This window comes from Ammodytes marinus, assembly GCF_949987685.1.
Source record: "Ammodytes marinus genome assembly, chromosome: 16".
Taxonomy (NCBI): Eukaryota; Metazoa; Chordata; class Actinopteri; order Uranoscopiformes; family Ammodytidae; genus Ammodytes; species Ammodytes marinus.
In genome coordinates this window covers 7,114,148-7,170,106 of record NC_137220.1, presented here as the reverse complement: position 1 = coordinate 7,170,106, position 55,959 = coordinate 7,114,148, and the positions used below count along the sequence as shown (strand labels likewise).

Sequence of the window (55,959 nt, the reverse complement as noted above, 5' to 3'; positions counted from 1 at the left end):
AAAATTTAAATGTTTTGTATTACAAGTTTCTTTGAAAATGTATTTTAATATGCAAATGAGCTATACACTAATCGTACACGCCCAAAATAAACCCAAATAGGCTTAATTTTTTCCTTTACTCCTACCACAATAAAACTTTACATAGTAAAAGTATACTTGAAAAGTAAAACATTTTGTATTACAAGTTTCTTTTTAAATGAATTTGAATATGCACATGAGCTCCACACTTATTGAATATCCAATCATCCTACTGCCAATGGGTGATGGCGATGCTGCTTTTAGACTGGCCTCTAACCTGAAAAACTGCCTGGCTTATAACAGGTGCCTCTCATGAATTAGATCCCTCCCCCCCCCCCCCCCCCCCCCCCCCTAGCTAGTGTAATTTTTTACTTTTTTCAGTGCCATTCCCTTTCTAATGCCAAATAGACGAGACGTAGAATCACAGCCTGAAATGGCATGGAGAAAGAGGAGATTGTCACACACTTTGGGACCAATTAACTCGCCTTTTGGAATTTTATTTATTTTGACTATCATTAATTAATTTTTATCAATACCAGTATTTTTTATATGAAATAACAGATGTTTGTTTATCAATTCCAAATTTTTCTTTACCGGAAATCAATTGTTAAAACTGATAAAAAATTAATTATTTGACAACTTTTGTATGTGCAAAAGTTTGTGAACCCTGAGCTGCATTGCTTAAATGGAGCAGGTAAACACAATCAGGTGGGCCAAATTGAGTGATGAAATGGACCAATGTAATGAGAGATCTTTAGGGAAGTAATTGGGCGGCACCAGATAAAACAGAGATAAAACCAGGTCAGTGTAGGCCCACCAAAGTGAACCCATACAGGTCAGACATGCCAAAAGGGAAAGACAATCTCAGAGGATCTCAGGAAGAGAGATGTGATGTTGCACATTTGTCTGGGGACAGCTATACATTAATTTATTTGGTTCTTGTGCCATAAACAGCTTGTGTGCATTCAGATCAGTATGATGCAACAAGAGTACTAGCAAGTCTGTGTCATCACCTACTGAGACTGTGTCTTTTGTTCTGGCAGAGGCAATGGCAGTTTGGACAATGAGCACATCTGCATCGTGCTTTGCATGGTTTGTTAAACACCATTTTTTGTCTTACAAGTTTCTTTGAAAATGAATTTTAATATGCAAATGAGCTATACACTTATCAAATATAGGCTACCCAAAATATATCCGCATAGGCTTCATTTTTACCTTTACTCCTACCACATTAAAACTTTACACAATGAAAGTCTACATGAAAAGTAAAACATTTGTATTAGAAGTTAACTTATGATGGTCAAGGCTTTCCAGAAGGGGTTGGTTGAACGTCAGAACAGGGGTCACATCATACTGCAGAGCTTGAGTTGCCACAAACCTCAATGTTGAGTATATGCAGGATTCATCACTGGGATCAAGATCAATCATTGGAAGTAATGTTACTGAAGCTCTCCCAGGGTGTTCATCTAGAAGATGCAGGATCTGCATCATACCAGACCATGATGGCCTTTGAGAGTGAAGGAGTAGGGATGTCTTCCACAAAACATCCAGCTGTGATGTTTTGTTATCTGCTGGCAACAGAGCCAGTGGCTGATACACAATAGGTTCACGTATAGGAGGAATCATAAAGTACTGAATGTGTATGCAACCAACCGCAGCAATATCTGCAGCAGTCACTTGGATCTTTAAAGGAAAAAATGAAGCCTATGCGGATATATTTTGGGTAGCCTATATTTGATTAGAGTATAGCTCATTTGCGTATTAAAATTCATTTTCAAAGAAACTTGTAAGATAAAAATGGTGTATAACAAACCATGCAAAGCACGATACAGATGTGCTCATTGTCCAAACTGCCATTGCCCCTGCCAGAACAAAAGACACAGTCTCAGTAGGTGATGACACAGACTTGTTAGAACTCTTGTTGCATCATGCTGATCTGAATGCACACGAGCTGTTTCTGGCACCAGAACCAAAGAAAGCAACAAAAACAAGACGGATATGGTGCATAAAGTAGACAAAGGAGTTACTTGGTCCCAAGGTGTGTCAATCTCCTCTTTCTCCATGCCATTTCAGGCTGTGATTCTACGTCTCGTCTATTTGGCATAGGAAAGGGAATGGCACTAGCCTGGAAATCCAGACCTGCCACTAGGCGCTGGCAAATTAAATGTGCTGCGCCTGTTGGTCTGGGCACTCTCCATTGAAGCTCATTAAATATGTCAAGAAATCCTGAGCTGCGTTTTAATTGGTTCTATCTGATATGGGCGGGCCAAAATGGTAAATGGTATGGTAAATGGACTTGTATAGCGCTATATCTCCGTTTATCACAGACTCAAAGCGCTTTACATTGTTTTTTGTACACATTCACCCAGTCACACACACATTCATACACCGATAGCAGCAGCTACCACCACGCAGGGTAGGTTTAGCACTAGGGTGCTAAGCTAACTAAGCTAACTATCGGGAGCAATTTGGGGTTCAGTGTCTTGCCCAGGGACACTTCGACATGTGGCGGGGAGACAGGGGATCGAACCTCCGACCCTGCACACCAGAGGCGAACGCCCTACCCACTTCGCCACTGCCGCCCCCAAAACCCTATGTATGGTGCTCTGGGGCCTCGACCCTTTACAATTTGGAAGACGGCACTCAATTCTTTCATTAGCAAGTAAGAGGAATGTTCTGTTTTGCCGACCGACCACGGCAAAAGTTCAATTTAACAGTTAACCCCGCTGTTCGCTAAATGAACGGGGCTTAATACATCACATTGTTCATTGCTCTGATTGGTTGTAGTGCTATCAAATTGCGTGCAGTGGTATTTGAAGAGACAAATCTAATTCATGAGAGGCACCTGTTATACCCCTGGCAGGTAAGCCAGGCAGTTTTTCAGGTTAGAGGCCAGTCTAAAAGCAGCATTGCCATCACCCATTGGCAGTACGATGATTGGATATTCAATAAGTGTGGAGCTCATGTGCATATTCAAATTCATTTAAAAAGAAACTTGTAATACAAAATGTTTTACTTTTCAAGTATACTTTTACTATGTAAAGTTTTATTGTGGTAGGAGTAAAGGAAAAAATTAAGCCTATTTGGGTTTATTTTGGGCGTGTACGATTAGTGTATAGCTCATTTGCATATTAAAATAAATTTTCAAAGAAACTTGTAATACAAAACATTTAAATTTTCATGGATACTTTCATTGTGTAAAGTTTCATTTTGATAGGAGTAAAGGAAAAAAATAGCCCCATTGGGATTTATTGGTGTCTCGCCTTATTGACACACATCTCGGATTGATGAGAATTAAACATATTTCCCCAACTAGGATTTCTTAGGACTTTTAGTATGTTGTTCTGGACACCTCATAGAAATGATCTGAGCTGAAAAAATTTCTTTTACAATTTATTCTATTTTTGGCCCCAAAATGCCTTACTTTGCCTGGCCTATACCTCTTTTTTAAATATACGTATATGCCTTTTTAAATATCAGATTAGACTATTGTATAAATGTAAATATTATGGTGTAAATAAATGTTTATCGCTTACAAATATATGAAGTACAAGCAGTTGAATATGGGGAGGGAATTATAAAACATAAAAACTCAATACAATCAGAAAATTAACAAAGTATGAACACATCTTTATGTACTGAGCTTTAGAATAGTGTTACGGATGATTATGGAAAGTTTAAGTGACGTAAGTGCTTTAGAAGTTGAGATTTTTGGTTCAGAGTATTGAAAAAATATATACTGTTGGCTGTTGAAGATGGTTGTATAGGAAACATACAGACGAAACAAGACAAGTTACAGTCAAATAAACACCTTAATGTAAATTTCTGAAACTTTTATTTGTACAAGTATTAAAGAAGACATGTTATGGAAGCAAAATAGACTGAAATCTCAAAATTGACCAGTGCTTGAACCAAACAATTTTTTTTGCCTGAAGTGTGTCGCCTTACAGTAAATAAAACTGACAGGAAGACTTCCATTCAAACTTTACTTATATACTGTACTAAAATCAATGGCTCTTCAACATCATCAAAATTCACTTCAATAATAAAAGTCCACATTCCATACTAGCAGTGTCTTTCGGTGAAGCCGTGAGTGTAATCCCAGTTCTCTCTTACTGCAGCGTCTGCTTGTCTGTGTGTGTGTGTGTGTGTGTGTGTGTGTGTGTGTGTGTGTGTGTGTGTGTTTGTGTTTGTGTGTTTGTGTGCTTGCTTGCTTGCTGTGACAGGTGTTATTCAGTCCCCCTGCCCTCCCCTTGGGACATATTTTACTGTTGCAACAACACAGCCTTTAGGATCTCTGTCACCAGCTACTGGACTGGAGCCCAACCTTCAAAATCAAGCCTCTGTCTTTCACTGTTTTAGGCCAGAATCGTTTATTCCCCTCCTTGATATCCTTTTTATAGCATTTTAAGCCGGGTGTTCTTATCAGGAATCGGTGGAGACCAGAGCAGAGATAATTGGAGAATAAATATTGGACTCATTATTAGGTGGACACAAATATGGTTACAAGTCAATGCTCGTCTTACTCTCCATCTGCTGCATGTTTAAATATACAGTTACTGTATTTGTAAATCCATTTACCATGACAACTTTATTATTATTATTATTAGGTGACCATACAGTATGTAAGTGGTTTACAGCTCACTCCACCGCCTTCAAGTGGCCAGAAATAAATCGGTTGCGCTTTAAAGATGACCACATGCAAATAACCCTGTGTTCCAAGTCGAATGCTTTTTCTTTTTTTCTATTCTACAAACTACAGCTAACAATAAAAATAATCTAGCTAGCGTGTTTAAGCATACAATTGGGACATACTTTTACTTATTTATTTCATCATAACATTGCGGCTTAATCTTGTCTCTTCCATATAATCGCATCCCCGGTTGTTTTCATACAGAGGCTCCGTCAATGTGACGTCACTTCCGGTGCGCCTTGGATTGTGGGTCAGAATCGCCCGAATGCTGATTTCAACACTAAAGATCTTGAAAGGAAGTAGGAATCTGGGTGTTTTTAAGCATGCTAAATATGACCGAAGGTATTGGAGCACCCTAAATATTTTTTTCGACCATACAAAACAGCAGAAAATATGGATATTAGAACGCAGGGCAGATGTCAAATGAGGAGGTTGCAGTTGTATAGATGGAAACGGATATACAATGTGGACATATCATTTAAAATTTAACAATTTAGAGCCCTATTCCTTGAAAAGCACACACAGGTTTAATTCCATTACTGAGGCATTGTAAAGTGCACATACACATTCAACTTTCATCCCTTTTTTATCAAAACTAGAATTCTCTTTTTGTTATCAAACTCACACTACAACAGTTTTTTCTTTTGGGTTGAAAATAGCTCATAGAAGAAACACAATGCAGTCCTTACACACTGAAGCTAGCAGGCTTGGAGACATGCACTCATGCTGTACAAATACTGCGTGCAAGAGCGCAGTGGTAACAAGCATTCTTCATTTCAAGTTCCCTTGCAAGGGAGTAAAAACATTGTTATGCTGATATCATTTCAGAAAAATATTATAAATTCACTGTTGAATATTTACAACACAACAAATAAGAATATCCGATGTGGTAAATTTCATCTAATCTAAAGTTAAGCATGAAGGTTCATTCTCGGCCTTAGAGCCTGAGAAATATGCCTGCTTCACTACTTGAAAAAAGTAGTTTGAAGAAAATAATCCCAAGTGTACTTTGGGGACTGTTCAGAAAATACTGGCCTTGACTAAAAGAAGGAACTGAAATACACCCCCCCCCCCTTATATCTCAGAATAATATATTAATAGCAAACATAACCAAACAATGAATATTCCAGCAATCTTCTATTTGTGAGTCAGCAGCTGCGGGCTGACCAACCTTAAGTCAAGTTCTATGATATATAAATACAACTATTTCATCTTATAAAGGGAATGTAGACATTTCTCTTTCATTTATAGAGACCCACAATTCCGTCATGAGCAAGCAGTTGGCTAGGGCGGCAAGAAAATGAGGGTGTGGACTTCAAGTCATGATGCAAAAGTCCCCTTTGGTATGGAAGTACCTTAGAGTCATATAAATAAATGTAGGCTATCCAAAGACACAAGTGAGATCACCCTTTTTTCTGAAATGGGTCAAAGGATCCATTTAAATAGGTTTCAAGACAACAAAAAACATGTTTTGCTCATAACAGTTGGGGGAAAAATGCACACTTTTTTTTTAACAAAATGCATGCTTTCAAAAGTCCACTTATTTTGTGAGAAAATTAGGGTGCACCTCCAACAAATTGCAAAAGAAACTATTTCAACTGTTCCTTTTCTCATGATTTTGTAATTAATAACATACTCAAAGAACTAAGGAATCCTAGTGGAGGAATGCAATTCTCTAAGGGGTTTCTTTACCATACTTTTTTAACAATTTTCGGATTCCTAAAAATTATGTTTTATGGTTGAGGTAAGTTCAAAATTGCTTACTTTTTCAGAAAAACATGAAACTCGGTACACTTACAGTATACAGTTTGGGGCCTTGAACCAAACTCACATAAATGTGCACACTGATGAACATAAACTTAAATATGAAAATGTTTGTGCGCAGCTGTACTGTTAATTTCAGGTGCATCCAGAGCAGCAATACTGCAACATCAAAGGCGTAATTCAATGCAAACCATGAGTATTCAAAATTGGGTTTTGATATATTGTTGTACAGTTTTGGCTTATGGATTATTTTACCTGAGCCATTCTGCTTCTTGTGTCTGGGTGTTGATCTATGAATTGTAAAAAGTATTTGGACCCCTCAGGTAAAACAGAAAACAGGTGTAGCTTTTGTAGTTCTTCTACATTCTTAAAAATGGCCAGGATAATTACTCTGTCATTTCCCTGAGTCTACAAACAGGTTTAAATTTGTAACGTGCGTTTTTGTGCCTTAGAATTTCCCTTTGGGGACAATAACGTCTAAAGTCTTTGACATATGTCTTCAGGTTAACACGTTATGAGAAGATGAAAGCCACAGATCTTCTGTCGACACCGGGGTATATAGCCTTCCGGTGTCACGAGGGGTCACAGGTTACTTTGTTGGTATAGTTAGCTGAACCAAACTGGATACGTATATCCAGTGCTTATAGCAGTGCCTCTGGCAGTCAGTAAGGACGAAATAGAACTACAAGTTACCAGCAAGCTGCACAAGCTTGAAAGTGACTGAGGCAACAGTTAGTGCTGCATAGAGTGGAACCATCTATTAACCAGCTCTTTTCTCTTGGTCCTCCACCTGTGTTCTTCTTTGTCCAGAGGGCTGAGGATCTTCACCTCTCATGTGCTTCTCCTCACACGTATTCAGAAGTATTCTGTTCATCAAGCCTTCTCTGTCAGACTAGTGGTAGGGCACTCCGAGGACCTTCTTCATGTGCTCGTACACCACGTAGGAGATGCTGACGGCTGGGACCACTTTGAGGAAGTTGGGTGTGATGCCGCGGTACAGGCCCAGCAAGCCTTCATGAGACACGATGTGTTTGAACTGGCCCACCATGGTCAGCCTGGGTTTACCGTCAATGATGGCTGAAAGAACAGGATACAGTGGAGGTTAAGAGAGGCTCATATGAGAAGAGCTTTCACTGCAGGATTGTTGTTCCTGCTCAGTATCTTTAGAATATGTCTGAATCTACAATACATCCAGTGCTGGGGAAGCTTCTTCAAAAGCTTCACCAACTGCCAATGACTTCACACTGGAAGAAGATGAATTAGAGCCAAGCTAGCGTGGTATCTAGCTTGGTTAAATCAAGCTACTTTCGAAAAAGTAGTTCAAACTACTTTGTAAAAAAATAATCAAAATGACAATGTACATAATATGTCAAATGAAAAAAAAATCCTATCAACATAGGCCAACAAACCAAATAATAACAATTGAATAAAATGTGTTAATAAATAACTACTTGAAATGTATTTTCTTTTATCGCCCAAAAACTGTTGCGGTTTCATTAGTTGACTGCACAAAAATATTCAACTTTTAGTATGACGACATGCTCGCTGCTCCCCAAGACCCAACAATAAATACATCTCACCTTGAGCCTGCATCCGTGTCCGAATGAGAGCCAGAGGATAGGAGGCCAGCTGACCACAGGTGCTGGAGACGGTGCCACAGCCCAACAGCACCAACACTCCTGGATCGGCTGTGTTTAAACAGTACTTCTGGAGCCAGGCGTTCTTCAGAGTCTGGAAGAATGACCAGTTAGAAAGAGTTAAGGAAAATAACAGTAAACAGTAGGGTTATATATGAGGTGAAATAAAACAAGGATGGAGAGTCAACAAATACAGTTATTTCATGACAAAATGCATATCAAGTGTGTTCTTAGTTTACTGACATATGTGCTGTGAAGCTGTTATTTTTACTGCACTACACATGATCCCAGAGATATAGAAACAAATGGTATGTTAATAAAAGGGGCCCGCCGTAGCCAGCAACAAGCCCGTTTACAGAGCCTAAGCTGTGTTTTTACACTGGATTCTTTTTTTGACGCACACACAGTACGGACGGGTAGCAAATCGTGGTGAGATATTCACTGATTTTGAAAAAAAAGTGATTTCGACAATAAGCGTTCTCCAGAATCACTGACTTCCTCGTTCCTCATAGAAGGTTTAAATGCCATGCAGACACACCTCATACACAGCCAGGTCTATGCCAGCATAGGGGATGATGCCCAGTGTGTTTGGTAGGTAGCCCCTGTAGAAGGCCCGGACTCCCTCCGCCTTCAAGATCTGTCTGGCACAGTCAGCCATACCGGAGAACTGTCCCTTCCTCCTCAATGTCAGACGAGTCTTCAGCACCTGCCCAACCACAGGGGACAGACGGAAGAATGTAATGAAAAATACGGTTAAAGGTTGGGACAGAAAAGGAGACTCTTCTTCAATTGTAGAAAGGACACGTGACCCTATGAGGTTTGCTGCAGCGCCCTCACCAGGCAGAACAGCCCATTTACAATAAATGCATTTCCCTTAACACTGGTGATCTCAAAGGGTTTGGTCTGGCTTTGCGAGACTACCATTGGGCATGCGCAATTTAGTTGGAAATTACCCTTTGAATTTTTTTTTTGCATGGTCCCAAAATATGAGAGTTTGAAAATTATACCCAGTGGAATGGTGGCCAACTTGGATTTGACCTCTCATGCTCTGACTTCCCGCCACAGCTGAAAATTAACCTTATGGCCTATGTTAGAATTTTTTTGTGCAGAATTGTTTTGGTTATCCGCTAGACAAATAGAACTATTTTCGGCAATACATATTAAGATAAGCCCTGTCTAATTATGAAACTTGCAATTCTACAAATGTCAAACAGACCTCCATAGGGTAGATGATGGTCTGGGCAGTAGCTCCTGCCATAGAGCCAGCAATGAACCTCTCTTGTACCCTCAAAGTACCGCCCTCTCTGCTGCCTCGGATCAGCCCCTTGATCTAGAGAAAAAGAAGGAACAGGAGTAAAGCATATGAAGGAAGTGAAAGCTGTACACAGAATTTGGTCATCCTGGTGTTTTAAAATAAAGCAATATTCAGTCACTTTATCTGAAACCAGTAAAGGTACTGTCAGTGAATCTGGAGAATGTTCATACTGTGTTTTCGCTGTACAAAGAAACGTGTTAAAACACAGCCTAGGCTCTGTAAAGAGGCATGTTGCTAGTGTAGTGTATTATGTTACTAAACATTTTATATTAAGCTATACTGCTTCAGGAGGACACGACACTGAGTTAGTCTCATCTTGCAGGGACCAGAGTTAGGAATGTGGATTGCTTAAGTTGAGGAAGCCAGCAGGCTGATCTGTAGATCATTCAAATTGTACACAATAGAGGGCTCCGAGATGGTCCTTGGTGGGGGCAATTTAGGACAGCCTGGTAAAGAGTTAACAGCTAATTTATTGGCCCCTGGCTAAAGGGATTGTCCTAAAGTTACTGAATCAGACTTCTTAGCGCCCCACAGGATATCGCCTCTAGGAATTGATTAACACAGATGTCCTCTGAACAGTGTAGGTCGGAGTTAGTTAGGGTCCACCAATCAGGAGTTAGGAGAGGTGGAGCTTACTGACCTAAGGACCAATCAGCTCACTTAGATTTGCAGGTTAAAGGCCGCCACAATGCAGGAAGAGACAGGTCTTTTAGCTTACAGGAATTCTTCATAGCTTTTTCTTTTATGCATGTACCTCTATTAGTTTTTTGGCAACAAACACTTTAACTTTATATTGGCTTTCGTTTTGACTGCAGGATGAGTTTTGTTGTTTAAATAAAAGAATTGTTCCTGAGACCTCCTCATCTGCCTCAAACTGCGTCTTCTTCCATCAACCTGCTACCATCGCCGTTTTTCTGAGTAAAGACCGAAAGAATAACAGCACTAGCTATGGTGGGACACCTTTGTTTGACTCATACCCTTTGTTTACAGAGCCTACACTGTGTGTTAGCACCATACTATGATGACTCAGCACGCGCACACAGTACGGAGAGGTAGCGAAAGTGTGAGGTGATATTCACTGATTTTGACAAAAAGTGATTTGATAACAATCGTTATTCAGAATCACTGACTCTATCTTTAATTTGGCCCAACACTAACAATTATTCTTAGCTGAATTTAAGAGATGCAAACACTTGCAAAACCTAGGCAAAATCTATCCGCTAACAGAATGGCTGATTTATTCTCTCTCTGTGATTGGTTAATTGAAGCACACTGACCTGTTCATAGGCCATAAACTTGATGGCAGATTCAGGGGCAATCTTGAGGACATTGATGCCGTTTCCCCTCCAGAGTGAGGCGACACCCCCCTCTTGGACCATCCCCCTCAGACCCGACCACAGATTCCTCCCCCCGGATCCGGAGCCATGCACCTGGACACACACAAACACTGTTGGGTCAGTCCGATTGACCCATATAAAGGTTGAAAAAAACATGAAAAAAACATGAAAAAGTGCATTTTGCATTATAGCTGCCCTTTAAATGTTATTGTCGGCTAGTGTACACCTCCAACCACAGCTAACAAAGTCCCAAGTGACACAATAGTGTTCACCAATTCTGCAACCACCCACCTGAACTGCCCACTGTGTGCAGTTTGATTTCTCTATGTGAGTGTAGGTGAATATCAGAGCAGCATTTGAGGGATACAATGAGCTTAGGACCGAAAGATAGCCATAGTATAGCAATAGGCTTCTATGACATTGTGTATATGCAATTGGACACAACACATTTCTTGACACTACTATACAGAATGTCTAATTTGTAGTCAACATTACAATTCCTTAAAAAAAGTTCCTTGATGACTGAAGTCTGATTGTGTATCAGTGAGCCGTCCCACCTGTAGAAAGACCTTGAGGCGGTCCAGAGGAGCAGTTCCTGTGCGGGACACAGCGCCGGCCATCGCCCCAGCAACCAGCTGCCTCCACACCAGACCGGACCTCCGCTCCCTCTCTGAGAACTCCTCGGGCACTGTCGGATGTTCCCCCATGTCAAACATCTAGGAACACATTGGGAATAAAATGGTCAATATCTATTTTATGGGGGAATTTTGTTTGTGTTATCATTCAATATATCATTAAATATGTGCTCATTTGTATTTCAGTATAAACCACCTAACAAATAATGTCAGAGCCGTTTTCCTCACTTTATTGTGATAAATAAAAAAAGAATAAAATAAAGGAAAATATTTTAAATATTCTGTAAAAATAATATTTTTGTAAAAAAAAAATGTTAGAGTGGAAAACATGATTTCAAGCCATAGATATACAGTATATATTTTTTTAAAGCCGCTGACCTGTAACGAATATTTCTTCAATATACAGTTGTTCATCCTCTTACAGCATCAATAATCAGTAGTACACAACCCTAACGACTCACATGGGAGTGTTTCCAGTAGTGGACGATCTCCTCCATGTTGTGAATAGGGTTAAACAGGAAGTGATCACGCCATTCACTCCAGTTAATGGTCAAAGTGCCATCCCTGTCCATACTGTGAGTGTAACACAGAAAAATGACAACGCATACAGTTTAGTGCCATCGGTAGATCACTTATGGCTTCTTTAAGCAGTTGAAAGGTTAGAGGTTATTGTTTTGTACGTTGATGACAAAGTTGACTGGTCCAACAGGAGCCACCAACCTCTGCTCTAGAAAGTTGTTGTTCGTTGTACCAAAGAAAGAATGCTTTTCAAAGTAAGGCTCTATACATCTTTCATCATCTATACACCTCTTCTTTAATGCCTCTCCCATACTGTGAAGTCTAAACATCTCAGATAGTGCAGTTCAAAATACACAAGACTCCAAACAGACGAAATGTGACATTTTCTGGAGTGGACTTCTGAAACGTTTCAGTAAACGAAATGACATAAATTAAAGGATTTGACACAGACTACACACTGTACCTCTGCAGTATTCTGGAGGCCTGCTCCGTAGTGACCACCATTCCAAGCTTGTGCAGTGAGTGCTGGATCTCCCCCACATCAATCCGACCTTCCAAATAGAACAAAGAGTGTGTAAACAGCTGTTTATTCTGTCAGTATAAAGATTATATTCACTGTATTTCATGTGCATCAGAGAGAACTTTGTGTGTGTGTGTGTGTGTGTGTGTGTGTGTGTGTGTGTGTGTGTGTGTGTGTGTGTGTGTGTGTGTGTGTGTGTGTGTGTGTGTGTGTGTGTGTGTGTGTGTGTGTGCGCGTGTGTGTGTGGGACAGGCCTATAAAGGACTGTTTCAGACTAGTAAGGGGCTAGGTAATGCATTATGCCAATTAATGTTCTCACAAGTATAGCCATACTAATGTGTGTGTGTGTGTGTGCGTGTAGCATGCCCACACCATCATTGTTGCGGTCTACATTGATGAAAATAGTCTTCATCCTCTTCTCATGAGCACGCAGGTACTGGGAGAACTCCTGGAAGTCCAGCAGGCCATCGTGGTTGATGTCACTCTCCAGGACTATCTGTGGGGACAGAGGGAGGGGGCTGTCACCTACTGTCTGTTACAGTCAGCCATTCAGATAGGAGAACACACAGGTTAAAGGAGAAACCGTTCCTGTAACTGTGCATGCATTTTTGATATAGACATTTATTTATTTTTGAGAAAAAAAAAATATATAATAAAAAATGGGCAAAGGTCGCTCATCAAGGTTGGCTTATAGCTCAAACACTGGAATAAAAAAATGCACACAGAGTTACAGGAACGGTTTCTATTACTTTTTCTTGAGCCGGAGAGTGGGGCAAAAAGCAAACCATTTGAATGTTGAACTATTCCTTTAAGGTGGAATGGAGCCTGTTAAGATTGTGGAGGTGCACAGAGGTATGAGGGTGTGCAGTAATATAGAAAAGTGGATTGGGGGTGTGTATATTAAGTCGAGACACTCCAGGAAAAAACATCGTATTTCAAGCATTGGTCAATTTTTAGATTTTTGTCTATTATGCTTCCATAACATGTCTTCTTTCAGAATAAATAAAAGGTCCAAAATGTACATGTAGGTGTTTATTTGACTAAATCTTGTCAGTTTGCGTCCCTATATTAATCCTAACATGAATCTTAAAATTAAGATTTTGGGTTAATCCAACATCTACATTTTCAGTTTTTTTTAAAATGCCATTTTAAGATGATTAGATATACTATAACTATTCAAACGTTTCTGAAGAAAAAGTAATGCAAAAAATTATTATTTTAATATAAGTGATCAGCTGGGAAAGTATCTTGATGATATATGTACAGTAAGTTAAAAATGTTGCTCCATTCTCCTGCAGTGTCTCACCTTGAGTGCATCAGATATAAAGGTAAGGAGAGTAGTGGACAGAATGTAAGGCACTGTGCTCCTTGTAAAAGTCCCGAGGTAAACCCCGTCTTACCTGGCTGCAAACATATTCTGCCCTCTCTTGATTAGGACAAAGAATATAAGATTAGTTCCTGTGCACAGAAGGTTGGAGAAAACACTAATATACCATTACTTTTTCTAGAGAACAGTTACTAAGTGTAGTGACATTTGAATGACTATGAAACTGCAAAACTGCACAAGTAATTTCTTTGCTTTTGACGTGTTGCTAATAATGGCTAACCCGAGGCGAACGTTCAAGCTTTCTTGTAATTTCCCACTTGTGCTACTGGAACGCTGGCAACTCACATGTGACGTCACCCGCAGTTCCGACCTCTGGTTTCCAGTTTAAAATGGAACTAATAATAATAATAATGTTTAGACTTTCAACATGAGCAGATGATCAGAAACAGCCACCAGGTTGTGCAAACACTACACCTCACTCAAACAAATACCTGTAAGGAAACATTTGAACCCAAAACACATGAATCAGGAATTATCCCATGCAATATAAAGGATCCAATTTAGTTATAAACATGCACATTTGGGAAAAGGTTATCAGGAAAAACAAAACAGACAAAAGCAAAACACAGTAAAGTACAGAAATAATTCAACCTGTCGCTTCCCTGAGAATCTTCTCATTAAGATGGAAGCTTTCTGAATGTTGAAACAGGGCACTTAAAGCCCAGCTATTTCTATATAGTCCACTGCATTATATTTGTTTACGATTAACTGTATGTCTTTGAGAACTACTTTATGTGTAGTTTTGGCTGAATGGATTATTAGTAAACTGGACGGAATTTAAAATCATTGAGGTTATTCATAAATATGCAGTGCTTTTTAATACACTGTGTTTTGGGGAGGAAGAAAGGAATCTGGATATTTGGGTTGACAGAACACACACTTTATTTTCTGGTAATGATACATTGACATTCAACCATTTCTCCCGCTGATGGGGTCGGGCATGACCTAGAAACTTCATTATGAAGGTATTTCTAATGTATTAATAATGTGTATTTGGGTTATAGATCATTTGTAGATATTTCTAGAAGCTGTGCCATGAACATTGGGTTGAGATTTTGTAAATATTATGTCTCATTAATTCACAATTTTTAGCATTTTAATTGGCTCTTCTCAGATGATACAAATCTCCTGTAATTGGAGTTCACTTTTTCTTGAGGTAGTTTTCTGTCACACTAAGCACCATGAACGTGAGGGCCCTTAAATGTCAAAGAAGTGCTTTCGGCTAATTACGCTCTGCCAGTGTGTGTATGTTTCTGTACTTTTTAAACTTGTAAGAACCGGTTAGATTTCTAGACCTTGGGAATGAGGACACTTCTATGAAAGGAATTCAGTTTGGCTGGCCCTATTTTTTATTTTTTTCTTCTTAAGGAGATTCATGTATAATTAGCCCTTTGTGACATTGATCAACACAGTTTGGGAATTCAATTAAACCCCACTGGTACCCCTCCAAAGACTTTGTACTGCATGTGCAGAATTGTTCATCGTCTTCATCATGATAAAAAGATATGATTTAGTTTTTCTTGATATTAATTCCTTTGGTGCTATTATTTTAAATAGTTTGTTCTAATTTTGCAATTAGAAATAAATCTGAAAATAACAATAAATTAATGATTTAATAAAGTTGTTTAGACGCCACCATTCTCTTAAGAATGGAAAAATAATAGCAAGTTTGGGGTGAGGGGAAAAGTGAGCAGCAGGGCCTTCGCAGTGGAGAGTCTCCCTTCCAGTGTGGAAGTTTGGAGAGAAGCATGCGAGCAGTTTGGTGGTGGGTAGAGAAGAGAGCCCAGAGTGAAGGAACACCTAGCTTATATCAAAGGCCATATGAGACTTCTTGACCAATGGCAGAAGAAAAGGGGGATCATGTGGGGCCAGAGGTCCTTTCCATGACAGAGCCAAAGGTGTGAAGTCACAATAGTGCCAAAGGGTCGGTTTCAACATGGCAGGAAGAGGAGTTGTGTGGGCTCTTGATTAAACAGAGTGATCAAATCATTGTGGCTCTATGATTAGACAGAGCTCAATCTTGTTACACAAACCAACCCAGAAGGTAACTTATCTGAAGCACAGAAGGATGTCTGGGGGGGATTTGACAAAACACTCTGTGTTACTGTGTCAAATATCAGTATTTAAAATCCAAAAGGTCAATGAATGAAATACATGTACAGTGGGTTGAAAAAGTATTCATACCCCTTGAACTTTTCCACATTTTGTCACGTAACAACCACATACACGTACATTTATTTTATTGGGATTTCATGTGATAGAACAACACAAACGGGTGCATAATTGTGAAGTGGAATGAAAATGAAACATGGTTTTAAATTTTTTTTATAAATAAAAAACTGAAAAAAGTGGTGTGCAAAAGTATTCAGCCCCCTGAGTCAATACGTTGTAGAACCACCTCTCGCTGCAATAACAGCTCCAAGTCTATTTGGGTATGTCTCTACCAGCTTTGTACATCTACAGACTAACATTTTTGCCTGTTCTTCTTTGCAAAATAGCTTGAGCTTCAGATTCAGCATCAGATTGGATGCAGAGTGTCTGTGAACTAGCCTGGCATTCCCAGACCTGCCACTAGGCGCTGGCAAATTAAATTTGCTGCGCCTGTTGGTCTGGAAACTCTCCGTTGAAGCTTTTTCAAAAAGACCAGAAATCTGGGCTCACGTTTCAATTGGTTCTATCTAATATGGGCGGGCCAGAGCCCTTTGTATGGTACTCTGGGGAGGACGTAACCGGATGACGACAGTGACGTGCATGCGACGTCGAAGCCTTGATAGTAAACATCAAAGATGGCTGCGGATATGTTGTGCGAGTTTGAGACTGCTTTGGCCTCGACCCTTTACGATTTGGAAGATGGCACTCAAATATTTCATTAGCAAATAAGTGGAATGATCTGTTTTGCCGACCGAACACGGCAAACGTTTAATTCAACAGTTTAACAGCTGTTTGCTAAACGAACAGAGCTTACGTCACCTTGTGCATCGCTCTGATTGGTTGTAGTGCTATCCAACTGCGTGCAGTGGCATTTGAAATGCACGAGTAGGAGCCGCCCCTTGAATTGGAAATTACTATTGATCGTGGCCAGACCCTCTATCGTTCAAGATATCAGGGTCTGGATTTCCAGGCTATCTGTGAACAGCAATTTTCAAGTCTTTCCAGATATTCTCAATTGGATTTAGGTCTGGACTTTGACTGGGCCATTCTAACACATGACTATGCTTTAATCTAAACCATTCCATTGTAGATATGGCTGTATGTTTAGGGTAGTAGTCGTCATTGAAGGTGAACCTCCACCCAGTCTCAAGTCTTTTGCAGACTAACAGGTTTTTCTGCCCTGTATTTGTCTCAATCCATCTTCCCATCAACTCTGACCTGCTTCCCTGTCCCTGCTGAAGAACAGGACCCCAACAGCATGATGCTGCCACCACCATAGTTCACGGTAGGGATGGTGTTTTCAGGGTGATGTGCACGGTGAGTTTTCCGCCACACATTGCATTTAGGCCAGATACTTCAAGTTTGGTCTTATCTGAATATGCTGCGTCCACCGAATGGTTTGTGGCAAGGGTTGGAGGAAGGAGCTCAGGTCAGATGAGAACAAAATTGAAGTTTTTGGCCATAATGCACACTGCACATCACCCTATACACACCATCCCCACTGTGAAACATGGTGGTGGCAGCATCATGCTGTGGGGGTCCTCCTGTTCTTCAGCAGGGAAGAGGAAACTGGTTAGAGTTGATGGGAAGATGGATGGAGCCAAATACAGGGCAGAAAAACCTGTTAGAGTCTGCAAAAGACTTGAGACTGGGTGGAGGTTCACCTTCAATGACGACTACTACCCTAAACATACAGCCATATCTACAATCATGTCATGTGTTAGAATGGCCCGGTCAAAGTCCAGACCTATATCCAATTGAGAATATCTGGAAAGACTTGAAAATTGCTGTTCACAGACACTCTGCATCCAATCTGACGCTGAATCTGAAGCTCCGGCTATTTTGCAAAGATGAACGGGCAAAAATGTCAGTCTGTAGATGTACAAAGCTGGTAGAGACATACCCAAATAGACTTGGAGCTGTTATTGCAGCGAGAGGTGGTTCTACAACGTATTGACTCAGGGGGCTGAATACTTTTGCACGCCACATTTTTCAGTTTTTTATTTATAACAATTCACAATTTTCACTTTATTATATCTCATAATTTTGATTTATGTGCATTTTTGTTGTTGTTGCAATTTTTGTTAAAAATATGTGAATATCTCCTCGTGATCCGCTACCTGTTGTAGCTTACTGTGTGTGCGGCGTGCGCTGAAACAAATCTGATGTTAATACACAGCCTAGCCTTTGTAAATGGGTATTTACACAAAAGGTTTGTCATCAAAAGGGGGAGGGGGGGGGGGGGGGGGACCACCATAGCAACATGCACGTTTAAAGAGCTTAGGCTGTGTATTAAGACTGGATTTTTTTTCAGTGCTAACCCTATTGAAAGGATCATTATGGGGAGTAATTGGTAAGCTGTAGTACATAAAGGCAAAACTCAAATTATAAAATCACAAAAAGACAAAGGTTGTTTTCGTCTCTTTATGGGTCCATGATGGAGAGATGAGCGTTTATGTCCTCTTCTCTTTTCAAATGGCAAGTGGACTTCACAATCTACTCTGGCATTCAGATGGTTAAGCTTGTGTGAATGCTGTTGCTAGGCATCTGACAACAAAGTGGAGTGCTTCATTTTGAACAACTGTTCAGGATGTGTACTTCAGGTACCTTGGCTTTAGGCAGATGACAGAGGGAGTTACAAGCAGTGGATTCACATTCTCTTTCTCCCTTGTTGTTTTATGTGACTCGTGTGATAAAATATGTTTTCAAAATTGTATTTATTTACCAAATGTTTTAAAGAAATGTCAAGCACACTGAAGTAAAAGTGGTGATGCCATAGGGAGCTATGATATAACATGAGTGGTGAACAGAACACAGGCTACACGGGCTCAGTCTCATCTTCCATCCATTATTAACAATAACACACTCGGCCAGCAGCGGACCCGGGTTCGATTCCAGCCCGCGGTCGCTCTCTGCATGTCACTCCCCTCTCTGCCTCATTTCAACTCTGTCTCTACTATCAATAAAGCATAAAAATGACAAAAAATATCTTAATAAAAAAAAGCTTAGGTGTTGTGTGTGTGTATGCATCATGTTGTGACTATGTGTTAGCTCACCTCCTCCGCCTCTCCCCGGTGGAGACCGAGAGCTGCCAGTCCAGTCTTCAGTTCATTGATGTCAACCTTTCCGTCATTATTCAGGTCCAGCTGCTTGAACAGCTCCGCATATCTCTTCTCTCGGGCCGGGTCCAGAAACGCTCTGCTGTCCTCACCTTCCTCTTTTCCTCCGGGGCGAATCTTGGCACGAGACCGCTCCTCATCTTCGCCCATGTGAAACAGAGAGAGCGTTTTTTTTTTTTTTTTTACTGGTCAGCTGTTAATTTTACAGCTGAGGCGAGCATTGGTTGTCCTCGTTTCCAGCGGGACCGACCGGAGGAGAGTGCACGTCCGTCCGCATGCAATGCTGAGGAACTTCGCTCCCGGCAGAATGCTGGATGGATGATGGAGGATGTGGTTTTAGAAAAGCTCTCGGGAGATGAATCCTTATCCCCCTGTCAGTTTACATAGCCTACTTACACCGGCACGCGCAAATCCATGAACTCATTCACGTGAATTAAAGTTTGGGTCGCGAATGAGGAGCCGGTTTTACCGCAGTCTATCAAAGCACTGCTGACACATCTGTGGGCGCGCGAGGAACAGCCAAATACGCTATAATAATAATGCCGTAAGGTTGTAGGCCTATACGCACATTAAGCCTATTTGGATTTGACAATCAGTAGGCCTACGGTCAAACGTCCCAAACGAACATCCAGGTAAAATGACTGAAATGCATTTGACATGAATCAAGTCTCCCTGAACGCCGCGCGCGTGGCTCTGCTGCATCAGCATTATACGCAGCACGCACCAGCGGCAGCGCGCGCGCTCACAGCTGTTCGCACGCGACACTCTATTGCCGAGACGGTCAGAGAGCATTGGTGTTCAGTAGGCCTAGAGAGGATTTAGAGAAACTATTTATTTAAACCCGGATGGGCCTACGTGGTGATATCAGCTGTTATAGGCCACACTGACCTCCGGAGCCATGTTTAACCAAAAATAAATCAAAACATTTGTTTATGTTGTAATGGGAAATATTGCACATGATCTCAAATGATAGAATGCTTATATCTGCAATAGGAAACATTGTATTTATCGAATATTGTATTTCTCTGATTAATACTAAACTGTTGCTGTTTTAACTGTCTGCATTTAGAAACTTCCTAATCCCCCCTCTCCACGTAGGCGACTATGTGTATTCCACACCTACACCCAGCCTATTGTCTTCAGACTGCCCCCCCCCCATCCATCCTCAGACACCCTGCAGTGTTATTTAGGACTCCTGTCTATTGTTTAAGTGTAAATCAATCAACATGACAAAGACGGTGTCATGTGTTGATGCTTTGTCTAAATGGTTTAAATAACTTGTGTTTTCACCTGAAGAGTATCTTTTCGTTCTGTAAGCTCTGGCTGTACACGACGAAAACATCCTCGCGAGAAACCATTGATTTGAATTAAACTCTCATGCTTAAACTTTATACAGCTTATTTTGTCTGATCTAACTTTCTCACTACAATGCCAATGCTATTTCAAGTTATTATATTTTATAATCATTTCTGGCTTGTACTATGTTCTTCATTAATCAGATCACAGAAAAAAACTAGCATTGTTAATTACTTAATATAGCGTATACTTTATCTATTACATTGAATTTAACTGGTCCATGACACAACAGAAGGTCCCAGTGTGTCCAGCTGTGCCAGACAGTGCCAAAGCCAACCCAATGACTGAATTATTACTGCTTCTTTGACATATGTTGCTTACAAATAAACAATATGAAAAGAGCCATTCTGCGTTTGCTATTTTAACTTCAGATATGCATGCAGGACTTGTAATGGGGTGTTATTTATGTCATAGTTATAAATAGCACATATAGGTCTTAATCATTCAAAGTATTCATCAAATCTGAATACTAAATTGCACCACTGTGTAGTTGGAAGTTGTAGATCACAGTGTGAGAAATGAACTCTTGGTATCTTATTGGCTATAAATAGCATTAATAATGGAGATTGTGAGCTGTGACATGCAGCTTACGTCACAGTCTAGTGAAGAGTCTGGTCAGCAGGTTAGGGATAGAACAGAGGATAGAGAGAGAGAGAGAGAGAGAGAGAGAGAGAGAGAGAGAGAGAGAGAGAGAGAGAGAGAGAGAGAGAGAGAGCGAGAGAGCGAGAGAGAGAGAGAGATTATTTCACACAGATCTTTATTGAGGTCTCATAGCCACATATTTGAAATTAAGCATTCACAGGCAACTGGTTTGATTAAAGTTCCCAGAAATCAATAGCCACCAGACAGCAAGTAAAAAGATAGGTCCACCCCTTTTTCCCCTCACAACATTTCCAATATCAATCAGTTTTCCTCCAAAGTGAAAAGTGCATTTAGTGGAGCAGCTTAGCTAGAAATTCCATAACAATTGCTACAATTTGGTACTTATAGCCAAAGGCATTTAAAATAAGTTTGATATGGAGGCATCATACAATATCGGCTCAGCTCCACCCCCGCAAAGGCGTTTTGGTCTATGTCAATGTCCATGTTTTTTTAAGTGATCTTTATATCTTTATACATTATTTCTAATGTGAAAGAAAGCAATTCTGTTCCAATAAAACGAAAACAATCAGATAACCCTTTTTACCAATTGCCTTGACTTTTGTCCCATGCAAAACTAAGGAACGGATAACGGGTACACTTGTGGATACACGACATTGGGTATTTTGTGACACATCAGTGTTGAGATAGGCAGGGACATTCAGCAATGGATGCTGATTTAAGTTTAGACATTGACATGAAGAAAGTAATTGCAAATAAGGCAGGAGTTGTAGCTGTCTTTCTGGATAATGAGAAAGCCTATGACGTTCATTGGAAGCAGTGCGGGTTAATAATTGCACTTTATGGCTGGAATCAGATAAAGAATGTTTAAATGGATCTTGGAGCAGCTGGGGAACCTGTTTTTAATCTACACACTCTGCTCAATCTGCATACTTTGGTCAATATGAAGAACCTGATGGATTATCAATAATACTGGATTTTATGTAGCCTACAAGATGATATAGACGAAGATGTGAACAGCAAACAGTGGGGGGCAGCAATACACCATATGGCATCTAGTCTGCCTAACTAAAGAAGAAGACGCGCCCCGAGAACCGAGAAGTTCGATGTGCGCACGGTGCGCATACAGCTGCTTGTGGTAATGTATTTTAAATATCTCTACAAGAAAAAAGTAACACTAAAGTAATTTAGGATTCAATATGACGTTTATTTAGGCCATAGTATGACTGACAGTGTTTGTTGAAAACCCGCTCCGAACTAAAAAGTGCTTTTGGACCTGAGCAATTACCAGTGTGTGTGTAAAAGTGAAAGTAAAAGTTGGCTGTTGTTTGTGACTATCAAGAAAAAGAACCACAGAGAGAAATCAACAGAATGGCTACAGCGAACGCATCCCAATCGGAGGAGGAATGCACATGCCCCGTGTGCTGTGATATATTCAAGGATCCCGTGGTCTTGCTGTGCGGCCACAGTTTCTGTAAACTGTGTCTTCAGGAGTGGTGGCGACAGAGCGGCCTCCAGACGTGCCCGGTTTGTAAGGAGATATTTCCTATGGCCCAGCCTCCTCCGCGTAATCTGGCGCTGAGAAACCTGTCGGACAACCTGAGACAAGAGAGGAGTCAGGGATCTAGCTCGGGCTCCGTGGAGATGTGCAGTCTGCACAGTGAGAAGCTCAAGCTCTTCTGTACGAATGATCAGCAGCTCATCTGTGTGATTTGCAGGGACGCAAAAAAACACAAGAAACACAACTGCGTCCCCATCGGCGAAGCAGCAGAAGCCATAATGGTGAGTTGTTAATATCCGTTTAATTGTACGCTAAACCGAGATTTAGAAAGTTTTTCTTCTGGTCCCCTCTGCAACAGTTCAAGGCTGACTTCTGCAACAGCGACATCTCTCCTAAACTCCTATAAACATCTTATAATCTTATTTATTGACTGATCCCCATATCCATAAAATAACATATTTTACTATGTACCTCATACAACCCCAGTTAAAAAATAATTAACCTTTAATGCATAGGCTATGCCTTTATTTTTCAGACCAATCTCAAGGTGAAGGTGATGCACTTAAGAAGCAAACTGGGGTCATTTCAAACGGAGAAACTCAACTGTGATAAACTGGCCAGTCACATCAAGGTTAGTCACAGACATAATAGCTGAAAAGTAACATCCATGTGTTGTCTACATTTTAATCAGAAAGGTGTTTTATCCACAGCTCCAGGCTCAGCAGACAGAGAAGACAATCAAACAGGAGTTTCTGAGGCTTTACCAGTTCCTGCGAGCAGAGGAGGCCGCACGCATTAATGCAGTGAGGAGAGAGGCCCTCGTCAAGGCTTCTGACATGGACATCAGGATTCTTAATTTGGCTGCAGAGATCTCCTCACTCACAGATAGGATTGCAACCATACAGGGGGAGATGGGAGCTACAGACATCTCCTTAATGCAGGTACCAAGTGATTGCCTGTGCTAAGCATGGTGATTTCAGTATTGCATATTGAACTAAAAGTATAGGTATTGATTTGTTTTTCTAATTTCCTCTCTATCCGATAGAATGTCAAATCCACTATGGAGAGGTAAGTTGCTTCCTGTACACTTTCTTTTTTTTTAAAAGATATTTTTTGGCATTTTTGCTTTATTTGACAGATTAGAGAGACAGAGTTGAAATGGGGCATAGAGGGGAAGACATGCAGAGAACTGACCCGGGCGGGATTCGAACCCGGGTCTGCTGCGAGGCCTGGGCCCGGGTGGGAGGGGTGGGGGGGGGGTGTAACCTTGGTATAGTGGAATAACTTTGAACAGAATTATCCTTTGCCTGCTATTTATTTAAGAACTGGATGTGAGAATCATCTGATTTTATCAGGATATTTAATATTTATATATTAATTATTAATGTTAAATATTTGACTGGTATTATGTGGCAATATTTCTTCAGATCCCAATGTAACCTGCCAGAACCCAAACCTCCAACAGGAGCCCTGATCGATGAGGCCAAACACATTGGAAACCTGCTGTTCACAGTCTGGAAGAAGATGACAACTATAATCCAATACAGTAAGCAGTGTGTTTCTGCCGCGCCATAATTTTACATTTTAATCTGCATTGGCCTGTACTAACTGATGAACTTAATCACCAACGTAAAACCAGGCTGCTGTTCCATGAATATAGGGGTTCAGAAGAAGCCGATTACAGTTTAATTTAGTTAACCATTTAACCCTGGTGCAGACATTTAAGTTTGAAAATGCCCTAACTTTCACTTTCGTTTCCATTTTTTTTTCTTTTATTCTGAAGCTCCTGTAATTCTGGACCCTAACACTGGAGGCTCAGGAGCAGTTATATCAGCCTTGATGACCGGTTCAACACAAAGCGACAAGCACCAGCCACGTCTTGAAAACCCAGAAAGGCGCTGCTCAGGCGCGTGCGGCGTATTCGGCTCTGAAGGCTTTAGCACCGGGAAACACAGCTGGGATGTGGATGTGGCCGGCTATTGGACTGTTGGTGTGGCTGTTAAAACCAAGGCTTCAGACCGTAAGAAGACCTGGGGAATCTACATGTGTGGTTGCACTGACATTCTGCGTGAAATAACTCCTGAAAACTATGTTAAAGAGGTAACTAAAGATTTGTTTCCCAAGAAGGTCAGAGTGCAGCTGGATTATGACAAAGGAATACTGTCATTTTTGGACCTTGATAGGAAAACAGCCGTACACACCATCAAATACACTTTCACAGAAACAGTCTTTCCGTATTTTGAGAGTGACACAACAATCCTTCCAGCTGATTTGTCAGTGAGGATAAGACAGAAATGATGAACGTGTTCCCTAACTGCAAAGGGCAAGGCAAAAAGATGAGGCCTTGAAACATTCTTATGTGGTGCCTTCAGTGTTTACGATATCAACTTAGTAAATCTTAAGTAGGTACAATGTTTGTATTTCTGTAAAAAAAAAAATTATAATTAAGTGTCAGTCATCACCACACAGGTTTTCTGTTTCCCTTCAGTTTAGTCCCCCTTAAATGGGCACTCTTGATTTTGTTCAGTTCACTGGTCATGCGGAGTAGGCTACCAAACTGCATTAAAAACTGATCATGTATAATATAATGTTTTTTGTCGCTCTGAAGGAGTTTTCTTAAGTTAGAGAATACACCCCTGGTTTCATTAAGGTTGCCTTAGCTTGCCCTTCAGGTGTTAAGAACTGGGGGTGTGGTTTGAAAGCTGTTTAGAAGGCAACGAGGGCCTAGAGAAGGATGCTCTGGAGTTGCACATGGGGAAATGTAGGATCCAGCCCTTCTTGAGGTGGACCCATGTTTAAATACTGCTGATATACAGTAACCTATAGCTTTTGTGAGTACCACAGTTTTATGGAAGAGTATCTGTTTAACATGATTCATTGAATGTTTTAAATTAGTCACTGGTTGGGGAGGCCAAATGTGTATGTATATGTGTGTTTTAAGTTCTAAACGCATTAGTTTTATTTTATGATGTACTGTAAATGTATAATTGAGTTAGTTATGATTCTGTTTTTTTCAGCTGTTTTCAATATAAGCAGATATCGTATCCTTAATGGATGATGTTTTTTGTCTAATGTGAGAGACTTAAAGTTTCATCATGTTCATTTGTTTTGATCAATCCTTGAATAAAGGTATAATGAATATTTTTGTGTCATACTTTGGTCAAAGTTCTAGATTGCCACGCTCCCTTGCTAACCCCCCCTGCTTCCGACCTTTTTGAAGTATATTTCCTTGCAGTAAGGAGCACATGTTCTACTGTTTCTGACAATGTTCACACAGTCCAGTTGGATTGTTGCCAATACTGTGAAGAGTCTTGTTCCGGTGTCTGTGTCATTTCGTATACTTTATTTCAAACTTTATTTGAATGTGCAAGTTGAACAATAGCAAACATTAACATTTATGCATGTCTCAGTAATATAAAAAAATACATAAAACAAAACTATATAATAATAAATAGAATAGAATAATTACATTGAATCCAATGACGCTCCGGTACAATAGGGGGCGGCATGAAACATTCACACTGGGTTGGAACGAAGAAGAAGAACATGTCAAACTGCGCCTTCTCGTGAGCAAGAAGCTCGACTACTGAACATAAACATCTTGATGATACCTTTCCTCCCAAACGATAACAATACCGCATTCAGAGAGATATAAGATGCCTTTACCTGTACAAGTGTTTAACTTTCAGGTAAGCCTTACGCATCAGCTGCTTCTGTCATTTCCGACCATACCATTCCAAGTAGCTAAACATGATGTATCGTATGTACTGGTGGGGTAACCTTAGCTAGCAGTTAGCAAGCTAGGTTAGCTACAGAAACTTAGCTACGGTTCATTTTATGGCTAAAGACTACGCGAGCATCATACGTTCATTGTGCGAAGATGTTGGACTAACATAACAAATGGAAATGAAGTCTAGATAAAGGCAATGCCTAGCGTTACCGTGCATGTTGGACAAGACAACCAAGTTATAGCGTTAACTGAAGGCTACAGGCCTCCGGTGGCTAACAACATCAACAGTGACAATATCAGCAGTATCCTAACTGTACTCTGGCAAAACAACACATCTATTTGCTGTTACCGAGGCACATATGTATCTTTTTCCTTTTTCCCCCTTTTTTTCCAATGCCAAAATTAACCGCAATCGAAGAACAATTTTCTTGTAGCCGATACTTCTACGAAAGCTAGCATTGCGAAGCCAACTTCCTGTTATTAGCATTTTGTCACATCATCTGTAATTAGCAGCTAACATAACCATATACATACGGCTGTACATATTGTTCCTTCAATGAGGTTTGCGAGTCGAGTTTAACAAACCTTAATTTTTTTAGTATACCATCACAGCAACCAGGAAGAATTAGCTCATCGGGAAACTGACACTAGTAGTCAGTCTACTCAGCTCTCACTGAATACATGAAACATTGCTATGGCAGCTCTAGTATTGGTATAATGCTATTCAGATTATATAATGTGGATCTTTGTGTGTCTCAGGGTTCTGTGGAGCCCATGCAGATTGATGCGGACCCCCAGGACGACCAGCAGAATGCTCCAGACACCCACTACATAGTGGAGAACCCAACACTGGTATTGACCTGACATACTTACACACTAACACATGATGGTGTCATGCATTGTAACGTTAGTCCTATGACGATAAATATTTACATAATGCCCCTGTTCAAGTGTTGCCTATCCCTCAACAACAGCCTATCGAATGTTTGAGCCCTTTCTATGTTTATGGGCAAAACAGTTTGAACGATGGAGAAGAATGAGAAAACAACCCAAACATGACATTAACCGCTTAACCCAAATATTATCAAACACAGTGACTCAAATCTAATGGTGAAACTCCTTATCTCCACCCTAACACTGAACAGACAGAAGCTTATAGGGATCTTAATAGACTAAACTAAACTTATTCAGCGTAGCAGTTTCACACGGTCTGTCACCTGTCTGTCTCTGTGTGTGTGCAGGACCTGGAGCAGTATGCCACCAGCTACAGTGGCTTAATGCGCATCGAGAGGCTTCAGTTCATCGCTGAGCATTGCCCTCAGCTGCGTGTGGAAGCCCTGAAGATGGCCCTCACCTTCGTCCAGAGGACCTTCAATGTGGACACCTATGAAGAGATCCACCGCAAACTCACAGAGGCCTCACGGTATTATACTTACAGCTATATAGACTGATGTTGGGGGGGAAAAAATTGTATACATTTTTTTTGTCATGTCTCTGAGTGCCTACTCCGCCTACTGTGAAAACGCATATACATTTTTTTTAACGCTTAAGGTGTGGTACACATAACTTGGTCTACAGCTAAAATAATTTTTTGCACGAATATATATCTGTCGTTTTTTTCTCCTGTTTAGGGAGGTACAGGGCGTGCCAGACACAGTACCTGAAGGCGGGGCCGCTCCTCCTCCGCTGGACTCAGCCTGGGCCGAGTCCACCAGGAAAAAGGCTTTACTCAAACTGGAGAAACTGGACACTGATCTCAAGAACTACAAGGGCAACTCCATTAAAGAGAGCATCAGGTATGATGGCACAGGGCCCACTTCATCAGCATCTACATTTTTTTTTACAAAACCCAGATAATTTTCTTATCAAAAGTCTTCACTTTCCATTCATTTTGAGAAGAAATTAGTATTAATGATTAAAATACTAATGAGAAACCGCAAGCCAAGTGTTAAAGACTGAGGTGTGTGCACAGCTGCTTTAAAGCGGTACTGTAGCATTTAATCAGACAAAGATAAAATAATATTAATTAGAGCTAGAAACGTTAAATGAAACATGGGCTTTACAGATAAGCACTAAAGACAGATGGTGTGAAAGCATGTAGTAACTATTCACCAGCTCTTTCTCCCTCTCACCTTCCTTCCATTGTCCCCCCCCTCCCCCCCATCCTCAGGAGAGGCCATGATGACCTGGGGGACCATTACCTGGACTGTGGTGACCTCAGCAACGCTCTCAAGTGCTACTCCAGAGCCAGAGACTACTGCACCAGCGCTAAGCATGTCATTAACATGTGTCTAAATGTCATTAAGGTACAGGAGGATGAAAACTCAACTCTTAAGTACAACTGTCATTTTTATACTTAACAATTCAACTTGTGAACAAAAGTATATGAAGGAATACATCTTCTCCTCTGTGCCCACAGGTTAGTGTTTACCTCCAGAACTGGTCCCATGTTCTGAGCTACGTCAACAAAGCAGAATCCACGCCAGAGATAGCAGAGGTGAGCAACACAGCTGCGCTCCCCCACTGCCGACACTATTCCTCTGACAATTTATAGAAACATGTTGGGAAGTTGGAATTGTTTTTTTTAACCTAGTGACTTCAGCTGATGCAGTTTCTGTCTCTTTTTTTTCAGCAAAGAGGAGAGCGAGATAGCCAGAATCAAGCAGTCCTCACCAAATTAAAGTGTGCTGCAGGTAAGACAGCTGTATGCTCTTGTGAAGGGGAATGTCACTTCATTACAACTGGTTTGAAAGGGTGCTGTATGCCAACTGTGCAGTCACAATTATATAATGAGATACACACATGTTGTCTATAGAGAGCAGTTATGTATCATACTTGAAGGATGTAATGTTTGGTATATTGTGCCAGTCTGACAGTCTTGTTCGTTGGTGTTTCAGGACTGGCAGAGTTGGCCTCTAGGAAATATAAACCAGCTGCTAAGTGCTTCCTGCAGGCGTCGTTTGACCACTGTGACTGTCCGGAGGTGAGTGATGTCAGTGTTACCACCGCAATACAACTTACACCCAGCAAATGTTTTCAATTTCGCTGTTTCTCCAAAGTTAGTTTTTTTTTACACCAAAATAAACAAGTTTGTGTTAATATTCCTCCCAAGTTTTGTACTCAATAGACTTTTACTGTGATTTTGCTGTTTCGGACTGCTAAAAGCGCCACACTTTGAAAGAGACAAAGCTTTGAAAAACGAGCATTTTGAAATGATATTTGTAGAGAGAATTAAAAATACTGATTAATGATAACATTTTACTAGTATATGTGATGTTTTTTTTAATTATTATTATTAATGGTGCATTGATGTGAATGTTGTAATTGCTGTACTGATCTAATACTATTTTCAGGTGTTAATACACAGCCTAGGCTCTGTAAATTGATGTAAACAAGGGGGACCACCGTAGCAGCCTAGCCTGTTTATCTAGGCTGTGTATTGACACTTTTTTTTTTCTTCTTCTTCACACACACACACACACACACACACACACACACACACACACACACACACACACACACACACACACACACACACACACACACACACACACACACACACACACAGAGCATGTACAGGTAGTGGATAATGAGGAGACATTCACACATTTTGACTAAATGTTTCCTACTACACGCGTTCTCAGAATCACTGACTGTAGGAGAATGCACAGTGGCAAATTCACTGCGAGGCACTTTGGTTCTTGTGTGTATTTTGGGGGGTTTATTCTGAATCTTAAACTGTATTATGTAGCTCTACATAACAATTTTTATGCCTAAATACTACTACATATTTTTCTCCTATTCTTAAACAAAAAGTAAAGCTCTTCTTTGAAAGCCAGGTTATTATTCGTTCATATAGTAATTCAGTGCACTGTTGAGTAATGTGTGTTTTTGTCTGTGTTCCCTGCAGCTCCTGTCACCTAGTAATGTAGCTGTGTATGGTGGCCTGTGTGCTCTGGCCACATTCGACAGACAGGAGCTCCAACGGAACGTCATCTCAAGCAGGTGGGTGCTAGTAGCTTAGGCAATGCTAACTGAAACATATCTTGTGGCATTGAATAAATAATTCTATATATATTAATATTCTTTTGTTTTCCTCCCTCAGCTCCTTTAAGTTATTTCTAGAGTTGGAACCTCAGATCCGCGACATCATCTTCAAGTTCTACGAGTCAAAGTACGCGTCCTGTCTCAAGCTGTTGGATGAAATGAAGGTGAGAGCACAAGCCTTTTGTGTTGAACTAATTTTTTATTTTTGCACAATGAAATGTTAATTGTAGCCTATTCATGCCACACATAAAGCACATACATGTAGACATATTTTTAAACTAAATTACAGTGGGCAGACATGTTTATGTTTTTCCATTTATTTACCATAATATCCGGATTATAAGCCGCACAAGTATATAAAACACAGTTTGTTTCTGGGTTTTATTTTATTTTAATCCATTATCGTTAGCTTTTTGCTAAATGGCATATTAGCTTTCCCATGATGCTATGAGAGAGTCCCTCGACGAATCAGAGGCTTGTTTTTGCCTGTCCAACGATGTGAGGCTGGTCAATATAGCTTTAGCTTTATTATAGCGCAAGCGTTTGGGTAAAATACTTCCCTGCATTTATATTGGTATATAGGACGGACCCAACTTTTAAGATTGGAAAAAAAAGGTGTTAAAAGTGGGTATCATTCAGTGTTTTTTTGGAATATACATATAACTGTACAGAGGTTAGGGGATAACGTGGCATGGGAGGTAGATTTGTGATGATTGTGAGTGCTTGTATTGGGATAAGTGACTGTGGTGTTTCCTTTAGGATAACCTGCTGTTGGACATGTACCTGGCCCCACACGTCAGGACGCTGTACAGCCAGATCAGGAACAGAGCACTCATTCAGGTGACACTTCCATCCTACGGTTTCCACAAACATTTACAATTCTCACATCAAAAAAATGTTTTTAAACTTGTGACTTACACTTGGTGAATACATCAAAGTATGTGAATTTAACGTCCATTGGGGCTAGTTCTAATGAAGGCATATAGTCTATAGAAACAAACACAATAGTCATATTTCCATAATTTAGTCCTCTGTTTAATAATGTAAAGCTTTTTATTTTCTATTTTTCTTTTCTTTTCTTGAAGTAAGTGTTAAATGAGTCGGTGTATTATTTGACTTAGGGTTTGAAGAGCCACTAACCACTGTCTGCTATTAGTATGGGACAGTTGTATGTGTGTATATGTGACAGTTGTGTGTGCATGTGTGTGTTCAGTATTTCAGCCCCTACGTGTCAGCAGACATGACTAAGATGGCGCAGGCCTTCAACACAACAGTAGCAGCTCTGGAAGATGAGCTCACCCAGCTCATACTGGAGGGCCTTATCAACGCACGGATAGACTCCCATAGCAAGGTGACTCACTCACTCACTCTCTCACACTCACGGAAATGTTGAAATTAGTTATTTTATCATTTGAATCCTAACTAAGGAGTTTGTGCCGTGTTGTTAGATACTGTATGCAAGGGATGTGGACCAGAGGAGCACCACGTTTGAGAAGTCTATTCATATGGGCAAAGAGTTCCAGAGACGAGCCAAAGCCATGATCCTCCGAGCCGCTGTGCTGCGCAACCAGATCCACGTCAAGGTAGAAAAGCTTCATTTTTCCACTCTGAGCTTTCACTGAATTCAATCATATTCACATCAGTTGAATATTAAACTGAGTACCCCACTCAAATTAAAACACTGTCAGAAAAAATCTTTGTTTTTCAAATTTCACATTTAGCAATATTAAAGTTACATATTTAACCTTCTTGATGATTTAAAAAAAGATATAATGTAATAGCTTTGAAATTGAAACCTGATTGTAATCAAATGGTGTTGTGTCCACTCATCAGTCTCCACCCAGAGAAGGCAGCCAGGGGGAGCTGACTCCAGCCAACAGCCAGACCCGGATGAGCACCAACATGTGAGGAGGAGGGAGTCTCTTCACCATAGCTGCATACTGGAGGGGAAGGCTCACCCACTCATTCACCAACACAACCAGCCCAGCTCCTATTCCTCTGCTGCAGACAGAATGACATGTGTTCATGTTCTGCAATGATTTCTGTTCCCCCCGCAAGAGGAGATTGTTAGTCTGATATTCTAGAGATTTTGGAAAACACAAGAAAGTGGGTTTTGATTGAAGCTCAGCTGTATGTTACTGGTAGGGAATTCACTTTGCTGCAGACCTCATTCACCCCAAACAAGGTTTTCAAATAAAAACGCCTACCAAAACATACACTCACTGCTTGTTATTATGCATTAGCTATGTCATCAATTGGATTTTAATTCAACCAATAGCTGGAAGTGGTGCTCCAGTGTGTTCACTGTGGGTGTGTGTATATATATATGTGCGCGATTAAACGTACAGTTTAAGGTCTGAACCTGTGTTGAGGAATAAAATCCCATGTTCCGCCAAGCTGCCACGCTCCATAGCGGCACCTGTGTTTGTAGGGATGGGCTAAATGTCAATCTGTATGAGCTTTAGTTTAACCTGGTTTAACATAGGTTTAAGCTCAAATGATTCAGTATAGGGGCAGATTTTTTTTAAAAGATGAAATACATTGATCCATTTCTATTTATGTTCAAATATTTCACCCTTGTATGATACCGAAGTAAAACTACATAAAAGTGTAATTGTGTGATAATATTTCAAACGTGTCACAGCTGCCTCAGTTCATTCATTCGCTCCAGATATTGGCTCACAGAATGATGTTAGCAATTAGCATATCTATACTATGAAATGATACATGGTTGCTATAGCAGCTCACTGCTCTGGTATGTGATTTAGTGTAATAATGACCTAGCACAAGTCCAGCAGCTGCAAGTGGAACATTGAGAATGTCCATCTGAAACTTCCTTTAAAGCTATAGTGTGTAACTTCTGTCGCCCCCATGAGGAATTCTGAGAAATTACAACAGGCCGTCGGCAATAACGCATGGATTTTGTACCTTCTGCTCGTGCGTCCAGGTTTTTTCTTAGCAGTAAAAACAATTGTAAAATTTCTTCTGCGTTTCTTGGGATTTTCAGCCATTGCGCCAGTGTTGGGGCAGCGACACCAGTTTGTCAACGCTGCCATACTGAGAAAGGCAGAGTTTTGTGGAGCTGATAGGCTTTATCGACTTTGTGTCAACCCTTTAATTTTTTTTTTAGTAGTACTGCGATCGATAATTGTACATTAACAAATCAAATTAAACACAGGACGTCATTAGTTGTGGGATATTTTAATTTAAACCTCTTTCCAGTGCATACACTTTAAAATCATATATATTCATAACATCCTCTACAGAGTGTCCCTCCCAACAGATGGGTTAGTTGATAAATGAAGGCACATGAATATGAGAATCATTTAGATACATTTTGGAAACCACAGATTGGAACTACAACACAAGTACAACTCAGTACGGGTTCCAAGTACTCTTTAGTTTTTCACTAGGTGTGATTCAAGTGAATAAACACAAAATAAAGTGACACAACACAGTACAGTGACACTGACTTAACAAATCCAAACTTTTGTTATTTTTTTTAAAGGCAGGATAGAGCTGGAGTGTTTAATACTGGGCTAATGGGCAGGCCTGTCTTTATAAATCCTCATCATCACTAATGGAATACTATTGGAAGGTTGGAAGTCAGTCTGACTGTGGAATGGGGCTGAAGTGCAGTGAGGCTGTCTTCAGTAAGCGTGGTCGGCCACAAATAGAGACTCCCCAGCTGCTGCTCCCTTATCTCCAGAGGACACGTACTTCCCCACAGCCGCCTTGCTGTTGTTCTATGGAAGAAAAAAACACAGCAAAGGGAAATTCATTCAACACATGGATTTCAGTTTATAATAGTATGAGTAAAACTTCTGTAACCATTTCATATAGATTACCAGCTTAGAACCCTTACTGACTGATAATGCTAAAAGTACATCAATAGCAAATATCCCTCCCTTCAATACAAATATTGGCAAAATAAACTGTTAGCTTAGCATCAAAACCTGCTCAGATTTACCATGCAAAGTTGTTCTTTAGACTTCACAATAGAAACAGAAAGTTGGTCTAGTGTTAGGGGGCTATGTGAACAATAGCTGTATACAGTACTTTGGACAAACACAGGTTAAATAACGATGGAGGGTCACTGACGCTTTTTCTGGAATGTCAACAAAATTTAAATGGATGGGTCAACAGTATTCTCCCTATAACGCAACACTGAAGTTTAATCATTTCATTAACTCTTCTTTTCCGAGTACAAACATTTTCAAAGGTAAACAACTCATAAGAGGTCTGAATTATACACTTAGGACGGTGATCCCAAGCTGTTGAACTAAAGGTCATATACTGTATATATTTGTGATCAGTTTTCCTATGTGGAACAGAGCTGTTGATGCTTGGGAGGAGCCCTGTATGCAGCCTCTCTCTCCCCCTCTCACCATTGCTCTCTTGATGTACTCGTCCTGGCAGGCTTTGCTGTTCTCTTTCTTGCCCCCCCAGGCCTTCAGGGCGGAGGCCTGCAGAGCGCGGCCGAAGGAGAAGGTCAGGGCCCAGGGCCGCAGCAGGGGAACCTGGTTGATGGCGTTCAGGTTGAGGGTGGCTTCCTCCTCACTCTGACCACCGGACAGGAAGGTCACGCCTAGAGGGAGAGGAGGATACACAGGAGGAAATAGACTTTACTTGTGTGAAAGGTGCAGTGTGGCATCTGGTGGTGATATTCTAAATTGCGATGCTCTTTTGCTAAGCCCTCCCATTCGAATAATTACAGAAGCTACGGTGGCCTTCAAGGACAAGAAGCTAGTTTTACTAAAGATGGCATCATCCACCGCTGCCTCAAGTCTTTCCACAATATCAATTAATGAGGTGAAGATGTGTGTATTTATGTGTAGTTATTTATTCTATAGTACTTTTTCTCTGTCTTCCAACAGGTGCATTTCCCCAGGACGCCCACAAAAAACACCCATAAAAAACACATTGAGTTTGTTCATTCTGTGCTACTGTAGAAACATGGTGGTACAACATGGCCACGCGCCCCCGCTACTATGTAGATACAAACGTGCTAAATTCTAAGGTAATATAAAAACATATTTATTTTTATTTTCAAGCAATTTTACACTTTATTAAAATATTTTTTTTACTACTACCAAGCCTGTTCTGAAAAAAAAAAAAAAAATTCTACACACTGCCCCTTTAAGCCCATGTCCAAATATCTCACCTGGCACTGCAGGGGGCACGGTGCGGCGCAGGGCGGTGACGGTTGCCATGGCGATCTCTTGGGGGCCGTACTTCCTGGGGCAGGAGTGTCCGGGCGTCACCATGTTGGGTTTGAGCAGAGTGCCCTCCAGGTAGACGTGGTGGACAGACAGAGCCTTGTACACCGCAGCCAACACCTGAGAGACAGAGAGAGAGAGAGAGACAGACAAAGAGAGAGAGAGATTAAAAATGCTTCCTCATTCATAAACACAGTAGTATGAATGCTTTGGCTCACTTTGTGTAAGAATATAAACCCTCCTTTTTCCGTCCATTTGAAGGTACATATGCGGTTCATTCGCATTTATTTTAATAGCACCTTGATAAACAATAACAAAGAGAATGTCTACTCATGCCAGTTTAGAGAGCTTAGGCCCTTCAATGCCTTAAAAAGTAAACCGGAATTTTTACAATCAACTCTAAGTTCGTGGAAGCCAGTGTAGGGAGGCTAGGTCACTAACAAGGCCATGCATTGTTCTCACCCTAACAACTGAACCTAGTCTACATCCAGCAAATCAAGGGGTGAGAAAAAGAGCTCATAATCTGTGTGACCAGACAAAGCACAGGGTAAAAGGCCAGGGTCAAGACAACTCATCCAAATGATTTACACTCTTACAGGCACACAATTGTTAAAGTATACTGCTGTTTGAGTTTTGGTAGTCAAAGTATATATACATAGACTTACTGTGTATGTATTAAATATATGAACACTGTAAACTGATGGATATTATAAAAATCTTTGTTCAAGGTTCAAGGTATCTTTATTATCCCCGAGGGGCAATTTGTTGTACAGCCAGCAGTAGAGAAAGATGGCAAACATATAACATATAAGACAACAAATAACACAAACAGATCACATATTTACATGTGGTCATTGACCAGACTGATGGCAGCAGGCATGAATGATTTCTTCCACCGGTTAGTTCGGCAAGGTGGAAGCCTGTATCTGCGCCCTGATGGCAGCAGGGTAAACTCAGGGTACAGGGGATGGGTCGAGTCAGCCATGATTGAGCGGGCCTTCCTCAGTGACCTGTCCTTATACAGGTCATTGAGGTTGCTCAATTGGGTTCCAGCAATCTTGCTGCACAGTTTAACAAGTGCCTGCAGCCGATTTTTTACGACTTTGCTGGCACCAGAAGTCAGTATCAGACGTGACATGTTCAGACCTGAGCCTAAAAAACAACTGCAATCCAGAGTGAAAATATGCAGCGTGTCACCAGGCTGATGGCTCCACTGCACACTGCCACATTCATTATGCATCCTATCCATCAAAATAACGTGCGAGCCACAATGATAGTATTAGCTGTTGGTTCAAAGGCTAACCCCCACTCACCTTCTCAGTCACATACTGGCAGCGCTTCAGGTCATGGTCTCCGTCAGGGAGAATCTCAGGCTCCACGATGGGCACAATGCCATGCTGTAGAGGGGGAAGGGGGCATAGCAACCAGAGTCATGACAACAGACACTTGAGTACACAGTCAGTCAATTAGAAGGAAACCTGATGGTGTGCATGAAGCGTAGCTGTTCATGCATTGAGGACACGGGGTCCTTTGTGTGTGTGTGTGTGTGTGTGTGTGTGTTTGAGAATGTGAGTGTATGTTGTTTGTCTAACCATTTGGCAGATGCTAGCGTAGCGGGCTAGCACATTGGCGTTCTCCACAATAGCCAGCTCAGAGGGCGTGTTGTCGGTGATCTTTAACACACATCTCCACTTGGCAAAGTCAGCGCCGTCCTTCTTGTACTGAGCACAGCGCTCGTACAGCCCGTCCAGACCTGACACGCACACGCACACACAGAGACAGAGAGTCAAAAGTAGCAACATAGCACCTCTTTCAGTTGCCCTGCTACTTGTTGGAAACATGAATGTGAATATAGCTCTGACTCTGGGAAATGTAATCAGACTTGTACCACCACTCCCCAACACTGCCTGTACTCGTCTTGGTTTTTATGGATTGCTGTGATCCTAGATGTAGCTGTAGTGTTGCATTCATTTGCCTTCAATGTATTCATATTATATGTGGTAATATTAGACATTTGTAAATGGGTTTGAGTAAATTTCAAATTTGCTACACACACATGCTGATGACAATTGTGAATATTTACTGAGGGGGCACTCATATGGATGTTCAATAAAAAATAAATAGTAAAGAATTAAGACCAATTCAGGCAGCCTTAGTTATTTATCTGCCTGGCAACAGCCAATCAGAGACCAGCTCCATCTGTGCTGTTGCCAGGCAGATTTTGAGGCTTCGGCAGCGTTACAATCAAATTCAGAAACCTTAAGGTAAGAAAGTGAAGTGTACTGAGCTAAACAAGCTGCCTAGTTATTACTCATCATTACTAACACTGTCTACATTGCCATGTGCAAGGCTAGTCAGAAGCCACTGCAACGCCAGCAGGAGCTAGGCAAGATTAAGATGGTACGGTCCACCTTAGGGGTGTGTCTGAAATCGTTGGGGAATTGGAGGTTTTTAGGGGGGAAATATCCCCTGCATCCCCGTCCCCCACCCGGGAATCTACACCTATGCCTCCAGTACGAGAATGGTTGTGAGAGCGACATTGCGGTCAGAGCATGCTGTGTACCTTGAGTGGTGGTCTCTCCGTCGGTGCCGGCGAGGGGCATGACACCTTTGTCCACCTTGATGCCCACCACCATGCCCTTCTCTTTGACCAGCTGGGGGAAGAGCTTTCCAGAGTCGCTCTTCTGGTAGAGCGTCTCGTGGAAGAAGATGACTCCTCCGATACAGGGGTTGACCTTCTCGTCGGCGGTGAACAGCAGCTGGCGGTACAGCCTGCGGTTCTCCTCTGTGTTCTCAGTGTTGATGCCCTGGAAGCGCTTGGCCATGCTGCCTGTAGAGGGGTGGACACAGTGCTAGATTTACCAGTCGCGTTATGGTATAACAAATAGACTAGAAATTGGCATATCAGGAAGTGTAGGAGCCAGTGTACTTTTATTTGGAGCTTGGCACACATTTTGACAAACCATTTTTTTCCTTCTTCATATCTGTCCCCCCATTGTCCCCAAACTTTGTCTGCTGACCCTTTTGAGTAGGGCTGCACATTTTATTGAAAGTATATTGTTATCGTGATATTAAGATTGGGGGTACATGTATCACAAATACTTTTGGAATTGCAAAAAAACATAGCCTATTCCATATGCCTTGCATTGCATTCACGCTCTGCATCTAAAGAGTGACTTTCCCTCAGGCTGACCTCAAGAGTTAAAACCCTCCAGTTGTTTGGGTGAGAAAATAAGAAATTTGTGTAATAATGGATTAGAAATGTTTTTTTCTTCATCTTTCTTTTCCTGTTGATCATTGCCAGATGGAGACTACTGTTTTACTGTAATAACCTGTAACACCTGTTTTCACTGTTCTACAGGGTCTGTAAGTTGCCACTTCCTGGTGACATGTTGGTATCAAGGGACATTGTGGAGGAACCTTGAGTATTTACATTTAAGTGAAAAACCTCTTGTCCACGCTTCAACTCATTCAAATCAAATAACGTATCAGTCTAAACCATGCTGCTGTGGACTTATTTCACAGCACACATTTCTAATCGTTATGAATGCATTACTGTATGGTATGTATATAATTGATAAATGTGGTTCCCATCAATCTGCGCCTACAATGCAAAAAACAATAATGTCACTTGTATCAAGCTTGATGTTCACTGCGGGAGATGCCATTAGATGCTCATGGATTTGAATGCGGGACATAAATGAATAGAAACCAATTTCTATCCTCGACCTGAAGTCATCCAAACTTTTAAACTTCTCAGATATTTTCTAACATTTTCATGGATAATACTGTCTGTGTGTATATATATATACTGTATAATGTGAAAACACACTAGTAAGGTCCTTTAAAAAAGGTACTCGCAGTAATCATCTGGAAAGGATATGTCAATCCAACATGACACAACTACGCGACATAGTTCCTTAAAGCATGCGTGACTGAGCACATGGACGACTGCACTGTGAAACTGAACACTGTGCCTTTGTATTTATCCACAACAGTATGACACGAGGTAAAGGGGGCGTACTGAACAGACTGACAGTTTAGTTTTTGGGCCAGTATTGATGGAGATACAGTGTTTGTTTGTGTGTTTGTTTGTTTGTTTGCGTGCGTGCGTGCGTAGGCTGCCATGCTACCTGTGGATTCATCAGCAGCCAGGATGCCTTTCCCAGCAGCTACGATCCTCTGAGCGATGTCACTCAGCTCCTTCTTCTGCTCAGTGCTCAGGAAAGGATAGGCGTGAGTCATTTTGACTGGGATGGAGAGAGAGAGGGAGAGACAGAGAGAGGGAGAGAGAGAGCGCAATATATTGACTCATTTCTCAATCACTCACAGTTTGACAGGAACAGATGCAATCTTACAACATCAACCCTTTCTACTACACACTCTATTCTGAGAGGACATGTTGAGATCCTAGAACCTTTTTTTTTTATTTCTTTCAAAACTACATGTCCAAAAATTTTCTCTTTTGTAGTAGGGGAGAACGGGTTAAGTCAAGGCAGTGGGTAACATTAACCACCCCCTGTATCTAAAAAGAAAAAAGGGAAAACCACTTAATAAGAAGCTGCTGTTCAGATTAGGCCAGACTTCAGCACATGGAGTGACTGGTAAGAAGGTGTTTGGTGGCACTGTTTACCACTAGGGGCTCAATTAAACCCATCCCCAATGGTCATTTCAGCCACACCTTTGGGGCAAGCTGTGCACCTTAGGACAAACTGTGTTGGGTCATTGTTCTAAAACCATTATAAATATATACATTGTTTTAATTATTGTGGGTAGGCCACACAGCATCCTGAGGTAGGCTTTATCTATGAGGCAATTTACATTTGTCTGCAAACTCATTGTCAAAAAAGTGGTTCATGTGGCCCCGTTCTCTCCGGGGATTGTGGATTCAGGATTTTTTTTTTTTTTTTTTACCTTGACTTCCTTGATAATGATGTTCATAACATAGTGTAATAATTAGCGGCCATTTCCTTTCCTCTGATGAACAACTGTCCAATTCTTCCACTTCAGAGGACATTGAGCTGCTTGGCTTCCAGGAATTGTTATTAAAAAACATATCCCTACGATATTTCCCTGCTTTGCTTGAGTCGTGTTGGTGTTAATAGCCTACTGTGGTGATAATACAGTGTAGCAGAGAAGGCTACAGCGACGCACTTCCGCGTCCTTGCCGAGACATCTGAATGACTTTGAATTGAAAAGGGAGTTCCCAAATAGCCTACAGACGAGCCTCTGGAGAAAAAAAACGCTCTTTCACTCACTTTCAATTAGCTATTTTAACATACGCAACAGGCTTTTTGGTGGCTTCAGGAGAAACGCATTTATTGTAATAGCTCCTATGTTAAGCTTCAAGTGCTAGACTAGCCTAATATAAACCATATATGAAGTTCAAGTGAATATTAAACAAAACATTAATCTTTTCAGTTAAAATTTGAAATGGATGGAGAAATAAAACTCACCGGATTGGTTTTGTAACGTTCAGCGATAGACAGTCGGAAGACAGATGCAGGAAGCTGCTGTTGTAAAATGGGGAGAGATGGAGACAGAGCAGAGAGAGCAGAGAGAAACGAGCAGAGGACGGGCCAATCACAGCGCAGCTCTTAAACACGCCTCATCCAATAGGAAGACGTCTTCTGTCTGTGACGGGTGGAAAGGGGATGCTGACAGACAAGCTGTTCAGTAATCCCTCAGCGTTGTCTTGCAGGGCATGAGTGCGTACGCAGGTTCCAGCACGGTTTAAAACGGTTGATCAGAAACCCTACCTGACAAACTAGAGGCCTTCTACTTGCTTCACAAATGATCTAGAGATCAATTTAAATCTGATCTAATATCTCATTTTCAGATATAACCCACAAAAACGACAGTTAAAAGTCCACGCCCATATTTGTATTCACATTGATTGATTGATCCCATCAAGCTCACAGAGGTTCAAGATTCAAGATGGTTTATTTTTTTCAAATGCAAAACAATTACAGCAGCAGCAATTTTCTATGAAGTTCTTGAGTCCAAGCCAAGGCTCCCTTTCAATAATGCAATATAAAAGAAGAAAAAGTGACATGAGTATCCTGAGACTAAAATGAATGCCAAAGTAGCACAAGGACACAGTGTAGATAAAAAATAAAAATAAAAGTTTAGTGCTCCATCAACATATAAAGTAGAATAGAAAATAAAATATAATATAAAAAAAATAATATTGTAATGAAATATAATACTGTACATGGAATTGCATAATGTGATATACAAAATATACAGAATAAGTACAGATTTTATTTACGAGTTATGAGTGGTTTAACTGTATAACAACGTCCAGCATGACCTCTCTGTAGCCTGGTCCAACCAGACCATCGTACTTCATTTCATTTACTGGAGCCAGGCTAACCTCTCTGAGGTCTGCATGTCAAACATGTTAAGCTGCAGGAAATACTTTCATTTTACAAGCCAGCGACAAAACACTTCACAATGACTTAAGATCAGCTTGTGTTTGCATCATCCCGTTCCTATACAGTTATACCAGAAGTGCTTGTTGCCTGTCAAACAGAACTGAGGGTTTACAGACACCGGATGCCGCTTTAGGCCTACGTGAGAAAGCTCACATTGCAGGATGCATGGGTGATATAGGCTATGTCACCACAGCATCATCACCGTGAGGAAACCGCACTGGTGCAGAGCGGGCCATACACATGAGCACAATGTCAATATTCAGTGATTTATTTCCCCTTTATTTATCTACTTCATTGCTGCAGACTCGGTTTTACCCTTAGGTCAGCACTGCAAAATCAGTTGGTTAATCTAACTGTCCCATGAATACTTGATACATAGACTCCTTCTATCCTTGAAACATGTATATTAATTTACCCACTGACTATTTTTTTGACCATACAGATGTGTTCAGCTGCCTCAATACAGTCTAACACCTTCATCATTTTTATTTGATTTTTTAAATTTTGTTTATACAGGCAATCAATTTAGAAAAAGTCCTAATTTACAATGATATGGCCTGATAAAAAAAATCAAGCTGTACATATGAAGAGAACCCTAGGCTGAACTAGGAATCAATTACAGTCTGTGACCCCCAGTCATTCAGACAGTGTTATGTAACGCAACATCTGTGCTGCTCCACATCACAGCTGATGCTCTTTCCATTGAGGGACAGAGAGACGAGGGTCAGAGCACTCTGATACACTGTGTTCCAACTAGAATATTTTTTTTAATTAAAGTAGTGCTATTATATTCCAGGTTTTCAATGCAGAGAATGAGAGGCAGCTCTCTGCCCTAATGCCCCTGCAAACCCACATCACAAAATCCTTCTAACTATGTAATTTTGAGACTTAGTTGCTGATAAGATTTAGGCATATTTGTCAACAAATGACAAATGGTCTGGACAGTGAAAAAAAAGCTAAGTTTTAAAATATTAATTAACATTTATTTTCTATGTAAATATCCTTCAATGCCTGTAATACAGTAACTATATACTTGCTTATTGTTAAAATTAAAAGTTAATATACTTTACAAGACTTGATAGATTTAAATGAATTAGCTATAATTTCCTGTATGTATGTATTTGTTCTATGGTATTTATGTGCATACTATGGCTTGAATCTGTGATGCTACAGAGTTGCACCACTTGGTGGCAGTGTTGCAGAAGTTTTGGCTGTACTGACTGTACTGTGCTCTCAGTCTGAGCTTTGAGCTGCCTCCTGAGCTGACACCATGGGGAATAACTTGGAGATGGATGGCACATTGTTTGCTGAAGTTGAATTTCTTTGTGATTTTCAATCTCGAACAAAAATAATAGATGAACAAAATGATACAATTAGATAAGATGAAATAAGTAAATACATTCTAAATAGTGCAAAAGGCAAGGGAAAAAATTGTATAAAAACAGTAAATACATTGAAATGTGCAATATAAGGAACATTATTTACAATATGTGCAATATAAAGTTAACTGAAGACATTTAAAAGTGTACATTATAAGGGCATTTCAATCTGCTGAATAGTTTCAAGAAAATTTGGGACCAACATAAGATATCATTGTCAAATATACCCTTACCAACCAAAGAGAGACACACATCAAGATTAAACAGGAGGGTGGTGGGTACATGGAGCAAGTGAAAAACCTTCCCAGGTATAGCTGTATGTAAAGTACCTGACCTGGGCCCCTGGGCAAAAGTACAAGGTCAGGATGACACCAAGACATGATTCATGTTGTCTCAACATATCACTAGTTATCACCATCAACAACAGTGTGACCTTTATCACTACAACAGTCCCCCCCAAACTGACATTTTATTAAAAAAACTAGTGCAGCTTTGATGCATCGAGGGCCTGATCCAAACGGGACATCTTCAACTGCACTTTCCAACGTTGGTGTTTGAGCGTTATGTTGAGAGAATGAGGGTTAGCTTGGAGCACTTCATTCACACTTTTATCAATTTGGGAACTTTGCAGAATTGCACAAAAACATTCAATAAAGAATACATTTAAAAAAAGAAAAACACAAAAGGAGTCTGCAACGTGTCATTTTCCTTATAAACATACATGTTGTGTACCAGCACTATGTACGCGCAAACACTCCAGTTCATTAAAGTATATAAAGCAGGTTAAAATATCCGACTAACACTTTACTAACCAACATACAATATTTCATGTTCTGTCCTTATGTAAAACATTTAACATTAAGACAAACAAAGTAGTACAAACATGTGTGACACAGGGGTGATGCTTAAAAGTTTTGACAGTCTTTGGTTTAGAGAGGGGGCTCCTCAGTCGAGTTTGGGTACTTCTGGTTAAAGTGAAGTCCTTTGGATTTCAATTCAGACCCACTCTCAGGTGTTTGGGGCTGTCCATCACTTTTGGAAGCTAGCCAAAACTCAACCTCAACTTTTGCACCTCAACAATCCACCACCATAAGATTTGAAATGTATTCAGAATAGATTCATTATTACTATGGCAACTATATCCTTGACTGAGCAGGTGCATATCTACCTGTTTCTGATCATGGAATGACCTTTAAAATGGTACAACTTGAATTAACTGTTAGCACTGTCAGAGATGACAGAGGAACAGGAAAATCAAAGTGACAGAAGGGATGAATCCCAAAGTATTAATAGATAGAAAGAGCAAGGCTGGGGAAAGAAAAAAGACAGACAAACGTTAGGACGTCAAGCCAGCTTCTGTTGAAAATGCTTTCTCTATCACAGACATCTGACAATAGATAGAAAGAACATTGACAAGAGGAGGAAAAAGAGACTGAAAGAGGAAGATAGAGAAAGAGCTAGAAAAGTAAAACATGACTACAATTATGTCAAACAACAGACTGGAGTTAGTAAGACCATCAGTCAAAGTGAGTCTGGCGTCAAATGCTCTATCTTAAATGCATATAAAGAATGAAGGTTAATTATTTTGAAAAATAGTATCGATCAGCACTTTGTTTCGGAGCACAGGTCTGACTAATTGTAAGTTGTATCTCCCCAGTAAGGGCTAATAAAAATATATACTGCATATATAGGTATATACAATAAGCTTGTTTTTTTTCTTTCTTTTGAGTGGGTTTTTGCACTTGACAGATATTCTAGCAAGTAAATGTGAATGCCTGTAATGCTAATGTGAGAGCTTTTAACATAATAGCTGATTCTCGTGGAGGCTTTTATCAAAACCATGTAAAGTACAGTGAGTGGTGTCTTCAGAATGAATCCAACCATCAATCCAGCTGCTTAAACATGTCTTCATTATACTGCAGAGAATGCTGTTAGCCATTTAGTGGACATTTTGGTCGCTCAAATGGCCCAGTCGGTCCACCACTTAAGACTGAACAACGTGTTGAAAATAAGAAATGGATTACCATGAAATTAGCCTATTAAAAACTGATGCCATTAAAGAGGCAGCTGTTGTTCCACAGTATACGCCTTGTTCACAGTATGGGCGACAAACTGGTAGCGGAAATGCTGCTTCTCGCACACTCGTGTGTTTACGTTGCACTCCTAATCTGTGCTGCGAGTGCGACGCTGGGCCTGCGAGGAATATCTAATTCTCAATTGATTTTGCATTGACCGTGGATATATAAAATAACATGAAAACCAGAGATCTGTTGATGGCAAAGCTGTTACGAGAGAGAGCGAGACGGAAAACTACAGCCCTGATTTAATGGGATTAAAAAGGAAAATAAATACACAGAGAGAGGTTAAAATAGGAGTGATACGGACACACAGACATATAGGCTAAACTATATATAGTTAGATCGAAATGTGGGCAAGTCTGCACCATAAATTGTCATTATTGCATTAAGGGGACTTCCATTTTGTCCCCAAATGAAGGCACGTCCCCACATATACTCTGTAAACAGAAACCTGTCCCCACAACAAACAGTGATACAAGACCACATACACAGACAAACACAAACACAAACACACACACCCGCGCACACACACACACACACACACACACACACACACACACACACACACACACACACACACACACACACACACACACACACACACACACACACACACACACACACACACACAGCTGACAGCAGGCTACAATGCAGGTTCCTGGCAAACCATCGGAAGAGCCAAGGACACTTCGACACGGGGGTGGGGATCAAATCTTTGGGGGTTTGGAGTAATGATGAATACATAAGCAATGTGAAGATGTCCCATTGGGCTCTATCAGCTCAGTGTACCTTTTTAAAAGGAGATATACATGTGATTTATGAATCCTCAAAACAGCCAACAGATTGAAAATGATGATAAGTTGTTGTACATGTATTCAATCAGTGAACTGTTCCAGAGGTCAGGTGCTCTGGCCTTACTGTATGTTTGTAAAATTTATTTCCTGATGATAGTAGCCTACTCTGTCATGTTACTGGACTTAACTATAATAAAGTATTTGTATTGTGTGTGTGTGTGTGTTAGAAAGTCCGATGGCTGTTCCGAACTCAAGAGTGCATGCTCTGCTGCCGTGATGCGCGCAGCCGTTGATCACTGTGACGCGTGCGACCAGCGTTGATTGACAGCTCATACTCATGCTGTCACTTGCCCATAACTGTCCCTCGTAACTGTCACTCGCTCATATTATTTCGACCGCGGATAAGTTTGCCCGTTACGTGGCTTGTCAATGACTCCTTTTCCTGTTAAGTTGTAGCTGAACACCATTGTATGGATGCAAGTGTGTGTGTCAATGACGATTCACCACATTCTTTGCATCTGTACTGCCTAAAACCTCCAGTAAAATCCTAAACTGCATTTCTGACTCAAGAGGTGTTCTTACCAACACACCAAGGCGACACCAGCAGTCCGTGAACTACCTATACAGTCCTTTACCATACACCAGTTTTAACATTGGTCCTTCGAGCCGGATCAGTGGTGCTACCTTGGATTCCTAAGCCCTTCAGAATGCAGTATCCCCCACCTGATGAGGAAGTGGTAGACTCTACACGCCCTAAACGCTGGTCTCAACCACCCGCTTATCTGAGGGATTATGATGTCCAACTGGCTGGTCGAAAGCAAATAATGCAGTCACAGGAACCTTATGCAGTACAGCATGCACAGAGACTAGAAGACAGGCGCCACACCATGGTGGTGGATGAAGCGAGGAGGATGACGCCACATTCATCCCGCTCAGCCAGCCCTATTAGCCAACATGCAGAGTATGTACTGCTAGATGAATGGAACATAGCTGAGGAGCCACATGCAGCCAAGTATTATGCATATCAAAGTAACAAGCAGTACGCCTTTGATGCACAGATGGCGCTGCGATCAGAGAGGGAACCCAGGTTACAGTCACCTTTCCACAGACCCTGGGAGAGGTCTGAACATCCAGGATTACAAGCGGTGCATCCAAAGGCACCTATGTGGTCGTCACCTTACAGCCTGCCTGCCCAAAGTACTGATGGGGAGTATGTGCCTCCATTCTATCAGCTTCCTTCTGTCGCTGCCCAAGCTCCGCCTACACAATCTAGCCCTTTGCATCCTTCAAAGCCTGTGCTACAACTGCCACCTCAGAGTTTTAGCACACCTGTCTCAGCACCTCAGTCATTGATGACTGCACCTTATTTTCTACAGAGGGATGTGAGACCAGATCAAGCACATGGAGCCTACAACTACTCTGCAGACCCACCTGCTCAGCCAGCAGACGACAGAGAGCAGCTCCTGATGGATTCCATGAGCAGGATGATGGGTGAGTTACAAGTCATAAGAGCTCAAGCGGCATCAGCCCAGCCTAGGAACCAGTCCTCAGTTGCACCACATTCAGGCGTGCAGCCCAATACTCCGTTACCAACATTCCAGTACAACGGAAGAGGTCATAATCAGGTGCCTGCTGCTGACAACCAGTACGTTGAACGTGGGTATACACAACAGCCTGCTACTAGCTGGAACCCACCGCTACCTTCACAGCCACTGCAGCCAGCCCACCTCAGCCAGCCATATAGTATGCAGCCTCAATATGTGCCACATATTGACACCTTGTATGCTGCGCCTGCACAGCGGCCACCTGCATTCCTGAGTGAACGGTCCTACCGAGGTCCCATTCCAAAGATCCCAGATTTCTCCAAAAGAGACCCTAGTGAGTTCACACGTCTAAAGATTGCCTTGGGAAACCTCCTACCTCCTGATGCCACGGAACTATTCCGCTATCAGGTTCTCCTCGACCACCTCAAGCTCGATGAGGCTCGTCTGGTTGCTGATGCCTATCTGAACTCACCTATGCCATATACGGACACCATGGCTGCCCTGACGGACAAGTTTGGCCAACCTCAGAAGCTAGCCATGACGAAAATAGCCACTGTGATGAATGCCCCAGACATTCGACAGGGAGATTCACAGGGCTTCCAGAAGTTTGCGCTACAAGTGCGAGCCCTAGTGGGGATGCTCCAGGCTCTGGGGCATGAAGGTGCAGTGGAGCTCCAATGCGGGTCACACGTCGAACGGCTCTTAAGTAAGTTGCCCTCTGATCTACGATCTGAGTTCCGGAGATCTATGTGTCGGCGACCTGGAACAGGGTCAAACCTGGCAGACTTCTCAGAATGGCTGCAATATGAGGCATGGTGCCAGGATAGCGAAAGCCAATCTAGCTTCCGAGAGCACAACTCAGACGCTAAGAGGAACATGGATCGAAAGCACGATACTAAACCATCTCGTCCAGCCACAGTGCTTCATGGTGCAGAGGATACCTCTGACAAGCCTCCTGAAGCGCCAGCACCAAAGGAGCCTGACAAGAAGAAGACAAGGCAAGCTTACTGCCCATATTGCGAAAGCAAAGAGCACTTCCTGAGTCAGTGTGATACCTTCAAGTCTTTCAGCAAAGACCAGATTATCCAGTGGATAAAAACAAACCAACGCTGCTGGCGGTGTGGAAGAAACCATCAGGCAGCACAGTGCACCCTTAAGAAACCCTGCAGTAAGTGTCAAGGTAAACATCTCCAGGTACTGCATGAGGTCAACGTCAAGCCCGCCAGAGAAGGGTCATGTCTAGTCAGCTCTGCTAACGATACCCTTTACCTAGGCAGACCAACAGAGTGCAGCCGTGTCCTCCTGAAAATAGTCCGGGTCCTCCTGCAGCACGAGAACAAGACACTGGATACTTACGCAGTTCTAGATGACGGCTCGGAACGCACAATGCTTCTTTCTGCAGCTGCTCGTGAACTAGGACTACAAGGAACTCCAGAAAACCTAGCCTTGCGAACCATTCGCCAGGATGTGCAAACGTTGGATGGCATGTCTGTCACCTTCCGAGTTTCATCCATTACTCAGCCTAACAGAGCCTTCCTCATAAGTGATGCCTTCACTGCCAAACAGCTCAGCCTCGCAGACCACACGTATCCAGTGGCTACCCTCAAATCGAAGTTCAAGCACCTCCAGGACATTCCTCTACAACCATTTGACAGAGTCAGTCCAATGCTACTCATTGGGGCAGACCATACTCACCTGATAACTCCAGTCGAGCCAGTTCGCCTGGGACCCCCAGGTGGCCCTGCAGCTATTAAGACCAGGCTTGGTTGGACGCTCCAGGGCCCAGCAAGACACGCAGAGTTGCAGTCATCAGTCCAGTGTTTGTTCACATCTCTCAGTCCTCTGGACGTAGAACTGATGAGAAACGTCGAGAAACTTTGGCAATTGGATGTTTTGCCTGCTAGAAATGAGAAACAGGTGACGCGTTCAAGAGAGGACCAGCAGGCCATCGATCTGCTCGATGCCAAGACCACCAGGGTTGATGTCAATGGCATTCTCAGATATGCAACCCCGTTGCTCTGGAGGAAGAACTCACCTGTCTTACAGGCTCCTATGGATGCTGCTATGCCGAGGCTTAGAAGTCTGGAGAGGCGCCTTGTAAAGGATCCAGAGAGTTCAGCCGCTTATGAAGTGGAGATAAAGAAGCTGGAAGCTGCTGGTACTGTGGCAAGGTTGCCTGCGCAGGAGAGCACACGCGGTAAAGATAGTTGTTGGTATATCCCTCACCATATGGTGCATCACAACGGAAAGAACCGAGTCGTATTCGATTGCTCCTTCCAGTATAAAGGCCTTTGCCTTAACAAGTCTCTGCTGCCCGGTCCTACATTGAGTCCTTCCTTACTGGGAGTCCTTCTTCGATTCCGTGAGCACACTGTTGGCATAAGTGGTGACATAAAAGGTATGTTTCACCAGGTGCTGTTGCTGCCTGAAGACAAACCCCTATTGCGATTCCTTTGGCGCAGCCAACAGAAGGAAGAGACACCTCGAGTATACGAATGGCAGGTGCTGCCATTCGGAACCACATGCAGCCCCTGTTGTGCGACCTACGCCTTACAGCGTCATGTCTTCGACCACAGCAGTACCGACAGCGAGGAACGGTCCTCAGTAGAAAGGTGCTTCTATGTTGACAACTGCTTACAGAGCCTGCCATCTTCTCAGGAAGCAAAACAGCTGGTCGACAAGCTCAGAAGCCTTCTTGCTACTGGAGGATTTGAACTACGTCAGTGGGCCAGCAACGTGCCCAAAGTCATAAGCCACCTACCTGCGGATGCCAGGTCGGATAAGTTGGAACTGTGGCTGGCCCAAGACAAGTCCGAAGCGCACGAGTCAACGCTAGGACTGAGCTGGCGTTGTGATGCTGACACCTTCAGCTACAAGCACCGACCTGTCAACTACAAAGAAACCACCATGCGTAACATCTACCGTGTGTTAGCCAGTCAGTATGACCCTCTTGGGTTTATACTTCCTTTCACCACACGAGCGAAGGTACTGGTTCAGCGGCTGTGGGACAAAAGGAGGGACTGGGATGATCCCAACCTCCCTGAAGACCTTCTAAGAGTCTGGCGTACATGGGAAGGGGAACTTGAATACCTGCCTCAAGTTCAGTTGCCTAGATGTTACACCACAGCTACCATGGACCACCCAGACACCAAGAGAGACGTACACATATTTTGTGATGCCTCCGAAAAGGCCTACGGATCGGTGGCCTACCTGCGTTCTGAATGCGCTAGAGGTATGGTTCATGTTGCCTTCCTCCTCGCACGCTCAAGAGTTGCACCTCGGAAACAACTTTCAGTGCCCAGACTGGAGCTTTGTGCAGCCGTGACGGGAGCTCGGTTGGCAAAGCTACTGGAAGCTGAGCTCACCTTTGAGATTCGTCACCTTGTGCTCTGGAGTGATTCAACAACAGTCCTAACCTGGCTTAGTTCAGAGTCATGTCACTTTAAAGTCTTTGTAGGCACCAGGGTGACGGAAATACAAGAGCTCACCGACCTCAAGGCCTGGCGATACATCGATTCGCCTAGGAATCCAGCAGACGACCTGACTAGGGGTAAAACCCTCCAAGAGTTGGTGAAACCTAACAGATGGTGTCAAGGACCAGAGTTCCTGCAGTTATCTCCTGAGGAGTGGCCAGTCCTTCCTCCACCGAACTGCCCTGAAGCAGAGGACACCACAGAGCTTAAGCGTTCTGCCTTCTGTGGACTTGGTACGACTTCAGATTCCCAGGGAACGGATGGATCTACCTTCAGGACTCGGAAAGAGCTGGTTGAGTTTCATGCTCGGGAGCTTCACGGGGCGGCTGGACCACCACCCGCTAGTGCATATCAAGCTGCAGAGATGCTCGCCTTCAGGAATGCTCAGCGAGAGAGCTTCAGAGAAGAATATGTGCTCCTCCAAACCGGTAAACCTGTTTCATCCAGCAGTCGTCTCCTTTGCCTTTCGCCTGAGTTCGACACGACACATCAGGTCATCAGAGTGGGAGGACGGCTCCGTAGAGTGGAGGGACTCGATGTGGCGGCCGTACACCCGATTGTGCTAAGTCCTAACCACCCTTTTACCAAGTTACTCATCCAGGAGTACGACTCCAGACTGTGCCACCCCGGACCGGAGCGGGTATTTGCTGAATTGAGGCGTACCGCATGGATCTTAAGAGGCCGCGAGGCAGTGAAACGTCACCAGCATGGATGCGTGGAGTGCTGTCGATGGAGGTCCAAACCAGCCAGCCAGAAGATGGCCGACCTACCACCACCTCGGCTCAGGTTGTTCAAACCTGCTTTCTACTCCTGCGGTATCGATTGCTTTGGCCCACTCCAGGTGAAGATTGGCCGAAGGACGGAGAAGAGGTGGGGCATTATCTTTAAGTGCCTCACTACAAGAGCGGTACACCTAGAGGTGCTATCTTCGATCGACACCGACTCCTTCCTGATGTCTCTCCGGAGATTCATTGCTCGGCGTGGCAAACCAGCAGAGTTATACTCGGATCAAGGAACCAATTTCCGAGGGGGTGAGAAGGAGTTAAAGGAAGCATTCTCCGACCTAAGCGCTGACCTCCAGCAACAACTAGCAGCTCAGCAGATTTCGTTCCACTTTAATCCGCCTGCTGCACCTCACTTTGGTGGTGCCTGGGAACGAGAGATTCGCTCAGTAAAGGCTGCTCTTTACCCAACCATCGGCTCCCAGACGGTGAGCGAAGAAGTGCTCAGGACCGTCCTCATTGAAATTGAGTCCATACTCAATTCTAAGCCTTTAGGCTACGTTTCGGCAAATGTGGCTGATTTGGATCCCGTGACACCAAACTACTTGCTGATGGGGCGGCCTGACAGCTCATTACCCCAAGTTGTCTATCCACAGTCAGAGCTCCTTGGACGTCGGCGGTGGAGACACTCGCAGGTGCTCGCTGATAGGTTTTGGACTGCCTTTATCAAGTACTACTTACCTGGCCTACAGAAGAGAGGCAAATGGACGACTCCTGCTCCTGACATCACAGTTGGATCAGTAGTCATGATGGTGGATCCTCAGCTACCCCGATCCCTCTGGCAGATTGGGAAGGTGATAAAAGTGTTTCCAGGTCCTGACAGCCATGTTCGGTCAGCTGAGGTACAGATGAAGGACAGAGTATACACCAGGCCCATTGTTCGCCTTATCGTTCTACCAGAGATCCCTGATGACGAAGCAAGCATTCCATGATGCAGATGGATTATTTTCGGCCTTTCCAGAGAACACATTTGATACCAAATGTGGGGGCGGCTATGTTAGAAAGTCCGATGGCTGTTCCGAACTCAAGAGTGCATGCTCTGCTGCCGTGATGCGCGCAGCCGTTGATCACTGTGACGCGTGCGACCAGCGTTGATTGACAGCTCATACTCATGCTGTCACTTGCCCATAACTGTCCCTCGTAACTGTCACTCGCTCATATTATTTCGACCGCGGATAAGTTTGCCCGTTACGTGGCTTGTCAATGACTCCTTTTCCTGTTAAGTTGTAGCTGAACACCATTGTATGGATGCAAGTGTGTGTGTCAATGACGATTCACCACATTCTTTGCATCTGTACTGCCTAAAACCTCCAGTAAAATCCTAAACTGCATTTCTGACTCAAGAGGTGTTCTTACCAACACACCAAGGCGACACCAGCAGTCCGTGAACTACCTATACAGTCCTTTACCATACACCAGTTTTAACAGTGTGTGTGTGTGTGTGTGTGTGTAAATCTGTTTTTAGTATATGCTATTTTAGTCTCCTGCCTCTCCTCCACTGAACCACTCCTGCTGCCTGCACACTGTGTGCTTGTGTAACAGCTCCATGGCTCCACATTTCTTTTCTGCTCGCACCGACTGGAAATGTGATGGCGCAGCGGCCTCTGCTCCGGCGCGAGGACATTCAATTAGCAGCAGATAGTCACGGAGACTTCGCACATCCTTTTCAATCACTCCGGCAATAATTGCGGTAGTGTTCTGGCCCCGCTCCTCTACGCTTTGTAACCGCGAGGAGAACGCACGCTGCTGCTGATGCTGCTGCTGCCCAAGATGCTCTATATTTGAGAAGATGGCTCACACCATGAAGTCTATGTGTTACAGGATCTAATGGAATATGGCCATTGGTAGATACTTTTCTCAAAGGAATAACAGTAGGCCTACCAATTCCATAGCACACTGTCTTAAAATAAAACAATCTAACTGTTAACAGGGGAAAATATATCAGTTACACCTCCAAAGAGAGAAAATAGTTATTACTCACTTCTTTACGCAATACATCTAATGGGTTATTAAAGATGATAGGCTATATATGCAATTCTTATGACACAAAAGCTTTTCCTATTGCTAGTAGGCTAAGTTACAAATGCTCAATATGATTATTTCTAGCGAACTTCAAGTTTGGCTGTATCTCAACTGTATGCTAAAATATCACTTAATTGTCTTATTACAAGAAGGCCTAGAGGTTTAAATCAAGAACAGTGCCTTTAGTGTATTATTTGAAACAAGAATTACATGGACAAGTCGGGGGAAGAAAACTGTTTCCTAATAGTAAGATCAGAGCCGGCCCAAGCCTTCAGGGGGCCCTAAGCGAAATATAATTAGGGGGCCCCTCTCCAATGTTAGCGCTGCTGAAACTATAGATATTTGTTAAATATCATTCACACACCCAGTGTTTATCTTGTGTGAACAAATAATTTGGAGACACTGGGTCAGATGAATTAGAAGCTATTGAAGAAGGACACATGGATTTTCCATAACAATATTAATATAAAATAAAATATTATGGGTTGGGCTTGGAGCTCTTTTTCTTTTACGGGACATATTTCGCTGTAATATAGTGAATGCATTTAAATGCAGTGTGAGGAACGAAGCAGAAGAACTCTGTTATCCAGCTACTGTATCTTTTTTTCCACAGACAAGGCTGACATAGGCTATAGACTATACACAGTGCATTTCCAATTGTTTTTAAATAAACTCAATACACACTGTGCATGGATGTGAACGTGACATGATCAGATCATTTCGGATTTCCTCCGAGATGAACTAATTACATTTTTAGGCTATTAATTATCTAGACCAAAACATTTTATTCCTTTTTTTGTATGATAACTCACATTTGCATAGTATGATGTTAATATCAAACACACAAACTAAAAAAAAAAATGTTTTTTTTTTTTTTTTTTTTAGGGGCCCCCCCAGGCAGCCGGGGGCCCTAAGCGGCCGCTTAGTTCGCTTATGCCTCGGGCCGGCTCTGAGTAAGATATACCTCCAAATGAGTTTTCCAAGCTAATTTCAAGATCTAAAAAGTGAACTCTCCCTTGTTAGAGTTAGGCTACATATTTTTAAATCAATTAAACTTACAAAGAGAAAAAAAACAACTGTATTATATTATTTATTTTGACATTTAAAAAAAATCATTGTTTAGGCATACTTATTTTTGAAGAGGCATTTTTTCCATCGTAATTTACTGATCTTATGAAAAACTCCGCCTCTTTCAATCGGAGTGAGACCTCCTCATTGCCCCTACCTCTCTTTGTTTTGACGCTGAACCAGTAGCAGCAGCAGCAGCCTCGCCGCTGCCGCCCGGTTCGCTCCCCAGCCATCATCACTCCGCCTGGCTGTCTGCGTGCAGCGCGACGTGTTTCTACCGGGAGACAGGGCGACAAAGAGCGGGCACACACCGGCGGATCTAGCTGGACCTCAACCGCTCCTATACTGTGGATTTTTAAAGAGAGGCAAGAGAGGGGAAGTTGAAGCCAGTGTCCAGTGTACAAGGTAACCAAACCCCCTCTGACCTGTCTTTATTAATGCATGGTGACCACCACATCGCGAGCTCGTCATTACAGATGTGCTGGTAAATCATACAGGATGGAAAAGTGATTTCCATTCTGTGGTCATTATCATCCAATATCAAGGCCATCAGTGTGTGTGAGACCTGCATCCATCCCCACTGTCTATCCTCCCCAAACTTCAATCACACTGACGCGTCTCACTCCAGGGCCAGGGCTCCTTCTAGCTCTTCATTCACATGTTCAATTCCCTAATAAAGGCACAGTTCATTCAACATTGACCTGGATTGATGTACATGGGTCTCACTTCTATGGCTGCACCCTTGAAGGGGATAGCTGGCTGCCATACAGGAGCAATGATGTCTGTATACTCCTAGACAAATATGGATAAGAAGATCTGCAGTGTTCAGGGGCT

The 55,959-nt window shown here is 42.1% G+C and overlaps 4 protein-coding genes across 7 annotated transcripts; 2 read left to right on the top strand and 2 right to left on the bottom strand.

Moving 5' to 3' along the window:
* Positions 1-7,367: 7,367 nt before the first annotated feature.
* On the bottom strand, positions 7,368-19,245 carry LOC307262994 (mitochondrial adenyl nucleotide antiporter SLC25A23-like; the record flags this gene model as incomplete). Its single annotated transcript, XM_080044013.1, has 10 exons — positions 7,368-7,552; positions 8,056-8,206; positions 8,651-8,818; positions 9,329-9,442; positions 10,705-10,857; positions 11,322-11,480; positions 11,861-11,972; positions 12,382-12,469; positions 12,811-12,934; positions 19,033-19,245. The coding sequence occupies 10 exons, from the start codon at positions 19,243-19,245 to the stop codon at positions 7,368-7,370; spliced, it is 1,467 nt and encodes a 488-aa protein (XP_079900139.1).
* A 2,906-nt stretch (positions 19,246-22,151) lies between these two features.
* LOC307262728 (E3 ubiquitin-protein ligase TRIM35-like) lies at positions 22,152-25,693 on the top strand. 3 transcript variants are annotated; one of them, XM_080043694.1, is made up of 7 exons: positions 22,152-22,189; positions 22,394-22,833; positions 23,088-23,183; positions 23,263-23,493; positions 23,598-23,620; positions 23,980-24,098; positions 24,336-25,693. In XM_080043694.1, the coding sequence occupies exons 2-7, from the start codon at positions 22,423-22,425 to the stop codon at positions 24,848-24,850; spliced, it is 1,395 nt and encodes a 464-aa protein (XP_079899820.1). In that variant the 5' UTR covers positions 22,152-22,189; positions 22,394-22,422; the 3' UTR covers positions 24,851-25,693. The 3 variants fall into 3 exon arrangements, with proteins under 3 accessions (XP_079899820.1, XP_079899822.1, XP_079899821.1); XM_080043696.1 differs by having other exon boundaries at positions 22,174-22,194; XM_080043695.1 differs by lacking the exon at positions 22,152-22,189 and having other exon boundaries at positions 22,207-22,833.
* A 398-nt stretch (positions 25,694-26,091) lies between these two features.
* Positions 26,092-32,940, top strand: gps1 (G protein pathway suppressor 1). 2 transcript variants are annotated; one of them, XM_080043801.1, is made up of 14 exons: positions 26,092-26,241; positions 27,042-27,134; positions 27,524-27,705; positions 27,914-28,078; positions 28,453-28,588; positions 28,702-28,779; positions 28,915-28,975; positions 29,180-29,265; positions 30,193-30,287; positions 30,388-30,493; positions 31,089-31,169; positions 31,543-31,680; positions 31,778-31,912; positions 32,163-32,940. In XM_080043801.1, the coding sequence occupies exons 1-14, from the start codon at positions 26,209-26,211 to the stop codon at positions 32,235-32,237; spliced, it is 1,464 nt and encodes a 487-aa protein (XP_079899927.1). In that variant the 5' UTR covers positions 26,092-26,208; the 3' UTR covers positions 32,238-32,940. The 2 variants fall into 2 exon arrangements, with proteins under 2 accessions (XP_079899927.1, XP_079899926.1); XM_080043800.1 differs by having other exon boundaries at positions 29,180-29,274.
* Positions 32,941-33,511: 571 nt separating this feature from the next.
* Positions 33,512-41,107, bottom strand: LOC307262686 (fructose-bisphosphate aldolase A-like). The gene is made up of 8 exons (XM_080043642.1): positions 41,005-41,107; positions 39,682-39,798; positions 38,112-38,378; positions 37,141-37,301; positions 36,862-36,945; positions 35,494-35,668; positions 34,718-34,917; positions 33,512-34,075 (listed from the first exon to the last, which is right to left on the bottom strand). Exons 2-8 carry the CDS (start codon positions 39,791-39,793, stop codon positions 33,980-33,982), a joined length of 1,095 nt encoding a protein of 364 aa, XP_079899768.1. The 5' UTR covers positions 39,794-39,798; positions 41,005-41,107; the 3' UTR covers positions 33,512-33,979.
* Positions 41,108-55,959: the final 14,852 nt, after the last annotated feature.

Coding starts and splice junctions, on each gene's coding strand:
- LOC307262686 (XM_080043642.1), bottom strand. CDS start 39,793: ATGACTCACGCCTATCCTTTCCTGAGCACTGAGCAGAAGAAGGAGCTG. Junction 38,379..39,681: donor GGCTGCTGATGAATCCACAG/GTAGCATGGCAG, acceptor ACCCCTCTACAG/GCAGCATGGCCAAGCGCTTC. Junction 36,946..37,140: donor ACGCTAGCATCTGCCAAATG/GTTAGACAAACA, acceptor CCCCCTCTACAG/CATGGCATTGTGCCCATCGT.
- gps1 (XM_080043800.1), top strand. CDS start 26,209: ATGCCTTTACCTGTACAAGTGTTTAACTTTCAG. Junction 27,706..27,913: donor AAACTCACAGAGGCCTCACG/GTATTATACTTA, acceptor TCTCCTGTTTAG/GGAGGTACAGGGCGTGCCAG. Junction 28,780..28,914: donor CCACGCCAGAGATAGCAGAG/GTGAGCAACACA, acceptor CTTTTTTTTCAG/CAAAGAGGAGAGCGAGATAG.
- LOC307262728 (XM_080043694.1), top strand. CDS start 22,423: ATGGCTACAGCGAACGCATCCCAATCGGAGGAGGAATGCACATGCCCC. Junction 23,621..23,979: donor GTCAAATCCACTATGGAGAG/GTAAGTTGCTTC, acceptor ATATTTCTTCAG/ATCCCAATGTAACCTGCCAG. Junction 24,099..24,335: donor GACAACTATAATCCAATACA/GTAAGCAGTGTG, acceptor TTTATTCTGAAG/CTCCTGTAATTCTGGACCCT.